Consider the following 68,204-nt stretch of genomic DNA (forward strand, 5'->3'; position numbering starts at 1 on the left):
GCACATCTTCATCTTAACATGGAGTGACTTTATTTAATAACAAATGGTAGCATCTCTGCGTGTTTTAGCTGTAAAAGGTGTTTTCTATTTAAAAACAAACATATGAACATATCTACAGTGACAAGAACGTTGCAAAGGACAAATCTGAAATTTTAAAAAAACGTGATTTTTGGTGGGTAATTACAATATGAGTTTTCATAAAAGATGACAGAAGTGTTCCAAATTTCCAAATCAAACATTTAATAGCCTGTGCTTTCATGCATTATTGGATGTAGTGCAATACAATAATCAGCAAAAATCATCTCATCAGAATTTTAAAAATCCAAATCAACATCATTACAGTGCTGTAATCCACACCTGATTAAACCCTCAGAAATGTGTTCTTTGTAAATTCTGTAATATAGACTTCATTCTCCAGTGATTGCCCAAAGAAAAATACAATTGATTAGTTGTGACATTTCCAGGGACGAGCATCTTTGCCAAAGATTACTCCTTCTGTGATTAGTCCCACCGGAGCGTTTGTGGCCTGCAGCAGAAGCACGTCAGAAACATCGCCCACTAAGGAACAGAGCTCACGAAAGGTCTGTATTATAGCAGAACAGTTCCCTTGATGGCAAGGAACAGTCACAGCCTCTGGCTTTAATAGTTCATTACTGGAGGTAGCTCAGGTGTACTCCATTTGAAAACTCTTGCACTTTCACATTGTTCAAATCAGGCTGACTACGAGCTGCTGCAAACACTCCCGAAGCCCAGAACAAAACCTGATATTTATCAATAAAAAAAGCTGCAGAAGAAACATCAAAAATCTTCTTGTAGGACCCAAAGACAGAGAAACTAAACTTATGGCTTATGAATGTTTTTATTCCATCAGTCCACCTTTGATAAAATTCCTTTTCCAAGTTATCATCCTTCTTTTTTGGAAATTAGCTTAAAGATGAGCTAAATGTCAGAAATGGACTTTTAAAAGCTCCAAGAAATGACCAAATTCCCACTGACATTACTTCCAATAATCTTGAACAGAATATGACCTTTTCCATTTTAATTTGGCAATCACTGCCCTTTTTATCCTTCTGTGAAAGGGTGGTGCTTTTAGAATGACTCTCTTAAGTGAGTTACATGTTCCTAGGGGGAGTCACGTTTCCCAGAGGAGAGTCCGCACAGACACAATAACAAGATAACAGCCTGAGGAGAGGCTCTGACGGTGTTTGCGACATGTTTTTACTGTCTCTGGAGCTACTTTATCTCTACTTGTAAGATGAATCTCAGCAGATCAGAAGCAGGGATAATAATTAACAGACAGGCTGTGGCTTCACAGATGTAAAAGAAACCAAAACAATTTAATAACTTCATGGCTTTAATGGTATCAGCTGCTGTTTTCTACGACTGGTCAGAAGTAGCTCAATAATCCTTCTTGCTCCTCTCCCATCAGACCGCTGATTTTTGTGGTAGCACAAACATGGACACAAATGATTCATCACTCAGCTCAACATCCATCCTGACCCAGCTGCTTCTCAATACCACAGCATTCATAAACAGCACGGCAACATCCTTCAGTGCTATTGATGGGTGCGACAACCTGATAGAGGCCGTTCTCTTTGACCTGGCCGTTCAGTGCATCAATGTAATTTTGGGTATCCCGGCCAACTTACTCGTCATTGCTATTCTCATCCACAATCGCAAAGAGCCCTCCACTTCAGACATATTCTTGGGCTGCTTGGCCTTCATGGATGCCTACTTTGGTGCAATGACCCCCCTGAGCTTTCTTAATCTCTACCTCTGGCAGCTCAAAGAGGTGTTGTCTGCCATTAAGTTCTCCTATGGCGTGAAAGACACCAGCGGTCCGTTGTTCCTCTCCTGCATCTGCTTGGATCGCTTTGTAGCTGTACTCTTTCCAATTGCTTTTGGGCAACTTAAACACTTCAAGTACAGGTTAGGCCTCTCAGTGCTGGTGCTCTGCCTCACTTTTGCCTACTCAGCAGCCAAGATGGTGGGAGGGCTCCCCAACTTTGAAAAGTTGTTCACCGGTGAGGTGCTGGCAACATTTACTTGGATGGTGGTGTGTAACGCAAGCATCCTGTGGGCACTGAAGAAGTCTACCAGTGCAGGGAAAGATGCAATGCACCCCATGAAAAAGAAGGCCTTCAAGATGGTGCTCTCTATCCTGTGTATCATCGTGTTCAACTACCTGCCACTTGTTGCTCTATTTCCATTTGAGGACTACTACTCCCCTCATGTGTTTCGCTGCTACGTGCAGCCCACAGGTTTTGCCTTTCTGAACATCAGCAGCACAATCCAGCCCCTTGTCTACTTGTCTCGTCTAGAGAAGGTGCCTTTCCTCTCTGACGCCTGCATTAAAAAGATTACTTCCTGTTTCAACCCAGAGAAGAACCAGAATCCACAGGAGCAAAACCCACCTGCTTAGATTCACCAAATATAAAAATATAACACACATATTAAAATCTATGAAAAATAATTATCTGCAAGTGTGAGAGTCAAATCCTGAGTGTAAAGTCCTGCTTTGTTTTTGTTTGTTTTTTCCCAGTTTACGTTTTACTTGAATGCATTTTTTTCATAATCAGTGAAAGAAATCTGTATCGAAGATTGAATCAATAATTAATCAACAAGTAGACAATGTTAAAATTATAAGCATTTTAATTTCATGTTTTCATAATGTGATGAATTGCTACAAGGAGCATGTGAACTATTTGCTTGTGTTTTGGCGCCACCGTGAGGACAAAATACATCAATAAACTTTATCCTTCCAGTGAATGTGTGGACCAGTGACTGTGGTGAGGTTGTGAGGACATTTAGGCTCAGAATCCCAATCAGCATCATACTGATAGCAAAAGGAGCATGTATCTGTTTCATGTGTGATGTCTTTCTCAAGGTGCATGGTGCAGGACGGGGTGTATACATTCCCCACATACCTCTCCAACATAATAATGAATGAATAGGTCAAACGAAAGAAACCTCAATAAATAAGTCAAACAGGGAATGCAAAATAATTTTTAAAAAGGGTTAGTGTTTGCCACACACCAAAAACTCAGCTGCACCACTACAGGGAAAAAACACTACATATGATTTTTTTCAATGTAGTTAAATGCGTTTTATACAGATCCATATTTTCTTTCCTACTGAGTGAACATTCATGCCATGTTCAAATGTATAAAGCAGACTGGTATGTTCAAGAATACCACACAGTTAGGTTAACATAGCATACAACCCAAGTGAAAAAGCCATCTTAGCAATAATATCTGTCTTCCAACACCTCTAAAAACTATAAATAGGATGTGTTATTTCTTCCTTTCTTAAAATCCCGGAAAAAAGCTTAAGTGTAAAATTTACAGTTCACCATTTTAAAAGTGTTTGTATAACAATCTTTGTGGGGACCAAAGATCTGAAGACATTTTTGACTCAAAATGTGGTTTGGTTAGGGCAACTAGGGAGAGTATCCGGTCGTTAAGTCTGACGTCACTAGCCATGTCTGGGCCTAAACTCCGCTGCAGGCCCATATATCAAACGATCACTATGGCATTACTGAGAGTTGAAAAACTGTCTAAAGTCTTTCATCTTTAATAAAATGATCAGCGTTCTGCTCTACCATGTGTAACAATTGAGTTTAACATCCAGGCATCCATGAAAACGGAATTTATGACATTTAAGTTAGAAGAGGAGAAGAGGAGTTAGAAGTTAGCAGGAAGGTAGCTCGCTAGCTTCTATCTAAATACAATACAGCATGTCCTGACTGCGGGGTTTTGGAAACAAATTAAAACGTACAGCTCTGTTATCACTTCCAACATAAATGAAGACAGAAAACTAAACAGCAGTGACATTTGTAGGGTTACTGAAGTTTGGCTAGCTGGTATATAATGATGTGCTACGTGATTGCTAGCGACACAGCTATGTTAGCATAATATAAACAAGCTAACTTTTTTTCCACTCGATAAAAGTTAACATGAGTGTTCTCGGTGGTCAGGAACAAATGTAATCGCATGGCAGGATGCTGTAAAAGGACCAAACTTCAGCCAGGAGAACAACTGAGATAATCCATCCACAATACGAGGTTAGTCATTCATATACTGCTGCATGGGCTGGGCTGTAGTTACATCCTAAGGTTTTAAAAACTGAGCTTAAATAAATGATTAGCGGTATTAAAAGCCGAGGGAGGTCAACAGTGATCACTGACTGTTTTAGGACCTTTTTGAGATTAAATAGAAGAAAATACAAAAAAATTAAACATGTTAACAACACAAAAGCCATATTAAACGCAGACTACTTTAGGCCCGGAAGCAGGATTCGTCACGTCATCACTTAACGACCGGATAGTCACTTAGATGTGTCATGGTCCGGCTGGCTCATGATAGTTGCAGGTTTTGTTGATATTTTGCTCTCTCTCACAGTACCTGCAGCCAATCCTCCCTCGGATGGAGCGGCAGCGCCCATGGTGGAGCCGGCTCCTCCCGCCTCGGAACCAGGCACCTCGAGTCTTTGCCTACCTGCCCCTGAGCCCTTCACTGGTGAGTGTCATGTATTTAATATATATTCTTAGTGCTTATTGTCTGATTATATTGTTTTATGTATTTTAAGCTCAGACGAGACAAGAACTAGGCTAAGGGTGACAAGTTGCCCTGGCAACAGACCTTAGACAGGGGAACTGGAGAAAAGAGGAAGTTTCACACACAAAGAAAGAGGAACTGAGTAAACTGAGTGTGTGTGTGACGTGCTGCATAATATAACCATCCTGGCTGCTACTGCAGTCAGACTTGAGCTGATGTCTCTGTGCTCAGTCTCCATTTTCTGGAAAATGTAAAATTAAAGATCATTTTTTGAGTTAGACCACTGTTTTTCTTCACTGCCAAAAGAATGCAAAGAACTAAATTTAATATGAGCTATCAAAATGTGCGGGGTTTTAATGCAAATTTCGTTGATTTTTTTTGTTTGAGGATGATGGCACAAAACTTGCAGTTTTTGTTCAATTGTTGTGCAACCACGCATTGCAGTGGGCTCTTTTCTGAGGTGACCCTGAAATAACCTATCCTGCTTTTCTGTTAAAGTTTAAGAGTGTGTTTGACAAGGGGTCGAGCGCCAAAGCGGCGGCTCATCGCCTGCTGAATTTGAAGCAGGGGCGGCAGACCATTGCCAACTACTCCATTGACTTCCAGATCCAGGCCAAAGAAACTCGCTGGGGAGAGAACATGCTGTGAGGTAACTTGTTAAATAATCTTTGTGATGAATTTAAGGACGAAAGCTGCACCAAATGCAGCTTAAAAAAATGCCTCCTTCATTTCCCTGGATTTGAAGGATGGGTCAAGTGCATCCTTCGTGGCCCTATCCCCTACGGCCCAGCCAATTCCAGTTCCCAACAATGGCGGCAGCTACTTAGTTTTAATACTCTTACTCTTTCACGCTCACAAAATAAACTTTTAAGATATTTTCAGGCGAGAACGTAGCTGTGTAAACTTCAAATATCTGCTTGATTTACCAAGAGATCACGCATTTGCAAAAGTGCGCCGACATTTTCGGAGACGTTTGTTACGCACCAGCTAGATAGCTGACTGGGAGGTCAAGGCTCACTACAGACGGCAAGAAAACCCGACTCCCGGCACATCGTTTTTAGACCTCCCACATTCTTTCGCTACTCAGGTTAAACATGATATATAAGTCACTTAGATAACTTAAAAATGTTATTGTTTGGCTTTTTTCAGTGTTTTCTGGCCTTCGCGGTCTTCAAAGGACCCAGCCCGCGTAGACCGCGACAGCTGGGTCCTCTGAAGGATGTGGCCCAGGAATTGGGACATACCTGTTGTGTATCAAAGATGATGATCATCTGTGCGCCCGTCGGAGCTCTCTGCAGGAGAAGCCCATGCAGTTGGGCCGCTTTCGCCTGAACCCTACAGAGCGACACCGTCGTCTGGTCTCCGTGTTTGGTTTGTGGCAAGAGAGGCACATTGTGTTGCAACGTGTCCGGCACAATCAAACAAAATTTCATTTACTTGGCTCTCGTCAAACATTTGAATTTAATTACCGAGCCATTGCCACTCTCACTCCAGATTTCCACTCTGTCAATAAAGCACCTGCCAGTCATCACCCATATCTGGAAACCATTCAGAAACCATCAGATTTTTTTTTGTATTTCAAGCTCCTCAAACACCGTTTGTTTTAGGTCACCCTTGGTTGCAACAACATAACCCTCATATTAATTGGAAGAAGACGTGCGCATCTGGGTGGGGGGAGTGCCAAGTGGACTGTCTTAAATCTGCCACTCCCTCCCGCTTCAGCATTCAAATAGCCACCAGTCTCAGAACCCCCAGATCTTTCTCTGGTGCCATCAGTCTATCATGACATGGCAAAAGTGTTTCGTAAAGACTGAGTGCGGGCATTATGCCCCCACAGGATGTATGATTGGGCAATCAAACCGCTCCTGGGGCTTACGGGCCTTCGAGTCGTTAATTCATATCACTTGTTTAGAATCCGTGTGGTTGACAAATGGAAGACAGCCTTTAACACACATCTCGGTCACTTTGAGTACCTTGTGATGCCATTTGGGCTAACGTCTTCCAGACGTTGGTTAATGATGTACTGGAGGACTTTTTCAACCGTTTCATCTTCGTCTATTTAGACATTATTCTAATCTTCTCTAAGACTGAAACTGAACACGTAACCATGTAAGACATGTCCTCCAGCAGCTGCTTTAGAACAGACTTTTTGTTAAAGGAGAAAAATGTGAATTTCATGTGCAAAATGTTATTTTTGGGCTACATAATTGACCAAAATGAACTCAAGCCAGACCCAGCTAAGGTTAGAGTGGTTGTGGAATGGCCAGAACCCACAGATTGCCTTATGCTCCTACAGTTCCTCGTCTTCACTAACTTTTATTGCAGATTCATCAGGAACTTCAGTAAAATCGCCTTACCTTTGACCCATTTGACCTCCCCCAAGATCCCTTTTCAGTAGGACACAGCAGCTCAAAAGGCCTTCACTAAGTTAAAGGAGCATTTCACACGTCTTGTAATCGGAAGGCTGCCGGTTTGAGCCCTGACTCCGACAGTCTCGGTCGTTGTGTCCTTGGGCAAGACACTTCACCCGTTGCCTACTGGTGGTGGTCAGAGGGCCCAGTGGAGCCAGTGTCCAGCAGCTTTACCTCTGTCAGTTTCTACAATATAGCTTGCCATCAACAGTGTGTGAATGGGTGGATGACTGTATGTAGTACAAATCGCTTTGCCGTCCATAGGGACTAAGAAAAGCACTATAAAAATACAGGCCATTTACCATAAGCGTCAGGTTTTACTTGTGGGAACCTGCTGTGCTTGTCAAACAGGTACAATGATCCTCTGCTGCCCCCCTAGTCAAAAAAAGAAGTAATCCAAATAAATCCCACCTTTTTTTCTCTCTCTGTCTCCCTCACTTCTGGATCATTGTGGGTTTTCCCTCTTGTCTTCACATGGAAACAGAACATTGGGTTCTACTTAGCAGAGACTCAAATTTAACCGCTCTGTGAAACAATCGATCCCAGTACGTCCTGACTCATAACTCTCACACACACAGGCTTTATTTTTTTCTTGCATGAGTGAGACACTGATGCATTAAAACCCAGCAAACACAATTTAGATCTGCTCTCGACTGCTGATTTTCTATTGCACTTGTGTTCAGTGATTGAGGACAGCATTCATCACTCCCAGTGAACAGAGAGCATCATCACACCGGTCCCGTGATGCTCATTGTCAAGCAAATTGACACTGGCAAGCTTATCTATAACCTCTGGCACAGTTCAGAGATTTCTTGCTTATGTAAAAATATCAGCACAATACAGAAACTCTTCATCACAACAGTCTCTCTACTGAAGAGTCAGCCCCTCATGATGTCAGACAGAACCTCCCCTGGTTGGCGTCAAATACACGACACTTCAGAGAACTTATAAATGAACACCTGTAACACACTCAGCATCACACTTACTGCTCAGCTTAGAGAAATCATTCAAACAGGTGAGTAGAACATTGAGATGCTTTAAAATGATTTTGTACATGGGTTTTATTTCAAGAAGTTTGTTTCTAATCAAACTGTTTCACTCAGTATGTGTCCTTGATAGGAGCACAGATGCTCTATAAACCATATATTAAAGTAACAGATAAATAATTCAGATTTGAGGGATTAGAGTTTAACTCTGTTCCAAGAAATTATCAAAGTGACAAATGGACAGAGGTCTGTTTATTTTTTCCTCGCTTGACATTGTGCACATCTTCATCTTCATCTTCATTATGCATGGAGTGACTTTATTCAATAACAAATGGTAGCATCTCTGCGTGTTTTAGCTGTAAAAGGTGTTTTCTATTTAAAAACAAATATATAAACATATCTACAGTGACAAGAATTCTGCAAAGGACAAATCTGAAATTTTAAAAAAAAACGTGATTTTTGGTGGGTAATTACAATATGAGTTTTCATAAAAGATGACAGAAGTGTTCCAAATTTCCAAATCAAACCTTTAATAGCCTGTGCTTTCATGCATTATTTGATGCAGTGCAATACAATAATCAGCAAAACTCATCTCATCAGAATTTTAAAAATCCAAATCAACATCAGTACAGTGCTGTAATCCACACCTGATTAAACCCTCAGAAATGTGTTCTTTGTAAATTCTGTAATATAGACTTCATTCTCCAGTGATTGCCCAAAGAAAAATACAATTGATTAGTTGTGACATTTCCAGGGACGAGCATCTTTGCCAAAGATTACTCCTCCCGTGATTAGTCCCACCGGAGCGTTTGTGGCCTGCAGCAGAAGCACGTCAGAAACATTGCCCACTAAGGAACAGAGCTCAAGAAAGGTCTGTATTATAGCAGAACAGTTCCCTTGATGGCAAGGAACAGTCACAGCCTCTGGCTTCAATAGTTCATTACTGGAGGTAGCTCAGGTGTGCTCCATTTAAAAACTCTTGCACTTTCACATTGTTCAAATAAAGCTGACTACGAGCTGCTGCAAACATTCCCAAAGCCCAGAACAAAACCTGATATTTATCACAAAAAGCTGCAGAAGAAACATCAAAAATCTTCTTGTAGGACCAAAAGACAGAGAAACTAAACTTGTGGCTTGTAAATGTTTTTATTCCATCAGTCCACCTTTGATAAAATTCATTTTCCAAGTTATCATCCTTCTAGCTTAAAGATGAGCTGAATGTCAGAAATGGGCTTTTAAAAGCTCCAAGAAATGACCAAATTCCCACTGACATTACTTCCAATAATCTTGAACAGAATATGACCTTTTCCATTTTAATTTGGCAATCACTGCCCTTTTTATCCTTCTGTGAAAGGGTGGTGCTTTTAGAATGACTCTCTTAAGTGAGTTACATGTTCCTAGGGGGAGTCACGTTTCCCAGAGGAGAGTCCACACAGACACAATAACAAGATAACAGCCTAAGGAGAGGCTCTGACGGTGTTTGTGACATGTTTTTACTGTCTGGGAATGGTCTCTGGAGCTACTTTATCTCTACTTGTAAGATGAATCTCAGCAGAGCAGAAGCAGGGATTCTAATTAACAGACAGGCTGTGGCTTCACTAATTTAAAAGAAACCAAAACACTTTAATAACTTCATGGCTTTAATGGTATCAGCTGCTGTTTTCTACGACTGGTCAGAAGTAGCTCAATAATCCTTCTTGCTCCTCTCCCATCAGACCGCTGATTTTTGTGGTAGCACAAACATGGAAACAAATGATTCATCACTCAACTCAACATCCACCCTGACCCAGCTGCCTCTCAATACCACAGCATTCATAAACAGCACGGTAAAATCCTTCAGTGTGTTTGATGGGTGCGAAAACCTGATAGAGGCCATTTTCTTTGACCTGGCCATGCAGTGCATCAATGTAATTGTGGGTATCCCGGCCAACTTACTCGTCATTGCTATTCTCATCCACAATCGCAAAGAGCCCTCCACTTCAGACATATTCTTGGGCTGCTTGGCCTTCATGGATGCCTACTTTGGTGCAATGACCCCCCTGAGCTTTCTTAATCTCTACTTCTGGCAGCTCAAAGAGGTGTGGTCTGCCCTTAAGTTCTCCTTTGGCGTGAAAGACACCAGCGGTCCGTTGTTCCTCTCCTGCATCTGCTTGGATCGCTTTGTAGCTGTACTCTTTCCAATCGCTTTTGGGCAACTTAAACACTTCAAGTACAGGTTAGGCCTCTCAGTGCTGGTGCTCTGCCTCACCTTTGCCTACTCAGCAGCCAAGATGGTGGGAGGGCTCCCCAACTTTGAGAAGTTGTTCACCGGTGAGGTAGTGGCAACATTTACTTGGATGGTGGTGTGTAACGCAAGCATCCTGTGGGCACTGAAGAAGTCCACTGGTGCAGGGAAAGATGCAATGCACCCCATGAAAAAGAAGGCCTTCAAGATGGTGCTCTCTATCCTGTGTATCATCGTGTTCAACTACCTGCCACTTGTTGCTCTGTTTCCATTTGAGGACTACTACTCACCTGATGTGTTTCGCTGCTACGTGCAGCCCGCGGGTTTTGCCTTTCTGAACATCAGCAGCACAATCCAGCCCCTTGTCTACTTGTCTCGTCTAGAGAAGGTGCCTTTCCTCTCTGACGCCTGCATTAAAAAGATTACTTCCTGTTTCAACCCAGAGAAGAACCAGAATCCACAGGAGCAAAACCCACCTGCTTAGATTCACAAAATATAAAAATATAACACACATATTAAAATCTATAAAAAATAATTGTCCGCAACTGTGAGAGTCAAATCCTGAGTGTAAAGTCCTGCTTTGTTTTTGTTTGTTTTTTCCCAGTTTACGTTTTACTTGAATGCATTTTTTTCATAATCAGTGAAAGAAATCTGTATCGAAGATTGAATCAATAATTAATCAACAAGTAGACAATGTTAAAATTATAAGCATTTTAATTCATGTTTTCATAATGTGATGAATTGCTACAAGGAGCATGTGAACTATTTGCTTGTGTTTTGGCGCCACCGTGAGGACAAAATACATCAATAAACTTTATCCTTCCAGTGAATGTGTGGACCAGTGACTGTGGTGAGGTTGTGAGGACATTTAGGCTCAAAACTTTGAAGGGCAGTTTTGAGCTTAAGAGTTTTAGTGTCATGGTTCAATAGGTCAGGGTTAGGGTGCATCATAGTAAAGGTTAGTTTAACAGGCTAGAAAGAAAATCATCCCAATCAGCATCATACTGATAGCAAAAGGAGCATGCATCTGTGGCAAGTGTGATGTCTTTCTGAAAGTGCATGGTGCAGGACAGGGTGTATATATTCCCCACATACCTCTCCAACATAATAATGCTGTTATGACTGAAAGAAACCTCAATAAATAAGTCAAACAGGGAATGCAAAAGAATTTTTAAAAAGGGTTAGTGTTTGCCACACACCAAAAACTCAGCCGTACCACTACAGGGAAAAACACTGCATATGATATTATTCAATGTAGTTAAATGCATTTTATACAGATCTATATTTGCTTTCCTACTGAGTAAACATTCATGCCATGCTCAAATGTATAAAGCAGACATAGCATACAAACCAATTGAAAAAGCCATCTTAACAACTAAATCTGTCTTCCAACACCTCTAAAACTTATTATTAAGACCTGTTATATCATCCTCTTTAAATCCCAACATAAAGCCATTGTAAAGTTTACAGTTCATCATTTTAAAAGGGTTTTTATAACAAGGAGCTAATGGGGTCTCTGGAAAGTTATTATTCCACACTACTTACCCCTGTAAAGTTATTAGTTACTCTCATACTTGTGGTTTTAAACTATATCAATTAACCAAAATGTATTATGTTTGTACATTAGATAAAGATAGGGTAGAAATTTCCAGCTTTGTCCTAAGCTAACCAGCTTCTAGCTTTTGTTGCACATACAGTCAATGGACATTTTGTTAGGTACACCTGTTCAGCTGCTTGCTAAAGTAAATATATAATCAGCCAATCAAATGGCACCAGTTCAATACATTTGGGTATATAGGCATGGTTAAGACGTCCTACTGAAGTTCAACTTGAGCATCAGAATTAGAAAGGAAGGTGATTTAAGTGACTTTGAACATGGGATTGCTGTTGGTGCCAGATGGGATATTGTGAGTATTTTAGAAACTGCTGATCTAATGTGATTTTTCCACACAGACATCTCTAGAGTTTAAAGAGAATGGTCCAAAAGAAAATGGATTATATTGCATCAGTAAGCCTTTCCTCTCAGTTCAAAGCAGCAACTCAAAGAATCACACATTAGATGGGCTACAGCAGCAGAAGACTGCATTAGGTCCTGTCAGCTAAAAACAGGAAACTGAGGCTGAAATTCATACAGGCTGAACAAAACTGGACAATAGAAAATTGGAAAAATGATGCCTGGTCTGATGAGTTTTGACTTTTAATGCAACATCCACATGGTTGGATCTGAATTTAATATAAGATGAAAGCATGGGTCCATCCTGCATTGTCTCAACGGTTCAGTGGGGAATATTCTTGGCACACTTTATACTGTTAAAATGCCACAGCCCACTTGAGTATTATTGCTGACCATGTCCATCCCTTTATGATAAATGGACTGGTTCTCATATAATGCACTTCTACTCTACTGGAGCGCTCAAAGTGCTTTATGACCAAAGTGTACACATCTGCTGATGGCCAACTCCAACAGGATATTACAGCATATTACAAAGTTCAAATACTCTTAAATTGGGTTTTATGACAGTGAGGTCACTGTATTCAGATTAGCTCCACAGTCACCAGATCTCAGTCCAACAGAGCACCTTTTGGATGAGGTTGGAACAGGAGATTTGAATCACAGATGACAAACCTGCAACAACTGTGACACTATTGTGTCACCATAGACCGAAATCTCTGAGAAATGTTTACAGCACTTTGTTGAATCTATGTCACAAAGAATGGAGGGCAGTTCAGAAGGGCAGTTCTGAAGTCCAAAGGAGGTCTGACATTGTACTAGCAAGGTGTACCTGATATAGTGTCCAGTGAGTATACATCAAGCCTGAAGAAGGAGCAATATTCTCATTACAGTAAAATGACTGCTTCAGTGGTAACATTACAGCAGGTCACTCCTCCCCACTTTGATAGTTTGACATTCATTTCATCCCGGGATTACATTTTCTCGCTTGATAAAGAATAAATGAGTCGTCCACTTATTGCCGCAACATTGTGACAAGCACCCTCTCTGGCAGTATTCGCAATGGATGACTGCTCTGTGTATAGAAATATGGAAATAAAGGTTCAGTGAAGGAGTGTGTAAATGCATATAAGAGTGTATTGTCAGTGGCGTCAAAAAACGACACCGTTCCCTTGTTGTAATCGAGCTGAACTTTGACCTGCTTAGGTGTTCTAGAAACTGTCAGCGGGCTGGGTGGGGAGGTCATTGCTCTCAGGTCTCCATCCCGGAAACATAAAGTCCAGAAGCCATTCTTGGGCCGGGCGGAGATCTCTGTGTTTCTCGGTACAGACATGGAGGCAACACCCAGGAGCCAATCATGATTACTTCCTGTTTCCACAACCCAGTGGTGACTTCCTGAGCCTAGTGTGGTCATGCCTACCACTTCAGCGCTCATATGGAAGCGCTCTGGGTTGTCAGGGCATACACTGGGCTGCTTTGAGTAGTGCAGGGAAGTGAGATCGTCAGACAGGATGAGGCAAGGGTGTGCTGTGTTTGGATCTAAGGTTATGGGAGCTAAAAGACAGGAAATGTGCCAAAAACAATGATCTATTAATATTTTGTTGTGCAATTCTTAGGTAAAAGTGAATAATAATATTTAGGTATACTTACTATAATCAACATGGTCCAGGATTTTTTCCCAGACTCTGTACTTGAGGTTGTAGAGGTGTTTAGTCACGTCAATCAGCAGCCCAGACATGTTCTCTGAACCAAGCACTATGCTTTTACATCTGTGATAACAACAGATGTCTTACACTGATTATATGTGACACTGAAATTATTCTTCATCTCAGTAAACATGAAACAATAACTTGGGGTAAAATGCAACTGAAATATATCAAATCAAAGGTTTATTTATTCAAGTATTAATGATTAAGATAAATGTGCTTAGCAAAAACTGAATGTATACCAATCAAGTCTGACCAGATCCCATTAAACTTAACATTTTACACTCTACTCATGTAAAAAAAAAAAATTACATGGGCTATTAATAGGTAATTACATGTTTTGCACACATTTTTTGTTTGCTTTTTAATAAACCTACCGGTCTTGTATGTCTTTAAAATTCTGGGTGAGAGAAAAAAAAAACAACATGTTAAGGCAGAGGCTTTTTGCAAACAATAAGGAGATAAGCTTCAAATTGGACAACGCAAACCTTCAACAAAACCATATCGTCTTCTTTCAGCTGTTCCTGTATGATGGCGATGGTCTCCGTAAGACACGTCACCTCAGCTGAAAGCTCTTTAATTTTCTCCTTCATCCCTGCTATCTTTTCTTCTTCCTCTTTTTTCACAGCAGCTAATCTAGCCGACTCTTCGTGGTAGAGGACTTGATGCAGCTGCTCAAAATGGTTCTTGATCATTTTCTGTGTTTCCAGCGCCTGACTCTGGGGGGGGGGGGGAGATTATGACAAGCTCTTTTATTAGCTCGGGCATATTTTCCTGACAAATATGAAACATCTGTCAGCTCATCACAGGTTACCTTGATGCACATTAGTGTGTTACTGGACGTCATGTTAATTCTTTTTAGGTTGTCCAGCTTTTCTTGCAGACTCTTGAGGGATAAAGCAAGTTCATCCTGGAAGTAAAGCAGGCCTCAGTCAACAGACACCAAATTTAATGTGTAAAGTACTTTAGGTACTGCAGATCTGAGTCAATCCCTGGAAGGGTGCATTACATTCAGGCCTGACTTGTGGAGCAGCATTCTACCATAAGGTGTTACCTTAAAAGCAAACTGCAGAATTTGTTAAGATAACCAATAGCTATGTATGTCTCCCTCACCTTGCAGTCCAGCAGTGCCTCATCTATAGGCGAGCAGTCGTGGGTCTTGTGCAGTTTGGACAACTGACACACCACGCAGATGGGCTGTTTGTCATTGAGGCAGAAGAGTTTCAGCTTCTCTCCATGAAGAATGCAGTTCACCTTGTCTTCCCCTTCCACTGAGCTCAGCCTCCTGACCTGAAGAACAGCCTCGCAAACATTCTTCAGCGCCAAGTTGCATGGAGGGTTGCACTTTGAAGCTTTTTTCCTACAAACTGGACACTCTCGTATCCCTGTGTCCCAGCAATGTTTAAGACAGCCCCTGCAAAAGCTGTGACTGCATGACAACAGAACAGGGTCTGTGAAAATGTCACAGCACACTGGGCACGTAAGATCCTCCTCTGGGAGTGACATGGCCAAGAGCTCGTCACGTATATAGAATAAATCCACAACTCCAACCAACAAGTCCTCGAGTTTAAGTCCTTAATGACTCCACGGTAAACAGCAACAACATAGTAACATTATCACAGCTAATTAAACGTGTCCCCAGAAAGCCTTAAAGCGTATGGACACCCTATTGTTCTTGACATGAAGTTCCAAATGCTGTTTTTCCTGTGCATGTCTACTGTGGGAGTAACGTGAATCATGCAGCAACTGAAAAAAAAAAGAAAGAGCCTGCATGCAGCATAGCTGGAAAGCAGGAAATAAAGCCCCATTGGCTAGTTGTTGAAGAATGGTGGAGACTAGTTGGTAACTCAGAGCAGGTCTGGAATGTAATCATTCAGGATGTGACTGTTTTAGCGTTGACAGCCCATCCCACCAGCAAACCTTTGTTTTTACCTGGCCTTAATCTGCATACTTAAAAACTCACCATTCAATTAGAGACTGGGAAGTTTTAAAAAAAAAAATCAAACTGTAAAAAAAGGGGAAAAAACAACATCCAAACTCATACATCGGTGAACTGAGTGGCTCCTCATTCCCCATGTTTCCATTCATAGTAAGGCTTAGCTCTTGTAGCTGTTAAGTTTCGACACAAACAGGCTAAACCAGCCGTCAGCAACGACAGCAGGCCACATTTTAAGACTTGTGAAAATGAACGTGCTGGGTACAAAATGATAAAAGAGACACCTTTTGCGATCTTCAAAAAGAGAAAGGTGGGCAGCTGAAGATGGGCAGAATATAAAATAGGTGGCAGCCAAAAATAGATTAAATGCAGACAGCATTTCATCTGAAATCGTACTTTTAGTACGATTTAAGTCTGAGGAGAAGGCAGCAATTATTTTGTTAGAAGCTTTAGATGTATCCAATGTATAACAAAAATGAAAGGATCTTTATATATAAACAGGTAGCCATGAAATCCTGTGCAAATGTAACTGCAACTTTAAAAAACTGGCTTTCTTTTTTTCAATAATGCCTGCACTGTGTTGGTGCATTTTCATAAGGCCACAAGCTTACATATTTACTAATATTAAAATGTCAGACATGTAAGGCCTCAGACTGACGTGAATGTTTCTGCTTTTCCTCTTGTACTTCTTGTGTGCAAACCATGAATTGTGTTCCAGAAACATATTCAGCCACACGAGATGAAGATAAAAATAAGCACGGCAAAAGCCATCCTGGGTCAGACAGAAATAGGTCAAGCACTGATATTATGGAGTCTTATGATGTGGCTAGACATCCTGGGCTTTTTTTCTCGCAGTTGTTCGTTAAGTTGCATCATCGCACTGAGAAATCCCTGATTTTTTTTTCCTTTTTGGGGGGATAACATCAAGTTAATGCATTCAAAAGTACCAAATAGTCTCTACATCTCACTTTAAGGCAGCTGGATGACTGGTGTTGTTTCATGTGAATATTTTTTTTTTTTGAGGGGGGGGGTCACTGAGTACGTGAGAATAACGAGACGACCTATTGACAACTGATGCAGCTTCCTCGCATCCTATCCGCCATTTCCACAGCTTTTGGTTCCTCCCTCTCTCCTCCAGTCTTTGGTTGCCATGGCGATGACGTCAAGTTGCACCACCGTTTCAGCCCAGTAGACGGTCCTAGAGGCGGCGCAACAAAATCCCGGACGATCGACTGCAGGAGCCACCATCCTGTGAATCTCCTCTGCTCAGATTCCCGTTTCCTACTCGACCGTCCTCTTACCCACCTGTCCAAAATGCGCGAAATTGTGCACTTGCAGGCCGGCCAGTGCGGAAACCAGATTGGAGCCAAGGTATTTCTTTCTGATTTCTTTTGCTCTATTTCGTTTGTTTTTTTTCCCCAATCCGGTGAGCCGTGTGCCGGCTGTCATGCAGGCACGCTTCGGTGGCACTCAGAGGAGCTCCCCTAATCCATCTTCCAGAAATTCTCTAGAACAAACTCTGTGCGGCGTATTTTCTTCTTAAAGCTCATTACATTCCAGAGAGAGGGAGAATCAATCCACAGACGATTTGCTCATTGGCATTCCGTGCAGGGTTTCACACCGAGGACAAGACTGATTCATGCACTGGTTTATGCAGGAGAAATTAAGATTTATGCGACTTTATGCTTTAATAATTCCATGCATAACTCGCATTTAATATCTCCACATTTTTGTCGAATTTTCCATGCGAGTATATCAGCGATTGACTGGAATAGTAATGAAACCTTATTGTAGATGTTAGAGCAGCCGCCCCTCCCCCTCCATATTAATGACCTATTTTTGCCTGAATCTTTTCCAGCCACTTGCTTCTGAAAAAAAAATGTCTAAATTTAAACTGAATCAAACTGCAGTATTATCATTTTAACACTGGCATGGATTATATCTTTAGTATAATTAATCTTGTTGGCTATATGGCACCAAAGACGCTTTTACTTTTCAGATTATTGCCATCTGCCAGATCAGACTAATAGACTGCTCTTTTGACTCTACATGCACCAGAAATACACACTAAGCTTTCTAGAAATGTAATTAAAAGTATATCAGCAAATACATAACTGGAATGAACTTGCATCCCACCTTCCTCTCCTACCACCCCTGTTTTGTTTCAGTTCTGGGAGGTGATTAGCGATGAGCACGGCATTGATCCCACCGGTACCTACCATGGAGACAGCGACCTGCAACTAGACAGGATCAGCGTCTACTACAATGAGGCCACAGGTTGGTTGCAGATTCACCTCTGCTGCCGTACAGACTGATTCGCATACATATCTCTGTTTTACATCACATCCAGCGTGCCTCTTAAAATTACAAGGAATTATATTGTTCATTCACTTTTGACTGGTTTAGGTGGAAAATACGTTCCACGAGCCATCCTGGTGGATCTGGAGCCTGGAACGATGGATTCGGTGAGGTCTGGTCCCTTCGGACAGATCTTCAGACCAGACAACTTTGTCTTTGGTAAGCTGGGTGAATTTTGTTAATCGAGCATACTATGCTATGTCTTTCCTGTGCATCTTACATTATAAATTGGAATATTTTTGACTACAGGCCAGAGTGGAGCTGGAAATAACTGGGCCAAGGGCCACTACACTGAGGGAGCAGAGCTGGTGGACTCTGTTCTGGATGTAGTGAGGAAAGAGGCTGAGAGCTGCGATTGCCTCCAGGGCTTCCAGCTCACTCACTCTCTGGGCGGAGGCACTGGCTCCGGCATGGGCACTCTGCTGATCAGCAAGATTCGCGAGGAGTACCCCGATCGCATCATGAACACCTTTAGCGTGGTGCCTTCCCCCAAAGTGTCTGACACCGTGGTGGAGCCTTACAACGCCACCCTCTCTGTCCACCAGCTGGTAGAGAACACAGATGAAACCTACTGTATTGACAATGAAGCCCTCTATGACATCTGCTTCCGCACACTCAAACTCACCACTCCAACCTACGGAGATCTCAACCATTTGGTGTCCGCCACCATGAGCGGGGTAACCACCTGTCTGCGTTTCCCTGGCCAGCTCAACGCCGATCTCCGCAAACTAGCTGTCAACATGGTGCCCTTCCCCCGTCTGCACTTCTTCATGCCAGGGTTCGCCCCGCTCACCAGCAGGGGCAGCCAGCAGTATCGCTCACTGTCTGTGCCTGAGCTCACTCAGCAGATGTTCGATGCCAAGAACATGATGGCTGCCTGCGACCCGCGCCACGGCCGCTACCTGACCGTGGCCGCAGTCTTTAGAGGTCGCATGTCCATGAAGGAGGTGGATGAGCAGATGCTGAATGTGCAGAACAAGAACAGCAGCTACTTTGTCGAATGGATCCCCAACAATGTGAAGACCGCCGTCTGTGACATCCCACCCCGTGGCCTGAAAATGGCCGCCACTTTCATTGGCAACAGCACCGCCATCCAGGAGCTGTTCAAGCGCATTTCCGAGCAGTTCACCGCCATGTTCCGTCGTAAGGCCTTCCTCCACTGGTACACGGGTGAAGGTATGGATGAGATGGAGTTCACCGAAGCCGAGAGCAACATGAACGACTTGGTGTCCGAGTACCAGCAGTACCAGGATGCCACCGCTGAGGAAGGCGAGTTCGAGGAAGAGGGAGAGGAGGAAGTTGCATAAAACCTCAGCGCAACTGGCTCCCTGAGCTCCTTTCACCTCGCCCATTACCCCCCCAACTCCACCATTTTCACTCCCCCGCCATCATGAATTGAATGGTTCGCCACACTTGAACAGATCACTGTTGCTCTAGTGTTAGACATTGGTGTTAACTGGTGCTAGTGAAGCTTTTGGTTCAAATGTTTTTGTATGTTGTGAATGCACTGAACTACTGACATCCTCACATCTGTCCTGTCATTGCCTTGCCGAAGTCAAAAGCAAGTGATTTTAACTGTGAAGCCTTGAAACTGGCGAAAGAATAAAATCTAATTTAAATGCCAAATTAATGCCTCTTTGGGGGGTTTTTTGTTTGTTTTCTTTTACTGATTAATTTGACGTGTGATCCAAGATTTCTCTTCACCTTACAGCATTAAAACTCCTAGTTAGCAAGTCTATTCTACAACATACACCTACAAGGACTTGTGCTACACAATGTTTACTAATACACTGCTGCATGTATACTTCTTTAAGAGAATTATCCTAAATATACATAATGGTTTGGTGAATCTCTTAAGCTTCTCCAGATTTAATGTTCTTCACTTCATAGATTTTCAATGAGATTCAAGTGTAGGACAGTCAGTAACGTTCACTTTGGTGATCAGGAGTGTTGGAAGATATATCTTACATCCAGACTCCGTTTAATTTCGGACTGCTTGAGGTTTTCTTTCATAATCTTCCCATATCATTTTTTCTTCATGAGTCCTTCCACCTTGACAAGATTCCCAGTCCTAGACACATCGAAGCATCCCCACAGCATAATACTCCCACCACCGTGTTTCATTGTTGGGATGCTGTTTCTTTGGTCTCTAAATTCTACCTTTCTTTCTCCAAATGTAAGCAGTGGCTCTGTGGCCAAAAGGGTTTAGTCTCATCTGACCAAAGGACGTGCTTCCAGTATGCATAATCTTTCTCCAGGTTGTCCTTACTGTAGCATACTTCAGTCTGGCTTGAAGGTGTCTCTTTTACACAAATGGAGTTTTTCTTGGTCTACAACATCCGAGTTCATTCCTGTGCAAGGTTCTAATGATCATCTTCTTTCAGACTGCAATTTCTGACTCAACTAAGTCATTCAGTTGTTCTTTCGACACGTGTCTCACTAGCTTTTTTTCCAGTCTTTGAAATCTAACCAACTTGATCTGCCTGTATGCGAGGAACCTTCTTTCCTCGCAGTGATAATGCTGACGTCACATGACTGCGTGTTTCCATGAGTCATTTACATGCAGAAGCCACTGAAAACCAGGACACGCATTTGTGTGGGGAATAAAGACCTGCTAATTAAAAAAAATTATGAAAAAAGTGACCCTGTGAATTTTCCTTTCATCATACAGTTGACAACTTTTTTACTACAGGCTAACAACGAGTCGAGCGTTTCAGTGCTTTTCTCATGTACACCGAGGGCCTGAACTTTACACTCTGTGGTTACTGAAAATGCTTATCTGCATAGCTATTTTATCACCAGCCTCTGTACACTAATACATACAATAGCTGTGGACTTGTTTGCATTTTTTCCAGAGCTGCTCAACCTTTTCAGGCATGTAATTTGGCACCTCATATCCATATGCTATTTCCTTATTGTTATTTTTAGCCTTTTGCGTAACAGGACAGTGGACAGAAGAAGGAAAGACCTACAATATATAGATCGCCTGCTCTACCCACCCAGCTAAACCAGCACCCTATATCCTATTTTTTATTTTTTATTTTATACATAAACACCGCCCCTGATCCAACTGGGGAGGACTCATGAGACTTTAAATGCTTTGTAAAGTTTAATTACACAAATATTAAACAAATATTCAGTTATTTGACAAATGCATAAATAAACACGTGGTGACATTGTAAAACATCTCTACTTGATTACAGTCAATTATGTGCTATAGATATGATCTGGTGAATTGTTGATGGCCTGTCTTTAAATTAGTGTTGTTATTCAAAGAGATGTCGAGTGTAAACAGTTGCTTCTGATTTCTAGTTATAACCTGACTTCTTTTTTTTTTTAGCGCAGAGCAGCTTTGTAAAAAACTAGTTTTCACGAGGATAAGATCTTTTGATTAAACTTATAAATAGAAACTCTTTCCTTTTCAAATGCGATCGACTAAAAAAAGCAAAAAGTTTGAGGTTAAAGGTCAGCAGATTTTGCATTGAAATTTTAGACAGAATCAAATCCAGCAAGTAATTAGGACTTAAGGCAGCTGGCAAAAAGAAGTGTCGCTAAACTAAAATCATTAGTGGCGATAAAATACTGTAGCTTTTTGTTTTTTTTAACTTGTGCAGAATAAACATTTAGACCTCTTTGAAATGTTCAGTTGTTCTTAAAAGTCAGAGAAAAATCCCTTTGGGCGCTTCTCTTCGGCTTACCAAGCAAGAACAATTCAGTGCTTGTTGAAATGGAGCGGCAAGAAAATGCATCATGTTGTACGGTTTCAAAGATCTCTCTTTGTCCTCTCTTAAACCTGGAGACAGTTTTCTCTCAGTGGTCAAGCCCCAAATCTGAGAGCCTCGTCACACAGGAAGGCTGCAGTGCAAGTGTTTGCAGCCTGTGTCCTTACAAGGTGTTCCACAAAACCTCAAATGAGTCTTTCCTCCTTTGGTAATTTTAGTGCATCCGGTGCGGCAATGCTGCACGCACCAGACTGCTCCTCAGCGCTGGGTCTGTACGTCCCTTCGGTCTGCCTCTTCTTTTTGACCACGCAGAACAACCAGACGAGAAAAGCCGAGACTATAGCCAGCACTCCCAAGGTGACTGTAGGGGCCACAATGGCTGCGATGTTGGGTCCCTGCAAACAGGATAATATAACACTTAAAGTCTAATTACATACCAAAGTTATTTACTGTTCTTGAAAAATATTTGTCACTTACTGTAGTGTTATTAGATTGGGTGTCACTTGCACTTAAGGTCATATTCCCTGTGAAAGGAGCAGAAACATAATGAATGTTATATCAGTGGAACAGTATTTGTTCCCTTTCCAAAAAATGTTTTAACATATTTATTATGCTTCAAATCCTCAAACAATATTAGACAAAAATAACCCAAGTAAATACAAAATGCAGTTTTTAAATTGTGATTTTATTGATTATAAAAGTTATCCAAACCTATCTAGCCCTGTGTACAGTAATGGCCCCCAAAATCTAATAACTGTCTGTTCCAGCCTTGGCAGCAATAACTGCAATCAAGTGTTGGCAGTAACTGGCAATGAGTCTTTCACATTGCCATGGAGGAATTTTGGCTCACTCTTTGCATTTTTTTTTTTTTTTTTTTTTTTGGATTCAGCCACATTGTAGGGTTTCTCAGCAGGAACATCACTGTTTAAGGTCACGCCGAAGCATCTTAATCAGATTTAAGGCTGGACTTTGACTAGGCTGCTCCAACACCTTTATTTTGTTTTTGTTTTCTGGTTTTATTGAGTCATACAGATGTGAACCTGCTGCTGTGTTTTGGATCATTGTCCTGCTACATAACCCAAGTTGAGCTTCAGGACACAAACTGACGGTCGGATAGACTCCTTTGAGGCTTTTCCAGTAAAGAGTAAAATCAATGGATCCATCAATTAGATGCTGTTGAGGTCCTGAAGCAGCAAAGCAGGCCCAGACCATCAGACTACCCTCACCATGTTTGACCGTTGGTGATTTTTCCCCTCAGCCCACAGAATATTTTTTCCAAAAGTCTTGGGGATCAACAAAATGTTTTATTGACAAATGTGAGACTTTGTGTTCTTTTCGGTCAGCAGTGGATTATCATCTTGGAACTCTCCCATGGATCCCATTTTTGTCTCTTTCTTATTGTTGAATCATGAACTCTGACCTTAACTGAGGCAAGAGAGGCCTGCAGTTCTTTAGATGTTGTTCTGGGTTAATCTGCGAGCTCGCGGGTCAATTGTCAATGTGGTCTTAGAGTAATTTTTGTAGGCCAACCACTCTGCTTCCAAGTTTTCACCATTTTTGAATAATGGCTCTAAACTCAGTCCCCCCCAAGAAAAAAAGTGGTTAATCACAGTTAATTCATGAGTTAAAAGGCAGGGAAAATATTTCTTAACATAGAGCCATGTAGGTTTGTACAGCCTTTTTCTCTTAATAAATGAAATCATCATTTAAAAACTGCATTTTGTATATAAACTGATGTATGTAATAAAAATGTGTTTAAATATTATGGGGCTCTCTGTATTTAGATAAGATCTTTTATTTTAATTGGCAAATGCATTTAAACTTTCAGAGTAACCACTTACAAGCACGTGTGAAAGTACACTCATAACATTTAAAGTAATGAGTCTGTTTCCTGGCAACTGGGGGAGACTTTTGAAAGTTCCAGTCTTTGCAAAGAAGTATAATACATATTTTTTTTAAAAAGCTACTCATGTAACTCTCAGTGAGAATGAAGAATAGTTTTCACATGTAAGCAAAGTGTTTGACACATTCATATGCAGATGAATGCAGGAATGTGAAAGGATCTTGAAAAGCTGGCTTCTTAGTAAAGTGCAAAAATGCTTTTGAACCACGACAGAGACATGAGTGTCAAAAATAATGTCTAAAAGAGGAAAAGTGTATCGCTTCTACATGTTATCATGATTGTATCTGCCCTTATACATACATGCGTAATGAAAAGCACATAAGAGGAAGTACCACAGTAAACCAGAAGTTCATTTCAACCTCGTCCACTTTCTAAGCACCTGACACTTGTAAGCATTCCAGTATCGCTCCCAACCATTTCATCCGTGAGCAGCCATGTGACTACTCAGTTACATCATGAAGCCCCACTGGAGCTTCTTGACCAGAGCGAATAGGGAGGAGGAGAAGCTCAGGAATGCACGGTATACCGCAGCCACAATTAGCTGAGTCAAACAGCACACTAGTTTGAAATGTGAGAAAAAAACCCAAGTCAAATCTATTTGTTTCTTTGTGTTTCTTTGTGTGTGTGTTCATCATTCAAAGGATCGTGTTAATGAGAAAGTTTTGTTTTGGAAACTTAAACCCTCCCCATAGTTTCTGAGTCAATCATTTGCTTGGGTAAATAGTAAACTTGCCAAGGACAAAGGTACGACTTGATAACAAACGTTAGACGGGAGCAGCCATGCTCACAACTTAAAGTAAGATTCAAACTGACAAATGCAGCAGTTTCGCACAGCAGTGGGACAGGGGTCTTTGTCTTACTGTGTAGCATCACCTTCATTTACCAGTTAAAATGTCTGGGAACTGAGGAGAACAATTGCTGCAGTTTTGAAATCACATTTCTTCTCATTCTTGTTTGATAGGAGATTTCAGTTGCTCAACAGTCCCCCACCCCAATGTAACTATACCCATCAGATATACTGTGTTTTGTACTGCACTTACAGTACAAAACACCTCTCCTTTTTAGCTGTAATGACTCTGCGAGATATTCAGTATCGACTGAAAATCTAGTTCAAATGATTTTTAAACCATGACATTAGTTTACGCGGCACCGCAACATCTTTAAAATTGCTTTTTTGTATATTACTCCCACTCAATGGGGAGCTTGTTCCTATAAATTCTTATCTTAGTCTTATGTTATTAGGCAGTGCTGACATTTTTCACAGTTTCTTAGCAAAGCTTCCTGAGTTTTTTATGTGTCATCACAGGATGCAATAGGTTTTTTATGTGTGCGTGTGCACAGGTGTGGTCAAAAGGCTGGCTTATTTGTATGGGAGTGCTGAGGAAGGCTTCCAACTCACCCCACACAGGATTACTGCTCAGCACCAGCAGTAAAACACTCCCAACCACAGCTCCAGGTATGGTCAGCACATCCAGGCACGCTGCCATCTCTACCCGTGACCAGCAGGGCCAAATGGGGGCAGACTGGTACAGTGGGGGCATCAGCTTGGGTCCATTTCATTCACAGACAGCCGCCGTGAGGATTTACTGCCTCCATTTGAACAGCTAAAGACACACAACTATCAGCAGTGCAAACGCAAATATCCTCTCCAGTTCACTCAGACACTGATAGACTGTTTTAATCTCAAGCTGAGTCAGGCAGAGAAAACCACAACTACTGAGTCACATTCAGCCTGATGTTGAATCACCTCTAAACCTGCGCAATAATATTTTTACTGGCCTAACAGAAGAACACAGCTCTAACACCTCCTAAAAACATCATTAGACTATCAAATGACAATATGCTGTAACGTGATTCTTTTCAAATACTTACACACACCCTTCATCCGACTGCTTCCAGATGGTCGAGGCAAAACGAGGAACATCGAACAGGTTGATTCTTTACGCGTCAACTGCTTCCGCCTCACCTTGTCAAAAATGAAACCGCAACACATATGAGTCGGGTGAAAAGTACAGGTAACATCCTCAGCCGACTTCTATCTGAACAAGCCTACCTGAAGTACCCGAGACTACATCCTCGGCTGTCCTATGAGTTGGTCTTTCATCTAAAGCTCTTTTTTTCCCCTCGTCTACTCCTCACTTCGCCATTGGTCACGTGGTTGAGTTTCGTGTTACAATACCTGAGCACAGTTATCTACCTGCAGCGGGGCGAACAGAACCTCCTTTGTGCGTACAAAGTAGAATAAAATGCGCACTTTGCTCAAGCAGAGCAGCGCCGATCTGTCCTGTTTCCATCAGGAAAAAAAAAATCAGACCTTAAAGCTTTTAATCACCTTTATGCTATAATATTTATATTCTGAAATTCCTTCCAAAGTTCATTCAGTTTCTAAAAAAAATAATGATAATGATAATAATAATAACAAGATGCCAGGTTTGCCTTATTTGCTCCAATCTGCACAACTTTAACTGTAGTTTTTGCTCCCTGTGAAGCTCTTACCTACAGCAGCAACCTGCTGATGGCGTTGCATGAAACAGCGCCTCCGTCAGGTTTCACGGTTCCCGTCAGGAGAAAGGATATCGACATTCCTGAGATATTTTAAGGATGAATTTGGAGGCCAGCTGGTCCAGTGGGCTCTAATCCTCTCCTAATCTCTCCTTTCAGACTAAGAGGGGCACAGAAAATGTAGTCTGCTTCGGGCCTAATCTGTGCCAGTCAGAGTTTCGTGTGGACACTCTGTAAGAGCACTGAAGCGTTTTCTGAAAAGCACAGACCTGCTGTGGAAAATTACTCTTATAGTACAGCAGTGAGTCACATTGAGGAGGTGCCCCTTGCTATTTTGTATGTAGCCTAATATCTGCAACAGTGTTTCAGTAATATAACGTTCAGTAACCACAGTTAGACATGTGATTCAGAGTGTTTTATCTATTAAAGAAAGGACAGATAAGGCATGAGAAAGTTAACTACTGGCATAACCCTGTCTATTCATGCACATACACTCACTGGGCACTTTATTAGGTACACTTTGCTAGTACAGGATTGGGCCCTCTTAATTCTTTGTGGCACAGAGTCACAAACCCACCTCATCCCCATGGTCTATTGAGATCTGTTGAATCTGTAGACGGTATTCCTGTACAGTGAACTCATTATCACGTTCCAGCAACCAGTTTGAGATGATCTGCACTTGGGAACATGGCATGTTTTCCTGCTGGCATGTTACGTCCCCACGAAGGAAGTCTACGGGTGTGAGTGTGGGGGCCGGTAACAAATGGGTCCAGAACAGAATGAAAAGGAAAGCAGACAGAGGTGTTTAGCATTTAATATGATTTTATTGCAAATAATCTTAACACAAAGAGTCAACAACGCCGCTGTATCAATAAGGCCAAAAAGAAAAGAAGAGGTCAAAAACAACAAAGGAAACAACTACCAAACAAAAAAAAAAACTCCACAACACAAAGAGGCACTTCCCACTTCTCACTCAACTGAACTCCTCACCACAGTGAGACATTTCCAAGGCCTATAGGCCCATCTACTCACTCAACTTAAAACCACGGGCAGGACAAACACGCATTGGGACCTTTCCAACACCTAAAAAGACAGTGTAGAGCCATAGAGAAAAACCACCTGCATCACACAGTTCTTCCCCAGCCTATATAATCTCAAAGAGGTGATTGCTGACTGGGTCCAGGTGCCAAACGGGGTAATGAACAGCAGGTGCGTCCTGGCAAGAGGGCAGAGTGAAAGAGAGACAGAGGGCTGGGAGGAGCAAGAGAGGAGGAGGCGGAGAGAGAAGACCACACCCACACAAGGGAAATTTCAAGAGGAGGCCCTGCTAGGGCCGTAACAACGGTCATAAAGTGATGGACATGGTCAGTAGTAAAACTGAGGTAGGCTGTGGTAGCTAAACGACGCTGCAGTTGGCACAAAGGGGCCTAAACTGTGCCAAGAAAATATCCCCCACAACCATGAGATCCTGAACTGCTAATATGGTTCTTTCATGTTTTTCACATTTCTTGTGACCCATCTGAATGTCTCACCAGAAATCAAGACTCATCGAATCCAATTTAGGTGAGCCTGAGTGAATCACAGTCTCAGCAAGTAACAGGTGGCTATTTGAGTGACTGTTCCCATCAGCTAGAAACAGACTGGCTGTTCTCCTCTGACCTCTGGTAACAACTAGGCATTTTATCCCTGAGACTCAGCTTGAGATTAAAGCAGTCTCTCGTCGTTCAATAGTTTCTGTTTTGGAGACCATTCTCTGTAAACTCTAGAGGTGGTTGGGCAGAAAAATCCCAGCATATCAAACAGTTTTTGAAACTCTCAGAAGCTGGCAGCAAGGCTTGCCATGTTCAAAGTCAAATGCACTGAGCTAACTGACTGATTAGAGTATTTGCGTTAACAATTTGGTTGGACATTAGGCTGATTGCAGACCAGATATGGCGGTAGAAGAAACATTAAGAACGAATAGCTCTTCTGGTGTCTTGTTTTCTACTTATTTAGTAGTGACCACTAAAGGGTGCAACAAGCAATCGTAAATTTGGAGACCTTTTTGTGTGTGTGTTTGCTTACTGTCCAATAAATGAGCATTACGTGTAAAACAGTATCTTTTTATTGGAGTCACTGTTATATATTTCACTGTTAGTTTTATCAGGAAGTTTATTTTACTAAAGAAAGCTTCTGTAAGCAAGTTCATTAGGCTAATAGCCTACAGTTTATGTAAGCTGCTATAAATACCTACAGTGACAGCCCAGTAATAATTAACATATATAATAAAACTGCAAGAGAGAAGCAATTCAATGATGATTTTAAAAGGCACACTGTTTTCAGAGCAACGTATTTGATTTAACATCTGTCTAAACGTTGCACTTGGCCATGTTTTCTGGGCTGGGATCAGTGTTGGTGAAACTGCTGCGAAGACATGAAACTGCCATGTACTGGAAGTTACGCTATAGCAGAATGTAAAAATGTCAAGGAGATTTATATATTTATCTGACTTGTTATCAGCGCTCAGTTCAAAAACCTGCATGTCTGATAGTGGGGAGGTTCGTTCATGCCACCGGAACTGGAAGCTTACACATGCAGAAAGGTATACAGAGGTTTTAGAGCAACATATACTCCCATGCAGGCAATGTCTTTATTATTTCAATCTATATTAATGTGCACCCTTATGTCTATATATATCTCTACCATATTTCAAGAAGATAAATCTTGAAATATTAAAATAAAACCCTAGTTTTGAAAAAGTCAGGACGTTGTGTAAAATGTAAAGAAAAAAAAGCATGCAATGATGTATGTACATATCACGTGCTTGAACTGACAAAATGTACCATTTTAAGAAAAATGTTAACTTATTTTGACTTTAATGGCAACAACACCTCTCACACAAGTTGGGAAGGGAACAACAAAAAAGCTAATTAAGTTAACTGTCAACAGGTCAGGAACATGTCTGGGTATAAAAAGTTTCACAGAAGTAAAGATGGGCAAATGTTTAACCATCTGCAGAAAATCAAAAAACAATAATTGAACAATGTCAGAATAATGTTCCTCAATGTCAAATTCTAAAGGCTTGGAATATCTCACCACCTACGGTACATAAGATCATCAGAAGAGTCTGAGAATCTGGAGAAATCTCTGAAAAAAAACAGAAAAACTCTAATGTTTGTGCCCTCGGGTGTCACTATATTAAAATGTTTCAACATGGTATGTCCATGACCACAGTTTACCATCCAGAAATGTAGGTTAAAGCTCTATCATGGAAAAAAGACACCACATGTGAACAAGATCCAGAAATATTTCTCTGGGTCAAAGGTCATGGAAATGGGCCGAGGCAAAACAAAACAAAAACAATCCAAACACAAAAACCCAAATTGAACTACAGAGAGTACAAAGAAGACTCAGGACTGCTGAACATTCATCTCCCCAAATTCCAGCAGCTGGTCTTCTCAGTTTCCAGATGTTTATGGGCTGTTGTTAAAATAAGGGGTTTGCTGCGTATGGGTAAACATGGCCCTGTACCACTTCTTTTGAGAAATATTGCTGCTATCAAACTCAAAATGAGCTAGTATCTTTCTTAAAATGCTACATTTTCTCAATTTAAGTATTTGCAATTGCATTCTGTTTTTATCCTTTTCAGGATTGGGGTTGCAAGCTGGAAAAAAAGTTGCATGCCAGCAAAAATGTCAGTGAATTTTGTTTTATTAAAAAAATTAAATATTTTGTATGGGCCAAGTGGGAGTATAAGAGCATTGCTTTGTGGCATACTAAAATTCTGCATGCAACAGCTTATTTAAAATGTGTGAATATATAGTATATAGTTCTGACTTCTGACTACACCTCACATATTTTTAAGTTTTACGAGTTCAGATTCAAATCTTAAAAATTAGAGCTAGATTTCATGTTTTTCACCAGTGAACTGAAGACCCTGTTTCTATGTAGCTATAAACCCGTCCTTAAAAGAATCTACCTGAGGATAGAGATTGCAATGAATGCCATGTCTTTTTGTAAACAAATTTGGATTTTCTCTGCATTCAAAGGGGTTTCAAACATAACACTTTAATCACTATGCTGGTATCTGGTATAGGTGCAGATGAAACCCTGCAAAATGTACTTAATCTGTTAGTTTGATGGCACAAACTCACTACTACTCAATCCTGGGTGTGACTCCATAAAGTTTAGATACTTTAGATAATTTCTATACCTCCCTGCCCAAGCATTTATGATGAACTGCAGTCATTAACAGCACCAATAAAATGCCTCTGGCACTGAGTTGGTACATCAGAGCTTGAGGCCACGTTACAGAAATACTTCCAGCCTGATTTACTTTGTTTGTGGTTGAAATAATTACAACAATAATCAATCTGTAGCTTGTTTATTGTGGGTTCGGGCTTTTGTAGTTGTGCAACTAGGGGTCAGTAGAGGCACTTTTCCTTCCTTTTGATTGAGGCCACCCTTTTCCTCTGTTTCCATCATACGCGTGTACAGCTTGCCGTAGACGCGCTGAAACCTGGGTAATACAGTCAAAGCGGCGGGAGAGCGGCAATTTATTCCCAGATTGATGAGCAATTGTATGATAGAAATATTGTTTTGGTGAGTAGTGTGAGCCTAGTCCTATAAGTAAGGCCTGCGTTTCGTGAAAGCACAGGTGTGTGATCCATAATAATTGTGGTAACCGCTTGTGTTGCGAGAGTGTTGCTTTTTAAGATTTCCCCGGGAAACTGCCCCTTCTTACCGCTCCAGAAAATATGGCGAAGGTACAGGTGTTGAATGTGGCTGTCCTAGACAACCCGAGTCCTTTCGGAAACCCCTTTCAGTTTGAAATAACCTTTGAGTGTATGGAGGACCTTGCTGAAGGTTGGTACCATTGCATAACAGCTGTCATTATCGCTTGTGTGAAGCTACAACATAAGTCTGCTAACAGCTACACAGTATTAGCTGTAGTAGCTAACTACTTTTTGTTGAAGTGTAAAGGGTAACGTTGCTTACAGGTAACATTAAAGTTGCATAACAGAATGGCTTAAAGCCTTAACAAGGAGAGTGGACGCTTCTCGCACGTCCTGTGGTACTTATGAATATGGTAAAGCAATCTATTATTATTTCCATTAAGGAAAAAAAAACAAGTTCAGTGCTAATTAGCCAACGTTTTAATGTTTGTGCGTAAAAATGTAAACAAAATATAGCTCTATTCAAGGATGGAAATCTAAAATGTTGTTTTGTTTTTTTGCATTTGTTTGTGTAACTTTATGTGGACAGGTTCTTTGTACGAGCACACTACCAAACTGAATTTATAAAGCTTTTGAAATATTAAAAACCATTGTGCACATTAACCTACATGTTTACATCTGTTCATCAGCTGATCATTTCTTTGCTTAACAGGCTCATTTTTTGACACAAAAATAACATTTTTGTCACATCATATTTTTCTAATGAAGCACTCTATTGTAATATTTCCTGTTTATAGACCTGGAGTGGAAGATCATCTATGTCGGCTCAGCAGAGAGTGAAGAGTACGACCAAATCCTCGACTCGGTGCTGGTTGGCCCAGTACCTGCTGGGAGACACATGTTTGTGTTTCAGGTATAATTAGTTGACACTCAGAAAAAGTAGGCACTATTTGTGACTAATCTGGCCACATCACAACAGCAGTGGAGTTCCACATATATTAATAGCTTTTTGTTGTTGTTTGTTTGCTTGCTTGTTTATCAGGCGGATGCCCCAAACACTGGATTGATTCCTGAAAGCGATGCAGTTGGTGTTACAGTAGTGCTCATTACCTGCACGTACCGCAGCCAAGAGTTCATTCGCATTGGTTACTATGTGAACAACGAATACACAGACCCAGAGCTGCGTGAAAATCCTCCAATCAAGCCAGACTACACACAGGTTAGGATCATGACTGATTTCTGAGATGCAATGCTACCACGACTGCCTATTTTGAATGTTATTGGTGTAAATAACACTGTAAAGGCCTATTTCCACTGAACATTTATAATTGCAACAAATTAAAAACCACCACAAGTTATTTGGCTATTTGAAGTAGACCTAAGTACCCTGAGAATCTAAAATTAGTCCTTTTTGGAAATAAATCTGAATTTCACTGGCATGTTAGGTTGACAGTTGAAAATTTTGATGAGAAATGCATCACTTGTTGTGACGCATGCACTGGAGGCAGACCATAGCTCCGTTATATTGAAGTCTTTTGGTACCACTGGGAAATTACAACATTTTTTGTTGTAATTAAAAGAAGAAATAAACAAAAATGACTAGTTCTTCAGATGTTATTAAATGAAAATTTACTATTAATTATAGAATTTCCAAAAATGGAAGCTATTTGATAATTATTGCAGAGGTAATGTGCCAATGTTTACAAGAAGCATACTACAGCAGTACTGATTTCATTTTGGCATTTTCACCTGCTCTTGTGTCAATCACAGATGTTTATTTAGTACACAGAAAATGTTTAACGTCTACATACATATTTTGGATAATGCTCAAGTCAGTGGAGAGTGACTTTTTACACAAACTGGACGTTGATTACTTCAAATAGGTAGGCTTTGGTATACTTTGTAAAGGCTGGCCTCATTTAACCTTTATTTTCTAAACCTGAATCACATTTTGAATAAGATTTTGCTAATTTTTTGTTACGATTATTTCCTCCATTTCCTGAAATATTTACTGTGCTGCAAAAACAATCCTAAAGGAGTTTTTTTTTTTCCGCACCCATTTTTAATAGTGTTTTGTTCATTACAAAATACTGCTACAGACATATCTTTGCTACCATAAAGCTCAATATGAATATGTCCACAGCAGTTGTTTCCAAAACAAGTGTGGCGTTTCTTTGCATAAGTCAAATACTGACTTGTATGACAAGTTTGCAGGTAAGGTTTCTTTTGATGAGTCTTCCATGTAGGACCAGTCTGGACTACATTTCCAGCTCATTTGCACTCATTTAAGAGTTATCTTTTCCCTTCCTGCCCAAGAAATGTCTAGTTTTTGGAGATCCTTACAGGACTAACTACACTTCCTGTGAAGCAAGTGACAGTGTTTTAACATTTTAAAAGAACACTATCTACTTTGAGTGACTCGAAATTGAACCATCTCATTTGCCAAAGAAGACTTGTTGTTGTTCTACATTAGCTTAGTGCAAGAGTTACATTGTATTTGCAGATAACTTCAGTGGGATTCTATTGTAAAAATCAACCCTACTTTTTTTATGCAGAAATTAATCAAATATCTAATTGAAAATGAAATATGTGATACGCTTTGCAACTATTACCATACATATGGAGCAGCATGGTGAACTACTGGAGCCCCGAAGTTGAAGCCTTTAATTCAGCAAAGCTTGCACTTTGGAACAAAAAGCGTTGTGAAAGTTCTATTATGACATTCCTTCAGTGGCTTATACCTTCAGTAATAAGCCACTGTGAGATTTGTGGTAATTGCAAAGGGTTTTGATTGAAGGTGTCAAATTTTTAAGGTGGCTGACATCTGTGATTAAAACCTTTCACTTACAAATGCAAAAAAAAATATCTAAACAGATTACTCCGATTAGAGTTGCAAAGTTCTTGTTTCCTGTGGGAGTTTATGTGATTAGCTATTGTGAAGAAAAAAAAATACCACACTGTGCCTTTGTACTACTGGGTTCACTCTTTCCTGCCCTGAGTCTAGAGAGCACATGGAGTCAGATGCATTTACACCAGTAGTGTGCCTGTTTTGATGTTGGAGCTAACAGAAAATCAATTAGTAGTCAGGGTAAATGGTAAAGACTTTCAAATGCTGCCAGACACAGTTGTTTGTTTGTTTTTTTAAATGTTCATGTACACTTCTAATATCACACTTGGTCTTAAATGTTACACTAGTGTACACTAGTATAGTAAACATTAATTAATGTCATATTAATGTTATTTACACTGACATGCAGAAATAACACAAATACACGATGAAGATGAAATAAACCTGCCTTAAATTGTGGTCCAAAATGGTTCTATTAAAGATGCTGTGTTAGGTATTCCTAAAGAACTTGTGCAAAGAATTTATTTTTATGTTTTTCCTTTTTCAGCTCCAGAGAAATATTCTAGCTTCAAACCCACGTGTTACCAGATTCCATATAAACTGGGAAGGCTGTGCAGAGCGAATGGAAGACTCTGAAAATGTGGATCCTTCTTCAAACTCCATGCTCCCGCCATCCTGTCTCCCTGGCAAGGCCCCACCTTTGGGTGTACTCCCAGATAACTCTATGGACTGCTTATAAAGATGGCCCCTGCCCTAAAAAGGTGACGATTCACAGCCCGAAACCTTACTTCTGAACAATGCCTATGGACATTCAAGTGGGAATAAAGGATGTGTACACATCCCTGCCTTATAGCTGCCCTTTATTTTCCCGAGACTTCTCAAACATGAGTTCTCTGTACCCTGGGTTTCAAACAAGCATTTGTTCCAAGGAAGATTATGAGTGTCTGACTGGAATGAGTGTTATTTATAGTTGGATAGTTCTTTCCAGTGTTGAAAGCAATATTGCAGGAAACCTCAAATATGAAGCGATAAAACGGAACTGAAACGTAACAGAAAGCTGTTGAATGACCCACCTTACTTCCTTTCTTGGTGCAGAATGGACTTGTATCTGTTTATGAAGATTTCAGCACTGAAGCAATAGGCAATTAAATTGCAGTTTGATAATCTGCCATTATATTTGTGTTCACGGTGCACTTACACTTACTTTTCCCATTTGACTGTGGAGTTTTGTATGTCTTATATCGCTTCATGGTTTTTTTCTCCTTTTATTTTGTAATTTTGTGTTCCAAATAAAAGAAAGGTGATTTTGTTATATCTGTATGAGTGGGTTTCTAATAATTTCTAATAATCACTTGTTAGATATAGGTAACAAGTGTTAGGTTTATAAGTATATTCCACACCTGTACTTTTATCATATGCAAGCTCAGTATCACAAATATAAGTGTGAGTATCCCCTCATATTTTCACATTTTACTAAAAATAGTATGTATTAACGTCACACCCAATCACAGATTGCTATGGTAAAGGGGGCGGCTAGGCCACAGAAACGAAAAACATTGCACTGCAAATATGAGGATTATTGCAAAAGCATCGATTCTGATTTGCTTTCGCTACAATAATCTTTAAGATAAATAAAGAAAAGCTGTTAATTTGCAGTCAAAAACGAAAGACGCGGTAACTGTTATTGGCATTTTGGCTACTGGGAGTCCGGGAGGCGGGACGAAGTCGCTTGACAGTCGAATCGCATGAATGCAATGATTCAATGTGTAGATGCTGATCCAATGAGCGCTCGAATAGCTACGCCTCGCACGTAATTGTCTGTGCGCGGGGCCACTCAGAGGCAGGCGAAGGCGGGCCTGGGTGGATGGATGACTGGAGTTTCCCTTGCGGTCTGAAGATTAATGGAAGGGGTCTGTTGATCTGAGGAATCGACTATCAGGTGGTCGGTCCCAGGAAACCATTGCACTTGACGGCTTCTTTGGAAACGAATGAGGAGAAATCAAGTGGGATAAGCGGCATTGTTAAAAAAAACCCGACTATACTGGACATTTTTTTTAAAAAAAGGTCTCAAGTGAGAAGGCCTGCATACACTGAGAGAGTACCTGGTTAGTTAAGGCCAGACTGCGAGGAACGCTCAGAAGCTAACTTTAGCTTGCTAGTTAGACAGACGGAAGTGGCTTTCGACGATCTGTGCCCGGACTTGAGTTTTTTTTTTTTTTTTTTTGGTACAAAACCAAGCCGTCTGTGGAAATAAATAACAACTAATTGACAAGTTGATTTGTCCGTGCTTGCTGGAGAAATCGACGAGCTAACGCTACCAAGCTGACATCCGCTGGCTATCTCTGCGAGCTAGCGCGCTAAGCTGAGCTAACTTAAAGCGGCTAACGCTTGGGGCAGTCTTCTGAGTTTCCCTGAAGTCACAACGGAAGAGTGCTGCTTTGATCTACATTTACATTTAGTCAATAATGATAGCTGTCAGCTAGTAGCTAGCTGTCAGTTTCATTGAGTCCAGTGACTTGCGTTAACGGTGTAACAATACTCAGTGACTCGCAAAGGAAAACTGATTCCGAGCCAAGGGACTCCACCATCAGCCTGCCATCATGGGCAACACGCCCACAGCAAAGAAGGGCAATGAGATGGAGAGCGGTGAGTTGTACCCTTTACCTCTAAGTTGAAGCAGCTAGCCCGATCATGCCGTCTGCCCCTTAGATCGTTTTGCTATAGTCATTTCCTGTTTCCCATAATGACAGGGACATATGGAGTATACAACCTAGCATCTGTACAGTGCATACCACATTAAAATGCTGCAACGGATTTTCTCTAATATGAAGAAGTGTTTGTCAACCTAGACCCACGAAGGACACCCACCCGTGGTCATTCACCTCATACACTGTCATACACTTTCAGCCAAAGTTGTTTTACTGTGAGGCCACGGTCATCTCATCGGAACAGCAGGGGATGTTATTCATTTTCTCTGCTCATCCTGTGGGAAAGCTCGTGACTGCGAGCCCGAGGTTATATTCAGAGTTACCAGTGAGGATGACAACAATTGGCCTCATACAACAGTCATAGGTTTCCTTGCGGTTTGTGTTTTTTAGGTCTTCACTTCAGGTCATGAAAGCCGACAATAACACCGCAAACACAAAGCCCACTGTGCAGCTGCTTTCTTGTGAACTTCTTAGAATCGCTTCAGAAAAATAAAACCTTCTTCTCTGTTTTTGAAGCCAGAGGAGAGATGCACATACTACTTTGGATGTTTACATTAACCTCCTAGGACTTGTCGTCCACATATGTGGACATCACATTTTGGGTTATTTAGACCAAAATACTCAATTTTGCTCTACATGGGCCTGATATCCACTTACGATACATTATACATTATACAGCTACTGTTCTATCAAAATTTTAAATGAATATCCCCATATGTCTCTTATTTTTCTTAAAAACCAAAATAAGGTTAAAAAACTCGTAATTCTTTGTTTTTACATTCATCGGGCCCCAATATACCCAAATATCAAAGAGAAATTAAAAATGCATGCCGTGGAAGAGTTCGGGTCTTAAGAGGTTATGTTTACATTAGGATGTTTACATTAAGTGATGAGTGAGATCTTAATGCAGTGACTCTCATAGAGCAAAAATAACTGTTATCAGTGGAAGGAGGAAAATAATGCCACCAGGACAGGGTCATATGATGCATGAGGGCAATTTGTCTGAAGGCACAAAGTTGGGAGTTGAGGAGTCTCTTGAACAACATGTGATGAGCGGCATTTAGAACAAGAGCACTTGTATGCGTCACAGAGTCTGTGTAATGTGGAGAAAGAGGTGATCTTGGACCATCTTACTTGTTTGTTTTTGTCTAGTATATGTTTGTTGTTGCTGTTGTTGTTGTTTTTATAAAAAAGTTCTTCAACAAAAGTAGAATAAAAACCCCAAAGAAATGTTAATCATATACAATAATAAGTATTTTTAAAAACGACTTATTTTCTTATGAAAATAACTTTGAAGTTCCTTTTTAACAGTCTGGATCACAGGGTTGCAGAAAAGTTTTGAGAGGACACTGTTTTATGTTTCCATAACACCATAAATGACGCTCAAGTGTGCAAAGTCTGAACGGGTACCTGTTAAATGAATGTCAGCTCCTTGCTGCTGGTAGAGAGTAAGTGTGAAGAATGGCCTCTAGGCTCTCTACTGTACTGTTACCCATGTAAGAAGGCCAAGGTTTTCAAGAGCCCTGGCTCAAAGATTTTTAATTTTTTTTCCTCAGGGTTGTAGACGTAAAGGAAACTGATGGATTAGTAGGTTAAAAACATTGACAGAGGAGGCACTGCTGCCGGAAGGTCTTTTCATACTTCGTCATACTTCACATCTTTATCAGTCTGATCTACAGAGACAGGTGCAGGCAAGGGGTTGAAAGGCCACACCCAGAAGCATCATTTTCCACAGAGCAGCTAGAGATTAAGGGCAACATGTCAGCCGCCTTTGTTTCCTACGTAAAATGGAAGGACAGTGTTGAGTGCTGGTCCAGGTGTTTAACACGTGTCGCGTCCGAACTTTCCAGGCTGGGCAGGCAAGTGAGACACTGAAGTGCTGTGCAGAGCTGACCCACAGGAAGAAGCAGGGCGGACAGACAAGTGAACAGCAGTAGGAAGTGAAGGAGCAAGGAAGTTCCAGCCCAGGCTCTGCACAGTTGGTCATCGCCTCTTCTGCTCTATAGACTAAACAGCCATACAAGGAGAGCTTAAAGTTTGGGCCTTTAAGACGACGTTAGTTGAGCATTTTTGTGGAATTCCTCCTTGGTAAAATATCCGGACGTACAGCAGTTTTTAAAAGTCTACACAGGACATCAGCTGGCTTCCCTCCAGCATTGTATGATGTCTGTAATTCACAAGCTGGCAGGAAGGCTGTTTCATCGAGCTGGACCCTGTCTAGGGGACATAGGCAGTGGAGAAGGCAGACATGACCGACCACAGGAGGAGCTAGAGGCTTGCAACTGGAGTGAGTTTTTATTCTGGAGCTGGGCAGTAGTGTGGGTTAGGGGTGGAGCTGTAGCTCATGCCATGTCCCTTTAGCTTAGTCCTTCACAGGCAGAGGGAAAACGTCTGACAGATAACCAAGCTGTGTTTTCTTGATAATGTTGCACTAAATTAATCTCTTGAACTGGGGGATTGAGTGTCTAACGTTCATGTATAAAAATACATACGCAGAGCAGAGCACCCTGATGTTTGTGTCTGCTCAGTTACCACTTGTTTTTTTTATAGTTACAGTGAAAAGGGGGGCAGTTCTCTGTGCACTGTGCTGCACAGCAAAACACTCAGGCTAAAACTACACAACATGAACGGATTTTTTTCATTCTTTGCCTTTCTTATGTTTTTGTCACTGTCCTCCTGACTCTAGTTTAAGACATTTTTCTGTACCTTCACACTTAAAGTGCTCTCATTGGGCTTTGCAAAACGTTCGCTTTGCGTTAGTGTGTTTTAAAGGGTTTTTTTTTTTTGTGCATGAACAAAAAAACTCAGCCAAGTCTACTTATAAGGCAGTTATTCCCTCTCACTAGGAAAAACATGCTGCTTCTGAACTGGCAAAAAGCCTTATTGGCCAGTTCAGCCTTTTTTTTTCTTCTTTTTTGTAACTTAATAACATCACCCTGCAACATATTTACATAATGGGTTTGTGAAAGTTACTTTACTTGACATCCAGAGTGTCATAAGTGCATCAGCTTTGGAAGTTTTTTTTCTTTTAAAACTACGTTGCCTAGATAGGTTTTAAGTGATTTCATGCCCATTTTTAGAGCACAATCACTTTCAACATCCATCTAAAAAAAAAAAAAACAACCCAAAAAACCAAACCCCAAATATTCTTGATCTTAAATCTTATCCCAAGTGAATGTGTCCAAATTGTGTACACTTTGCTGTATAAAATCAAATGGATTTTGATTTGTACTATCGCTATTTTATTGAGTACTTTACTCAACACAGATCGCCAAGAGTAAAATCATAATTGTTGCATTGTCTAAGAAACTGATTTATGATTTAACTTTATGCTTTGTAATTCCTTTACGATGGCAGTGTCCCAATAACAATAGGGGGAAAAAAATCTCTTAACGTCAGCCATGCAAAATGCTATCTTTGATGTGTCCGCAAGCCAGGGCTGTGTCAAAATGATAATACTGAGAACAAATCAGAAATTATGAAAATCTTTAACACAGATTGGAGACTTATGAATAAAGACTGGGTTTAATTGTTGTTTTCTTTGTACCTTTTATGCTACAGAGCAACCTAAACTAAGCTGGCATCCCCAGATAATACACGTGCGGAGAACTTAAAAGTGTCTTAGGGCATGTCCTCGACACTCAAGGCCAATGCCAACGCCCTATTTCGCAGGTTTAAAAATGTTCATCCTGTCTCTTTTTCCTCTTGCCCATGTTCTACGTCTTTGCCAAGTGTCATGATTCGTGCTTGCAGGCAAACGTAGCTCGGTGTTATCTCGTTTTTGGCTGGACCTGCTCACTAGTGAGAGGAGACTGGATTTTTAGTGGAGGGGGGAGGGGAAGGCGTTAAAGGAACACGAGCAGAATTAGAGGCAGGGTGAAAAGTTGAGTAGCGAGTAGTTTACTAGTCTCGTGAACAGGAGAAAAAAACACTAGTCAACCATGGACGCATGAAAACACAAGATAAACCGAGCACAGTCAAACGGTTGAGGTTAAACATTGGTTAAACCTTTGCATATGTATTTCAAATCAACATTCGACAATCAAATCACGTTGTAAATGCTGCTGAAATGTGTGACACATTGTGTCATTGAGACGCACACACAGTCAGATTAGTTAGCAGTCCTTGCACTACCAGCCTTTTTTCCTTGCTGGCGTCAGCCGATACACGACCATTAAGATCCAACATCAAAGTGTGGCACAACTGCACTGGTTCAGCAGCTGTCATCTGCTTACTTAACATCGCGCTTGTTTAAAACTTCCCATCACAGAGAGGGAGAGAGAAAGGGGGCCACAGCCGTCTGTCTGAGCTGCAGACCATGTTAGGGGTGGGTGGCATGATGGGAGCATCTTTTAACCATTAATGCTTTTCATTAATCAGATGATGTTTGACTGAGTAGTATTTCTGGTGGCGACTTGCAAGGGCTGCAGCATTTAAACATGCAGATGACTGGTCACGCATAGTCCTTTTGAAGAGAGGTATTGCTGCAACTTATAGTATAAGGGTCAAAAACTGCATGTATTTTTAAAGTATGTGAGCATTTTGTTGTAAGAAAAAAAATTGCTAATGAGTGATCAGTGGGTCCTGTAAATATGAGCAAAACCTTGGTCAGTTAAGCAGTTATGACACAGGATGTTTGTGTGCTTGTGTGTTTTGAACATGACAATATAATGAGGTAGCACTCAATACAAGTACAACTCCGTCTATAAATATCTGTGGGGTTCATGACCTGCCCCTGCTCTGCATGCAGCTGATTTATGTGATGGTTAAAGTTTTTTGGGTTGTTTTTGTGTGTGTGTGTGTGTGTGTGTGTGTGTGTGTGTGTGTGTGTGTGTGTGTGTGTGTGTGTCGTAAGCCTGCACTGCTTATCAGTTGACCTCAGTGTTGAAAGCCAATCAGACATCTCAGGCAAGCTTAGAGCACTAAACTGACAACATGGCAAACTGACACTCGCTGCTAAATAACCCTGAGATCCAGCAGCATGCATCACAAAATCTCCTATACCTGTTCTCAAAATGTGGGGTATTTTCACTTGCTTAATTTAGTCTGCCATGGATGATTGAAATATGCAGCAGTTCTCAAGCTGAAATTACACAATGGAGCTGATGGTTGTAGACATTTTACCTGCATGTGACATTCATTGGAGTGGAAATGAATAGTACTTAAAAATACCTGGGTGGCATAACTATATAGACTCAATGGCCAATTTATTGGGCATACTTGTTAAAGTGCTTTTTGAGGCAAATATGTAATCAACCGATCAGATGGTAATTAATTAATACATTTATTAGGCGTTTAAACATGCCCATTACCACCTCCTGCAAATTCCTTAACAGAGCCTAAGACTGAGGTCAGGAGGATCTGCTAGAGCTGAAAGGTGATTTTAAGTGACTTTCACATTGGCGAGGTGGTTGATGTTGGTGTATTTCAGAAATTGCTGATATACTGGGATTTCCTTCACAGGCATCTTTGGAGTTTACAGACAGTGGTATGAAAAATTGAGAAAATATTGAGTGAGTGGCAGTTCTATGCGTGAAAATGCCTTACTGAGAGGCTAGAGGTCAGAGGAGACCAGCATTTTGAGCTGATGGGAAGATGACACTAACTCAAATAGCCAATTTGTTGCAACCAATGTAAGTATAAGAGCTTCTCTAAACACACTTAACCTTGAAGCAGAAGACCACAGTCAGGTGACAGTTCAGAAAGCAAAGGACTCCAGTCCTTTTAGTCCTTTACACTAACTACTTCCTATAAGGCCTGCAAAAATATATGAAACACATATATAAATAACATCACATGTTAAACAAAGAATTTACTCTTGTACTGACTTTATTAGAGTCTTAAATTCTTCCTTTTATGCTTTTTTTTTATGCTCTCTTGCTTTTTTGTTTTTAATAAAGTAAGCAGCTACATGAGCTAGCTTTAAAACCAACTGCTCTCTGACTGACTTTTCCAGATTTTGTGGCACACATTCTGTAGCCAGGAAAAAGAAAGTACTTATTAGCCTCGGGTAACGCATTGCTTTTGCCTCACCTAGTTTCCTGTCTATATGTGTGTAGGAGCTGCCTGAGCTCCACCCATGGTTAATCTCTGAGCACAGAAGCAACATGACAAAATGTGAAGTAGTCTTCTTTTGCAAAACCCCAAAACCTCTAAACGGCGGGCACATCTCCTCTCCTCTCTGGGAGTATCGCTGCTGTATTTTCCTCAACTTTCATTTGTCTTTACTGTCCTCACTGCTGATAACAGATTGCTATGCTTCCTGGCTAGGTTGGCTTCTATTAGTTTTGTGTCTCATGATTAGAACCGTCAGAGTTAAGGATGTACCTTTACTGCAGCTTCCCTCTCAGTACACTTCAGGGTGCTCCTTGTGTCCATTAATGTTTTTTGTTTTGTTTTGTCTCTCTGATATTGCAGTATTTGGCAAAAATGTATATCATGCATGAAAATAAGTTTGATCCCACACTACATGACTGGCTGTCAGCTCGCTTGCTCCTGAATTGGTCAGTAAATGAACACGTCTGCTCTGTTTAAGATGGTAAAACACTCCTCATTCATGACTTTGTCAGTATTTGTCCGCTCCCTGTTTTCATTTCATGGCTAAAAGCCGAGTTCTCACCTTTTACAAGCATTTGATCCCATTTCCATTTTACATACAGCTCTGTTTGCTCATTTACTGCTTTCTTATTCACCGCAAAGGCTTGTATGCTATCTGAACAAGGCCTGGTGTAGACTCACACCTGATTTTGGCGCGCTTTGCGGTTTAATGTCGGTCAACTCGCCCTAATATAACCCCTCTATTCCTGCGTCAGAGTGGGGCAGTGAGGCCCAGGGGAGAGATGTGGGATTGATTTTTGGAGGATCAATTCAACCCTGGCACTAAACAACAGACTCTGGTGCTTTTGGTGTGTGTGTGTGTGTGTGTGTGTGTGTGTGTGTGTGTGTGTGTGTCGGGGAGGGGGGGGGGTTTCACTGTGGTTTGTGCCTTCCTGTTTTGCTAGCGTCTCCTGAGAGTGGCACTTTTTATGTTTCTGAAAACACCCAGATCATCTCTGAAAGTTTTTCATCAGTGACATCTGATTGGTTGTGCTAATTGGGGAAAGTTTTAGCTGCTGCTAGATTTGTCTAGTTCATCTCAAGGGTACTTGCTTAGGCCTAGTTTTCCATAGGACTTCATCTCTGGGTTGGATAAATATACCAGCTAGTGTTTTATGCCCCCTCCCCCTGATGATTATGCCCCTGTTTAGATCAATATAGTGTGTGTGTGTGTGTGTGTGTGTGTGTGTGTGTGTGTGTGTGTGTGTGTGTGTGTGTTTGAGACATGAGAGGGAACAGCAGTGAGTACTTTGTGTACAGAATAAATATTGATACAAACCAAGCAAGGGACCAATTGATCTGCTCGAGTCTAACGGGAGCAGCACTGTTCTCCATACTATGAGTGCACACTGGAGGTGGATGCTACTTTTTGAACTTGGTCTCCAGCAGAGTGAAAGTCACAGGAAAGACTGAAGACTGCCGGCAGGGACTTTTGGCTGGGTTTTTGTGGATGTGTGGGCCTGCTGACTTGACCAGAGTGCTGTCAGAGGGGGAGGATAGGTCATGAGTCAGTGGCTGTGAGGAAGAGGCCAAGAAGTAGTATAGGGGAGACTTTGCAGGGCTAATGTGTGACAGGAAGAGCTCCAGAAGGCATGCAGGGAAGAGGGAGTCATCCTCACGCTCAAGTGAATCGGGGTCTCGCTCGGCAGATGCTGCAGCACCAGAGGTACCCATAGTCCTCCCAGATGGTAAGAAATTTGGAGCTACAGGAGAGTAAGAACATGGATTTAAAAAAATAAATATATATATATTTATTTTGATCAGCTGCATCTCCATTGGTACTCCTTGATACCAGTCCTGTTGCTGTGTCCATATAGCTGCCAGCAACTTCTTTCCATGTCTTTCCTTTGCGCAGTTCCAAGTTATTCCAGTAATAGCTTTTTCTGCTTGGAAGTGGAAGTTGTGCAACTTTCACAGGAAATGTTTTCTCCCTGGTGACCATTCTGCTTCCATTGCTCTCTGAGAGCCACAGTGCTCCTGACATGTTTATAGGAACTTTAGTCTTTGCCATTGTTGCTTGCTTTCTCCCATCCAATTGTTGGAGCTACTGGTCTTTTGAGAATTTGCAGGAAATTATGTTTGCTAGATGAGGATTAAGCTTTTCTCTTGGTGTGTGTTTGTGTGTGTGTGTGTGTGTGAGAGAGAGATGCACAAATGCTTGCACGAGACATTTATGAGTAGGTAGCTGTTTGTTTTTCATAATTAATTTTCAGTTTTCTGATTCAGACATCGCTCCAAAAGGACATTAGCCGTATCACAAAGCTGATGAATAAACGACCGAGCACTTTCATTATTGACAGTTGACTGGCTTAATTTAAACTGTGCCCCAGGCTGTTGTGTTCTATTGATCGCCAAAGCAAACAGAAATTCCACATGATCATTTAAGCCTTTACATTTTTTTTAAGAGATTTGTACATTTTTGTAGTTTTAGTATTGGTTTTAAGGTAACAGCTATCCATAAGCTTTCGCTTGAATTCAATTCTTTTAAAAAGATGTCAAAATTGTTAAGCTTATAAACTGATCGTTAAAAGTCGTTGAGTCGTTCTCCACACTTCATTTATGTTTTTGTAATAACAGCAACACAGAAAAGTGGAATTTTACTAAAGCAGTTGTCGGCCTACAACTGTCACCATTCTGTTTCCAGTACTAACAGTATAAATAGCACACTTCAGCTCAGCAGCTGTGCCCGGTGCACTGACACTAAGGAAGAATGAGGAAGGGTTGGTTATCTACATGTTCCCACAGAGCACTGAGATTAACCCCATAAAGATAAGGGGTAAAAAAAAAAAGAACTTCTTCATATGACTGTGTGTGTAAAGTTGTTACAGTCTGTCCACAGGATTACAATGCCACTCAAATGTGTACCACTTAGGAATGTCTTTTTCTTCTTCTTTTTTTTTTAATTAAAGAAAAAGTCATCTCCATCTGTGTACCATTCAAGCTGAGTGCAAGTGTTATGACTGTCATTAGTTGGTTGGAGTCCTAAAATAGCCAAAAAATAAACATGCTTCTACCAAAACTTGTTAGTGTTCTTGTTCTGATAAAGGCAGGCTGTTAAATGCAGGATAAAGAAACCTTGAAGATTTCATATGAATGTGTGTACTACTCCCTGAGAACAGGACAGAATTACTTTCTTAACGGATAAATGCCAGGACTCAGTGCGCAGCTGATTGTTTCTCTAGATGTACTTACCTTTCTCAGTTAAGTCCTAAACTAAAGCCCCTTTTCCATTAGTACCTACTCAGATTGACTCGCCACGATTCGACTCGGATCGACTGGTTTTCCATTACAATCCCACGACGTAACTAACATGCGACACGAACACTACAATAAAGGTGGGCGAATATAACAAGAATATACCTGCTGCTCAGTCTGTGGCTTGTCATCAGACTCGGGGATCACTGGGTTGTTGTTTTTTTTTTTTTTTTTGTAGCCATTTCCCTCGTTGGCGGGTTTCAAAAATGGCGTTTTTGACTTTTGTAAACAAGATGCTCTCATGGGTGACACTAACGAGCTGCCATGAAATCTGACGTCACAGTTTAGTACCTCCTCGGATTGCTTGGAACCCCACCTGAGAAGTCACTAAAAAAGTACCCGGTACTATGACCTAATGGAAAACCCTGAAAACTGTTGCAGACTTGCTGAGTTGATCTGAGTGGCTTATCTCCTTCATTAAATACTACTATAAGACTGCTCTGGGGTTTGGACGACATAGTACACGCTTTTGTATGAGGACCTAAGTGTCTTGGAAATTAAGTCCCATACGGAATAGCTTTAATTTATTATACGAAGAAATAGACTGTGAGGATTTCAATGTCATTTTGACAAACTCAAACTCGCAGAGGCTGATTTCGGCTTTGCTGACTAGATCCTGACTGATTTATCAGTGTTCAGTATTAGCAATTTATTAGTTTCTGCATTTCTAATGGCAGATAAATGAACATTTGAAAAATAATAAAAGCAATTGAGAAAGGCCTTTTAATCATTTTTACGTGAATTGATGTGGCATAGTTTATCTGTCAGAGAGCAGCTCTTTGGTTGCCAGCACATATTTGGAACACCACAAATAACAATGAGGCGATTGGAACAGAATGTAAACTGCTACATACATAACTACACATAACAAGTGTCAAAGAAAAAGTATTGGTCAATATAATCCATATACTGGATTTTTAAATCACTAAATATTGATAGCAATATCAGTCTTAAAAGTCCTGCATTGCTTGGGTTCAAGCACTGACGTGATCTGCGTAACCTTTAACACGATAAACTTGTTTTATATAACAAAGACTCTTTGAAACATGACTCCCAATGGTAGTGTGCCAGAAAATGAGTCTCTTTACGCCTGTGTTGCCATTAGTCTTCCGTGAATCATCATTTTCAAGATTTCTCATCAGCTTCAGGTTTTATGAGATTTTTTTCACCAAGGACATTCAAAGTGACCCCAGACTTTTGAGCAGTATTTTCAAATTGAATTTGTAAATATATGCAGATTTATATCATTTTACTTACTCAATTATTCTCCAGTATGCAGTCAAAGAAGTTTGAGGCTTCAAAAGATGAGTTTGTTTAGTCTAAGCTTGAAGTGATACCTCAAAGTTGTTCTTCGATGGCAGAAATGTTGATTTAATGAAACCAACCTGGAATTCTTTGAAATTGATCACTTAGTTGTAAGAACAAAAAAGAGCAGACTAGAATGAATAGAAGTTTGTTTAGACTCCAGTTTATTTAAAGCTTTACTATTTCAATTTTAAGTATTGCTGTGTTGTATTATTTTCTCTATTCTGTGAACAAGGTCATCTATAGCATTTTTTTTTTTTTTTTTAAATTTACAAATTTGACAACTTTAACTATGTGCTACGTATTAGCTTGTTCTCTTTCATTGTTGCTTGCTGGCAGCAGCTGATAAATGTTGGCCCAGGTAGTAAAGACCAGATAAATCCAGACATCCAGTCATCACAAGCATGTTATGTTGCTCTCCATATAAGCCTGCCAGTGCTTCAGTATCCTTATAAAAGTCTTAATAAATTCAGTTAGGTTTGGGTGAAAACTCTCTGAATGGGAATTTTGTTTCTCTTTGCAGTGAAGGAGTTTCTTGCCAAAGCCAAAGAAGATTTTCTGAAAAAATGGGAGAATCCAGCACAGGTGAGATGAGACATAATTTAGTTTCTCCTCATTACTGTGTCACTCTGTTATTTGTAGCATGCCTTAGTTTTAGTTGTGTTGAGGCACTGTATTGTTAGTGTATTTCCCAATGAATCGTGACTTGATTAATGTTTCTTACGCTCATTTACTCAGATAGCCAGTGTCATGGAAATAGGCCTGCCCCTAAACTAATGAAAGCCCATTCATTTCTTAAGGGCAGTTCGCCCTCTGCTGGGCATGTGTGTAATAATACAGTTGACAGCCACTTTCAGTCGCAGAATATATAACCCTGCTGGATTTATCAGGCTGTTAAGGAGACAGCATTCTGTCATCCAGACGTGGATTGCTTATGCAGATGTTCCTCGGGGCTACTTTCAGACACGAAAACGGTGTCTGAGAGTGCTACAGGCCATCTGCAGTTTTTCACCTTAAGACTAGTTGCCGAACTTGATGTGGAACCTACTCTTGTGAACTGCGACCACGCTTTTGAATATCCATTTTTGCCATTGTTAAGAAGAAGCATGATCTCTGTGTCGCGCAGGGTGCTACAGCGAACGACCCACCCCACCCCTGACTCGGAGAGAGAAAGAGAGAGGGACCAGCATAGATAAATCATAGACGATTTTCTCAAACTTAATATAATTAGAAGAGATTTGGTGAAATTAAGTTTTAAATGTGAACATGTAATTGCTTTTTAAGGCATTCTGTAGCGCACCGAGCTGCTTAGAAAGAGGCACGCGAGTGCAACTGCACACGTTTGCCCCTTAATGTAACTGCATGCATTCAGACTTGTGTTGAATGAGATGTGCTCAGATTACTGTAGCACCTTTTATGGAAAATTAACAAGGTCACTTAATCAGCACCGAAGCCACGACATGTTTAGATGCTGTCAGATAAGTTCACCATGAGTGTGCCTCAAACAAAGAAGATTCATAGTAAAATATCTTGTTACTGATATGGGATGGCCTTTTAGTTCAGGTTTAGCAAAAAACTATGTGGGGCTTGTACGGACAAACAGATTGTGATCGTTCTCTAACTGGCATGGTCTTCTGTCTCCCAGCAAACTGCGGCATTGGATCACTTCGAGCGTTTGAAGACTTTAGGCACGGGCTCGTTTGGTCGAGTCATGTTGGTGAAACACAAAGAGTCTGGTCAGCATTACGCCATGAAAATACTTGACAAACAGAAGGTACGGTATTTTTGAAGAACCTAATTCAAGAGTATATTGGAGAGTAAATAAATATGACTCAATTGGGTGCTCTGGCTTGTATCGTAGCATCCCTTGTACAAAAACATTTATACCAAGATTGTATGAACCATTTGTTCTCATATGTTCTTACAAATACTGGCTTTGGAATTTCCAGAAGGTCACGTTGAAGTTTAGACGTTTTAAAGTGTCAAAAGACACTTTCTAGCTTTACATGTCAAAGTTTCGGGAAATTCACGCCATAACTACATTATAACTGCAAAACTCCCTGAAACCCTGTGGGTTACCTGACAAGCACATCATAGAAATGGAACTACGCGATGGGTCGACACTGCTCACAGCTATTCTGATTGGCCTTTTCCGTACTGTGCATTTTTGGTTACTTTTTCACAGCGTTATTTGAATTTATCGAAATCTGTCCTGAGATGTAATCATTGTTTTGGGAGGTTTTTTTGTTTATTTGTTTTTCTTTTTGACAGCCTTCTTACCTTTCTATGTCCTGATCCCTCACAGGTAGTGAAGCTGAAGCAGATAGAGCACACACTGAATGAGAAGCGTATCCTCCAAGCCGTCAGCTTTCCATTTCTGGTGCGACTGGAGCACTCTTTTAAGGTACGCATTTGTGTCCTTCCTCTTTTGTTGTTTTTCTGTAGTAATTTGGCCGGCTTGTTTATGCGTGCATGCTTTACGTTTCAGTAAGTCTTTCCTCATCTCACGACAGGATAACAGCAATCTGTATATGATAATGGAGTACGTGCCTGGGGGTGAAATGTTCTCACACTTAAGGAGGATTGGTAGATTCAGGTGAGTTGTGTTAACTCTGATGAAAGGCCTCCATGTGCTGTTCCCAGACTTTAAGTATTGAGCCTCGTATGTTGTTTTTGCAGTGAACCACACGCCCGCTTCTATGCAGCGCAGATTGTACTGACCTTCGAATACCTTCACTCGCTGGATCTCATCTACCGAGATCTGAAGCCAGAGAACCTGCTCATTGACCAGCAAGGTTACATACAGGTATGGGTTACATGTTTGTATTCAATCATCATCAACAACATTTGCTGCTTAGTGTCTCTAAAAGTGCTCTCCCCGTATGCGACTAGCGGCTAAGGGCTGTTTATTCTGTTTCTTAGGTAACAGATTTTGGGTTTGCAAAAAGGGTGAAAGGCCGAACTTGGACGCTTTGCGGGACTCCCGAGTACCTGGCGCCAGAAATCATCCTCAGTAAAGTAAGTGTTAAGCAGATTAACAGGGGAAATTTAGGAAGCAATTGCTTCATCAGCTTTTTAGACTGTGAAACAGCTTTCTTTTTGCTGTTTCCTGTGAACATTGTAGTGTGAAGTGTTTGTTAGCGGACATGTTTGATGCCCTTTGTTTCTCGTGTGTTCTTCAGGGTTACAACAAAGCTGTGGACTGGTGGGCTTTAGGAGTACTGATATACGAGATGGCTGCTGGTTACCCACCCTTCTTTGCAGACCAGCCTATTCAGATTTACGAAAAGATTGTATCAGGAAAGGTGAGTTTGGCTTTTAGTCATTAGAATTGTGCACTTATCCCCAACTAAGGACTCATTATTACCACCTACTACTGCTTCAAATACACACTGTTACATTTGAACTTTTAGCCTTTATGATTTGAAAAGTGTATAAAATAACGCATTTAGCTTTTCAATTATTATTTCTGAGAAATACTGTCTATGAATCAAGAGAAAAAGTTAATGTCGACTCTATAAGCCGCTGCAAAACTCATAAAATCAAATGCAGACAGGACAGCGCAGAGCACGAGCTGCAGTAGAAAGAAGTCGTGCGTGACGTGATTCCTCTGTAAAAACTGTTTAATATAATGTGTAGTTTATAGCTCCCAAATGTCATCTCTGACTTTCACGTATGGTCTCAACAGTGGTGAGAAAAGCAAAAGAACAACTAGGTGGAAGCAACTCCTTAGACACAAATGTCTCATGCAGCAGAAGGTTCAAAGGAGAGTGGAAACAAATGGACATAACCACTCACAACCAGAGAACCATCAAATTTAATTAAGCCGTGTCTCTGTGCTCTTTATGTCTACACAGGAGTCTTTTAGGCACTGTATTGAGTCAAAGGTACATTAACACCGTAGGTGCATGTTTTAAGCACAGGAGAGTGGGGTGCTTTTCATTATGCTAGACACATCTTCTTATTTCCCTTACTGGTATTACTTTCTATCACCTTTGCTTCTCATAGCAAGAGAGAGAGAAAAATAAGGATACATCAGGTTTTCCTTGCATTTTTGCTCTTCCAGTAGGCTCCTCATTTCTTCAAGGTGCATTTATGATTGTTAGAAGATCTTCCATGATAGCGGGGGGGTGGCATTTCTGGGTCACTGGAGGAAAGAGGATGCAAGAATGCTTGTTAGCAAAATGAGAAGAATCACTATATACTTTGGGCCATACTAAAATGCAAGCTCTTATGCGTGTGTAGCAGGATTGATTAAAATATAAATGTATCTGCTTTGAGAAATGCACATGACATGGAAAATTGAAAACAGCCACTAGAGCGCCTTCTCTGTAGACATGTTGGTGGGCGTGATTTTCCACCTGAAGGTCTAGAGTCTTGCAGTGTATTTAAGTGATTATACGAGGAAGGAATGAATAGTTTATTCCAAACCAAATATAAAAACGATTTCAACCTTGCATGAGAATATAGAGCCATGAATGGTTATTACACTTCAGTTAAACTTTAACTGAATTAGCTGAATTTTCTAAAGTTGAACTCTTACGTCAGAAAAGTCACAATAAGACATTTTTTTCCCCCCAAAATGCTCAGCCTCAGGCCTGAGAACACACTCCGAACAACACTCTGATTGCTTTCTGTGCTTCGCAGGTTCGCTTTCCTTCCCACTTCAGCTCAGACCTGAAAGATCTGTTGAGAAATTTGCTGCAAGTGGACCTGACCAAGCGCTTTGGCAACCTCAGGAATGGAGTCAATGATATCAAGGGCCACAAGTGGTTTGCCACCACCGACTGGATTGCCATCTACCAGAGGAAGGTAAGAGGCCAGCTTTCATGCAATAGGAATGTGAACATAAATATAAACACAGTCTGGGGTCTGAAAAAACGAGTCGGGGTAAAAGTCCATCAGACCAGCTGTTTTTCTAATGACCAATAGGTGGTGATTGTATTTAAATCTGTGGGAAAATGACCCTGTAGCTCATTTTATTTTGACAGATGATTGAGAATTTATGGTCTCAATCACTAGTTTCATGTCTTATAGAACATGGCAATCACATGGTTGATCATTTTGTACATTATTAGGACTTTTACAGTAATATAAAAAAAAGCAGGGGCTGCTTTAGAGCGATGCTACCTCTTGACATGGCAACGTAAAAAAAATACTCCAAACAATGGTTGTCACTATGGTAGCTACACCCATCTTTTATATACAGTTAATGTTTATAAGTGTTTCTTCGTATTTACAATTGAAGGAATGGAGAAAATTCCTTATTATATTCTTTCCTTAAAAACGAAACTGCTTTTAATGAGATTTCGGTCAGCTTAGGTGTGTTTTGTGACTGCGGATGATTTCACTGTGTTCTGCCTGTGTACAGAGGGTATTTCAGTGGAGGTTAATGGGGAAAAATATGCAAAGGTTTTAGTACTTTCTCCTTTCCTTCATGCAAAAATTGGATTCTGCAGAAAACAAAAGCACTGCACCTAATTTGAACACCCATGTTCAGCCTTTGTCAGTATAATATGAATACAAATAGTTAGTTAAGTTTGAGCTCCTGAGTTGTAGCTTTTAATTCCTAATTAACAGTTATAGTTGTCAAAGGATTTTACAAAGTTTGAATAGCTCTGCATAAAACGTATGTTAAGGGCAGCTGCCTTTATAGGTAGACCTGACACCTGTCCCCCCCCCACCACCACCACCTCACCTCTCTATGTGTTTTTCAGTTTGATTACATTTAAAGCTAATGTGGATCCCCTGCAAAAAGACAAATAACTGATTAATGTTAATTGAATGAATAATTGTGCTGAATAACCAGAATTATGGCTTTTTTTTCTCTTTTTTTTGCCTTAATCAAGCAGCCTAAGTTCAAATATGGGCATCTGGGAAAGTACATGATTACACTGATGGTCCTGCAGGGTGTTCACAGATTGATTATCAGACAAACGTCACAAATATCAATGTAGGAGTGTTTCATTGAATACTGCATTTGAAGTTACACTTTAACCGCTTTGTCTGTGCGTCTGTCTCCCATCTGCGTTCCAGGTGGAAGCTCCCTTTATTCCTAAGTGCAAAGGCCCTGGTGATACAAGCAACTTTGATGACTACGACGAAGAAGAAATCAGAGTCTCCTTCACAGAGAAGTGTGCAAAGGAGTTTGCTGAGTTCTAGATACCAACCACGGTAGTGATATTATGAGAGAGAGGCAGGGATTTAGAAAGTGAAAGGGGGTCTGAGGACAGAAAGCACTAAAGTGGACTGATAACTTGCTTATATGTGATGAGGAAAACGATGTAAAATCCACCCCCCAAATGGAAAGACGGAGGCAAAGTGATAAAAGATCCAACAGAACCAGCAGTGTTGCCTTTTTGATTGTTTCTCAACTGTTACCTTTACACTTTATTTATCCCTCTTGTGTTTTGTGCCAGGGGCTTGACAAGAACAGGCATAGGTTGTGGCTGTTCAGCTAGATTTGTTTCTTTCTGATGGTGTAAATGACATGTTTTCAGTCTCTGCAGGTTGAGGCATTGATTTTTCTGTTAAGGTACTGAATCTGCTAAAGCTCCTTTTTTTTCTTTTCTTTTTTTCCTCCCCCTGAGCAGGCCCTCTCTTCAAGCTTCTCTAAGAGTGATCGTTGTATCTTGTCTCCTCCCCACCCCCAGTCTCCTCCATCTCCTCCACCTCTCCATCCCAAATCTGTCCAAGCAATACCAAGTCCAACAGCAGTGCCTATCATAATGCCAACTGGTTGGAAAACTGTGTCGAAAGCGTTGGTGCAGAGCTTTGGCTACGGTGGCGGTGGCCCTCGTGCCCGTTTTGGTTGAAAGCTTGAAAAACTCTCTGCACCTGCCTTTGTCTGCTCAATGTGGCATGATTATTGGGTAGATGATGCACTCTGCTGCTTGCCGCTGAAGCAGCGGCGACCTCTTTGATCAGAGTGAAAATGATTTATCACAGTAAACTTCACTGCGGTCCTGCTCGTTTAGGGACCCGCGGGAAGTAAACATGAGGTCTGCATTTAAGTCTGTCTTTCTCTTAGCTGAATTTATTAGAGCATTTTAAAAGGAAAAAAAAAATCCTATCAGTGATCATTTTGTCCTTTTTATGTCGATCTCTGTGCTTGTGTGTTATTTAGTGCTCACGGGTGGGTTTAAAAAGCTGTGATTTAGCAGCAGCTAACATTGTGGTCACACTCCTGACTATTGTTTATTTAATTCATAGTACATTTATACATGTATATTGATATATATAAATATAAGATAGAGAACATGAAATATCCATCTTTTTTCAACATATGTCTATGTCTCATAGCTGTGAAACTGACTTTAAGATTTTATAAATAAACAGATATTATATAAATTCTGCCAAATTTGCAAACTGAGAAAAATGCAGTTTCCTATATGTGACTCTGATGGTGGTGGATTTTAATACGCAAAACAGTAGCAAAAGGTTTCAACAACATGTGCATGTTATTTTTGTACAATATCACTTTTAAAGAATGACGGCAGAGCTTTGTGCTTTACTCGTGCCGAGGTACCTGAGATCACGAATAATGTCTAATATTAAAAAAGACAGTCGGCGCTCTATTGGAAGATAGATTGGGAACAAGACCCAGTTAAATGTGTCAAAGTTCTTCTGGGTTTGGGTCATTATTCAGTTGTAGGGCAGCAGATTGCAGATAATTGTCACCGGGGTTGTGCTTCTCCTCTTCCCTGACCTTTTTGCCCCACCCCCTCCCCTTTTTGTAATTCTCCCTACATGCAACACCTTCATAGATTTACAGTCCAACCAATTTTCTTTTTCTTTTTTGAACTGTTGGGTTTGAGAGTGTTTTGTTTCTTTTATTTTTCCAGCTTTCTCTGTAACAAATTAAAACCAAGGAAGCAAACCTAAAGCTTTTTTTTTTGCCAAGTTTCTTTACATGGATGCAAGACAATCGCAGACCAAATCTTATTGCTGGTTTGTTGAGTGAACACAATGTTTTGGTTCATTGAAGGACTTAACGCTGTCGCCCACCTGCCATCCATACATAGGCCTTAGGTGCTAGACCTTGTCCATCTCACTGAAAACTTTCTGTGAACTGTTTGATGTGCATCGAGCTCTTTGTCATACAGTCGTGTAACGTGACATGTTTAGAATGTTTTGGGGGGGGGGGTTTGGCTCCAGTTATTTTCAGTAGGCTTGAGTGATCATGTTTGGCAGTGTCTTAATACGATTGAGATCAATCGCAGGATGCTTTTTTTTTTTTTTCTTTTTTTTTCTTGAGAATGTCTTGAAATGGAGAAGTTTCAGTGCTGTTTGGAAAGCTGATGTGTGTGGGGTTTTTCTTTTTCTTTTTTTTAAATACATTTCGTTGGCAGGTTTGGTTTTTCTTGCACGTGGTAAAGCAGCCCAATGAGAAGACTTCCCTCTGGGCCTTAGACATGTTTGAAAAAAGCACCGTTTCCACAGCTAACGGTCTGGTTGCTGGTTAACCTTTTTTCGGGGAATTTGTTTGAGCATCACACTAAACAGTAAAGTTGCTCACTAACCAAGCTGTCCAGCCTTTTGAACACAGTGAAGCACAGGCCACACAGTTCATTTGTGCTAAATATTTGAGTCCTTTAATACACACTGTAATGTTTTGAAGAGGGCACATGTAATGCCTTTCTACCCAGCGATGACTAAACCGTCGACTGGTAGAAGGCAACGCCACTTGATCCACTTCAGACACCGAAGCATCACACTTTGTTTTTCCTTTACAATACAAGACGTATTGTCACTTTTCTATCAGCTATCAACTGCTCTGTGCTACTTAAGGTTTTTTTTTTTTTCTCCCGTCTGCCTTCTCTTTTCATCAAGTTTCCACACACACTTCTTTCAAACATAACACTTTTTACATCTGAGATGTTTTGCGTTCATATTTTCTAATTGTATTTTCAGAAAAAGAGAGGAAAAAAAGCAAAAACAACATTAATCTTTCTCCTCATGACCTGGGTACAGTGATTGTGTAGTCTATTGTACCTTTTGGGAAACAATACTGTATATCCTTGCCTTCGACAGTCTTAACTATCTTACCCTCTTCTGGAGAACTTGACAGATACCCTTAGAACACAATGAGTATGTTAAAAATATATATACATAAAGTAATATTTTGCAAAATGTATCATTCCAATAAAGTTTTACTTGTTAAGACTAATATGTCTGGGTTATATGTAAACTTTCTCTTCACTTCGCAGAAAGCAGTTGTAGGGCAACAGCTGGATAAGACAAATATACATGCCGGTAGGTGATGGCAGATGCTGTATTTCCACCGTCCTGTCTGTTATTGTGAATGCTTTAAGAGGATAGCAGGCGCAATTGAATAATGCAGTGTTGTGTTCATCCTGTCACAGTATGGTGTCAGTTACCAACCAGCTCCCAGCACCCCTTTCCCAAATGTAACCCCAACCTCAGTGCACTCTTTTATTTTTTCTTCCCCCTCTTTCTTTCTTTCCTCCTCCTCAATTGCATCTATCTGCATAAGTCATACAGTTGTATGCAAAAGGGTTTGGCACCCTGCGGCGAATTGCATATTTTTGTTGATTTTTGAACTGAAGACCAATAAATACGACTCCTGCAGCAAACGCGCATCAAAAATGAATTCTCCACATGTTAATGCACTCCTGCCACTTTGATTTATTTAATGAAATAAAAAGTACTTGTGGGCATGTGCTGTTAAAAGTTTCAGCTTGGGTTTCATGTGTGGATCGCTGTCGTCTTGCAGAAGTCAGCCACTTTTTCAGTTGCACTTCCTTGGCTCGATCGCATGACATTCGCATCCTGAATTTGCTGATAGGCAGTGAAATTTTTTCTTCCCTTTTTATCCATGCAATGTTTCCTGTGACACCACCCCAAAGCACAACATCCCCAGCCCCAAGGTGTTCTTTTCATCAGTGCAATTCCTTCCCTCTCTCTTTCTCTGAATATATATGTATAGATATCTATAGATCTATATATGTATCTCCAGTAAATATGACCAAAGAGCTGAGCTTTTTGTTCTCCATACAGGTCTGGTCCATCCAGATGTTGCTCTGCATGCTTCAGATGCTGAGTTTTTATAATAGGACCTCAGATAACGTTTCTGTTTTTAATGGCGTGCATATTGGCCACAATAATCCACCATGGAACTTTTTCAAGAAGCTCAAGCTGAAGCTTTTCCCACTGACTGAGGGAGGGGGGGGGGGGGGGGGGGGGGGGGGGAATTGTGAGTTGTTTTCTTAAAGATTAAAGCAATCTGCGAAGGAGTAAGGGATTCAGAATTTCCAAACCAAGAAAAGCCTCAAATCACAAATGAAAAACTATTGGAATGACTCACTCTGTGTAAAATAAAGTGGGCAATTTGGCCAGTGGTCCGCATATGTTTGCACGTATTAAAGGCCTAGAAACCTGAGCCATCATTATGAATGCACTATTGCCATTAAAAAAAAAAAAAAAAAAAATACAAAGCCATGCAGTAAATCTGTCATTACATTACACATTACATTAAGAAAAATGTTAGTGCATAGATTTAATTTGTAAACATGGAGAACATGCAGATGAGTGACTAATTAAATGAAAACCTTAAACTTTGACCTTTTCATTGAGGGTATCTGGTGACTTTGTTAAGCTGTGGGTGACATAGTTTGGGCCTATGATGTCTTCTTAGGGGCTAATGGTCACTTTAAATCAATATAGATTTGTCCTAAGTGATCCCATGATGAAACGGGGGTGGTTTCTTTCAGGATGACAAGGACCCCACCCTATCTAAAATGCAGAAAGGGTCACTGAATGGGCTGAGAGACTCCTGACTTAGTTGAACGCCTACAGGAGATTAATAAACTAACAATGCTCTCCGCCACCAAATCAGGATATCTTTTCACGAAATGGTGCAGAAACATTAACAAGGTGCTTTGACTTTATGAGGCAGCAGTTGGTGACCCCAAAATCTTACCAAGATGTAAGTTTACATATATACTGTAAGCTATCATGTAAAAACTATAAATCACTGAAACAGCGTTTGTGGTGGTGCAGTACTGTGTAAAAGCCCTGTGCTACCCCTCATTTCTTTATATCTTGCTTCCAAAGAGCCAAACTTTAACAAATTGCAATGAAGTGCTTTTGAGCAATAGTTCTCTTGGCTTTTTGGCTGCTTTTTCACTCATTTTTTAAAGCATCTTCAAACTGACCTATGAATCATTCAAGCATTAAAAAATGCACATAACTCGAGGGATGAACCTGTGTTGTGGCTACACAGACAACTTGGCAAAGAACCATTTTTTAAAATTGTGTCTTTAGGCACTTTGTTACTAACAGTTTGTTGCAATGTTGCAAAAGCATGTTGTTGTTTTTGTTGTTTTTTTGTTACATTTGTGAAAAATGCCAAAGATAACAGTTTGATGAGCATAAGGTAGTATTTGTGCACCAACAGGGTGATTCTTAAAGGGAGACTAGCTGAAAACTTGGCATATCTCAAAATTCTGAGCAGTGTGTCTTAAATTTGAGGATAATAGAAGAAGTGTCAGGCCTAAAAGACTATCTACAGCAGATGAACAGTATCTGAAAAGTCATATCGTTAAGTAATAAGAAAAAATCCATCAAAGACCTGACCTTAGAGACAGATCTGGCTCTTCAGTTGATCCATCTGCTGTTCACTGAAGCCTCGGGAGAAATGGTCTCAGTGGAAGGGTGGCTGTCAAGAAGTCATTCTTATGGAAGGGAAACGGGGAGAAAATCTTGAGGTATGCCAAATTACACAAAACGGGACTGAAAACCAGTGGCAAAAGCTCTTAAGGAGTGATGAATCCACTTAAGGTCAGGGGAGAAGTGCAACAGTGTGTGTCTGCAACCATCTGTAAAACATGATGGAGGCTCTGCCACGGTATGAGACTGCATTTCAGCCAGAGGTGTTGGGGGGCTCTTATGAATGCAGAAAGTGCCATCAGACTTTAATCCACCATGCAATACCACCTGGTCAGCATAGTGGCTTCATATTTCAACATGACAATGACCCAAATGCACTTGCTAATACAGTAAAAGCATACCTGGACAGAAAAATACACAATGGGGCACTGTCAGTCCTGGGCTGGCCTTCTCAGAGCCAGCAACGTGGGATCATTTGCACAGAGAACAGAACAAGAAGGCAGCCATTATTCAAAGAAGAGCTCTGAATGTCCTTCAGGGAGCCTGGAGAACTATTCCTGACTTACAAGAGAGTTTGGGCTTTGTTGACAAATAAAGGTGGTCATACCAAATAGTATGGACAAGTTTCAATAAATTGCTTAATCTCTTTACCACTTTCCCAGCAAAATATTAGGTAAAACGTGAAGGGAAGCTCAAGACTCCTCCACTGTACTGTAAATCTAAAGGGAAATGTACCATTGACAATCATTTGTATAGTCTTCAGATCACGTGTGTAGTGTTTGATGGCTGCACGGCTTGTTTGTAATTTTTGGGGGCTTTTTGTTGTTGTTGTTGTTGTTGTTTATAAAATATATGTATTGCCTGTTTGTGCAATGCTTATTTCTTACTTAAGATTTAGGCATCGAGGGGGCGTCTCAGTTTGGTCTGTGGCTTTGATTTGATTTTGCGAAGCTAGGCGAAGGACTGGATCACGTGTTAAGAATTATTTCCGTAACAGGATGTTTACTCTAATCAAAGGTTGAACGATAATACTAATAATAATAGTTGTTGCCAGTTTGTGTTAATCTTAAACAAACAAAAAGCTACCTTTCCCACCAACTGGACCACACTTAATACCGAGTGCGGGCGCTCGTTCCCGTTCAGGACTGCATATTCCACCTTAAAAACGCCTCTCGAGTAAAACTTTTCGCTCTAACTCCTTCGTTCCACCTTAAGCGCAAACGCAAACGCAGGAGGCGTACAGCGAGGTTTCCGCTTCTCAGTGGGGCTCGGACCGCGGCTCACGAAAATCACCGTGTGTAACGCACAAGGTTGACGCACTGAGGTACGAAAAACACGGGGAAAAAAGAGAGCAAAGCAAGCGAGCAGAAAAGATGTCTGAATCCAAGTACCGCGAGTGGATTCTGGACACTATCGACTCGCTGCGGTCTCGAAAAGCCCGGCCGGACTTGGAGAGGATTTGCCGAATGGTCCGGAGACGACACGGGTCCGAGCCCGACCGAACCTGCGCAGAACTGGAAAAACTGATCCAAGAACAGACCGTGCTGAAAGTTAACTACAAGGGCTCCATTTCGTACCGAAACGCCGCCAAGGTTCAGCGGAGAAGCAGAAAAAAAGAAGATGTGTCGTTAACAGCGGCTGCGAGAAGGAGCGCCGTGGAAGAAGCTAGTCACTCCGACTTGAGCAACGGGGACAGCGCTTTCGGTCCCGCTGACCAGGACGAGGAGGATTTGGAGGTATGTGGAGGCTGATGCTAGGAGGCACGTTTTCATTGTCGTGTCACCTCACAGAAAATTAACAGGTGGGGGGATTGAACGACCACTGTTTAGTGTGTAAAAATAAAACATGTTTTGCCGTGTGTGTGAGTGTGTTAAGGAGTGGAGGGGGACGGTGAAGGGGAGTGATTTGCAAGTGCACCCGAAACTGCCGCAGACGGGGAGCGGCGGTTGGACCTCGCTCGAGCGCTGCCGAGGTGGAGAAGGGGAGGGGGAGAGAGAAAAAACTGAAGGTGCGCGTGAAGGGAGCGTGTGGCACAATTTGTTTCTTTCTTTTTTCTTTTTCACACAGCGCGACAGTTTAAAAGCGCTTTAAATGGACGGCGTGAAAGCGCAAACACGGGACAGGGAAAAGTTGAACCGTCCTGTTCGTCCGCAACAACCCCAGCCTCCATTATCGGTAGCAGAAAGCGCTTTTCAAGCCCCAAACTCGGCGTTGAGGGAGGGGGAGGGGGGTGCTGTTAAGGTTCCGCAATGACAGTTGAGGTAGCCCGGAAGTTGAGAAAAGTGCACTTTCATAATAATGGCATGAAAACTGTGCCCCGCTGGTGGGAATTTTATTTCGAAACGTAAGTCTGGATGTGTGTCTCTTCATTCTCTGTCAACGTGGGAGTGGGTGAAGGAGGAGGAGGAGGGGGGTGGAAAAAAGTCTCAAACACTGCGAATGTAGGAACCTGACGGGGGGACTGTGGGTCATTGTTGCATTTTTGGTTGTTTTATGCCAGGGAAACAAACGGGGCCCGCTGTTGTAAACAGTGTCGCTACAGCCGTGTCCTCAATCGTTTTTTTTGACCGCCCATGGCTAGATTTCCACCGTTAGCCTCGGTCTATACTTCAAAATATGCCCATCGCAATGTGCAGTGAGCTGAAACAGACACAAAATCGACTGCAAGCGGTGACAAAGTAGTTACATTGTGGGTGCAATCACTTCATTTTACCAAACTGCGTTTCTTCTTCGAGCGATGGACGATTGCCGACGCAGTGCTTGAAGTCGAACCCCTAGATCCATTATCGGACACACTGCCAAGCCCGGTCACGTCCAACGTCGTGGTGTTGGCTGTTTTTTGTTGTTGTTGTTGTTGGTTTTTAATTTTATTGCTCATCACGTCCCGTACAGTGGCGACATCTCGTCTCTGTGTCTGCCAGCTGTGCGCCGACAGTATTTTAGGAGGAAAATCAGCACCACAAAGCTCTGAAATATGCAAGAGCCGGCAGAAAGCTGAAGTAACATAAAGCGACCGCAAACTGTTCGTCCGGCGCTAGATGGCGGATGCGCCCGTCCGATTTGGGTTAAGCCGAGATCAAATTGTTCTGTGAAAGGCGTGTGTGCTGCTACAAGACCGACTACGCGTGAATGCTTTGAACAGACCCCTCTGCGGGGTGTTAACCAGCTTTTGCCAGCATACGAGGGGGTCAAATGTAGACAGTGACGTGTCCGATAACGGACTCATTCGTGTGACTCTTTTCTGTCCAGTCGCTTTTGCTGTAAATCGTTGACCCGACGCAAAGTCAAAGTAGACTGGTAATCGCGTCGTCTGCTGCTCTTTCTGATCGGATGGCTGCCCGTCGAGTTAAAGCTCGGCTTTTATCTCCGACTGGTCCGCCGTGCAGCGAGCGGCTCGGCCCTGGAAAGCTCTCTGTTTTTATTTCATTTGACTATTTCCCTTATTTACAAAAAGAGCACAGACACAAAAACAAGGTCTGTACCGCGTCTCCCAACTCCATGCGCACTTTGGAGGAAATTTGAGGAAAAACAACAAGAGCATGAACAAAAAACGCCTCCCATCGGCCCCTTTTGTGCTCTCGCGTGTTAAAATTATCAATCAAGTAGGCCTCTTAAAAAAAAACAAAAAAAAAAAAAAACACGGGGACGCACAGAGTACGTCGGCGGCTCTGAGTGTTTGTGAGCCGAGATGTAAATCATGTTGGGCTGAGATCCCCAGGGGCGTTATGTTTTTGTGACCGTGCCTCGGTGAAAGTTGTGAGAAATGCAGTGCGACGGCTGAATGCCGTTCAAGCGGCTCTTTCCTCAGGAGCGGGGCGGGCTTTCGTGCGCTCCTGTGCTCGACTGCTGGGTCTCGGACACGCAGTCGCACACGGCGTGATTTTTTTTTACTCGGGGCGCCGTCGTCGAACCGCTCCGGCGAAAGGAATGTGTGCGTTCGTGAGAACTCTTAGCTGCTATGAAAAAAGAAAAGACAAGATTGTGTTTAAATGTTTTAATGCAGCGGGGTACATGTTTGTGACGGGAGGGCTCGCACTCTGCGGAGTGAACGCTGTACCGCGGAAAGGGACGGAGGCATTCAAAGGCAATAATTTACCACCGCCGCGGTCAAATTGCGACATCAGTACGAGCTTGCCTTCATGTGATACCCTCAGCCTACAATCAGTGCCTCTCAGTGTTCTCAACAATACCTTACAACCTTGTCGGGCTCAGCAGCTTTTTTAAGTTGCTGCTAATAACAACTTAATGTCTCTTCCTGCTTTTTGTCCCCTCTCATCCAAATGAAGATTTAGAAACATCTAGAAAGCTTCTGTGCAAATGTGAAATCACATTTCCCCCTCTGCTCCTGTGTTCCAGGCTGACACCTCTATAGCTATGGACACAGACAGCAATGCAGACGAGGAGGGGGGCGATGAGAGCCGGGATGGGCAGGAAAGACCCTCACCCAGCCACACACACGAAGATGCCACTGTGCACTGTGCCCCCATGCGAGCCGTCTCTGCTCCCTGCTCTCCCTCTGGCGCTAGGCCCGGCCCCGGGTGCAGCCCTGGCTCCGCTCTGGACTGTGCCTCTTTCCAGAAGGCTGGTGAGAGGCCCAACTCCTTGCCCCCCTCCAGCCCCAGGGCCCTTGCACACAATGACTGGGCTTATGATTCTGCCGTCTGCCCAGCAGAGCGCCAGCACCCAGGAATGCAGAGAGACAAAGGTATTCACGGTGCTACACACAGAGCAACGTGCGCACAAAGCACTCTAATATCAGTTTATGTGCAAGCTTACGCTCAGCTTTGCGCTGGATATGAAAGAAGTCGATGGGAGCTTTTAAACACCTGTGTGATTATTTGTGGGATGTTGACAGTAACAACTGTGTCTGTAAGCCAGACACAGAGATGCAGGGGAAAATAATATATTCTCATAGCTTAGTGAGGATCCAGTCTGAGGCGCATTCATCCATTTGGCTGTCATAAATTTCTCCTATTACACTAAGTAAATGGTAATGGCAAATGGCCTGCATTTGTATAGCGCTTTTCTAGTCCTTAAGGACCCCAAAGCGCTTCACACTACATTCAGTCATTCACCCATTCACACACACTGGCGATGGCAAGCTACATTCTAGCCACAGCTGCCCTGGGGCGCACTGACAGAAATAAATAATAATAAATTTCTCCTATTACACTAAGTAGAATTTGGCAGGTCAGATGTGGACGATAATCAGCGTATAATTGGTGTTAATTGGCCCACTCTGTGTTAGCAGTGGCCATGAAGCCAGCGGCCCAGTCTGTAGCTCCTGCCCCCTGCGCTGTAAACAACGCAAAGAAAGATGATGGAAGCAAGGTGGAGGACAGAAGCGTCTCGTCTGACCAGTTGGTGCCAGACTCAGCAGCACGGCCGGTAAGGGCCTGTTTTTTCCTTTTGTGACTAACATCTGTATCTGTCCTCTGCTTCTTTGATCCCTCTTCTTCCTACCTGACATTGTCATGTTGAATTCATCTTTGTTCTCTCGTGTTTGACCAGCAGGATGAGACCGGGAATGCTTCTAATGGGAGATCACAAACACTGCCTTTGCTATCTGACAACTGTGAGTTACATAGTTTTCTCTTGTTTGTTTATGTTTTTATAGCAGGCTTGCAGCTTCTGTCTCTTTTGCAAAGCTTGACCACCGAATCGTTCTCTCACTTTGGAACATGGTTTCTAATAGAAAGGGAACTTAAGGAGGTTAACTAAATGTCAACATAATGGGCATAAAAGCTCCATTCTGGTTGTTATTTGGCTTTTTGTACCAGTACTTGCCTTCAGCATTGCTTACGATCTTTTGACTGCTTCACAAGCGTGTGCTGCTACCTTCTGTTCAGCTAGTACCCACTCTAGTTAGAGGTCATTGCAACACTTTGTCAGGACTGACTTGTAGAGATGGGATTTTTAGACTTTCCACAGATGCATGATGTGAAGAAAAATGACTACATTACCACCACATAATCAATTAATGATTCAGGAATATCTTGTGGGCTCTTATTTTCATTCTTCCTTAAATTTGATTACATTTATTCCAACCCAATACATGTTCTTCACCACCACTGTTAAGTCATCTAGGCCCATGGCGATCATTAGGTGAACCTGATATGTTGGTACATTCCTAGTAAATCTGTGTTTGCGGGAAACGGTGAACTTTCAGATTTGCTAAGGATCTGAGTCAGTTTTTAGGGTTAAAGTTCCTGTCCAGAAGAGACAGAGGCTTCCATTCTTGGTAGATGCTAGTGCAGGTCTTTAGTGTGTAAAAATGAATGCAGTTTGTTGTGTTTACAGGGAGAAACCTAAAGGTAAAACACCTCAAATTGACCATGGTAGTTCTTACTGCTAAATACCCAATAAGCTGCATTGCAAGCCAGCTGTTAACCGATGCCTACAGTAATACAAAATCTGACACATAGATATAAACTGCAAATGTGTGGGGTGTCATCTAAATCTGAATTTAACTAATCCTGAAATGGGCTTAGCCAGGATCTAATGTCTCTGATCTTTGTCTAAAAGTGATCATTGCAGATCCCTACTTTATTTTCTTCTCTGTTTTATTACTTCAGGGATCTGTCAGTGACTTTACTCATGCCTGAATATCAAAGTGAAACATGCATTTTTCTTTCCTAAGTGAGACATTGCCACTGTGCATTGTAAGTGTGCAAAGCTGGCATGGAGTTTGCCTAGGAGGAGCGGTACCCATCTAAAACATGGCTGCGTCCCCGTCATGCATCATGTGTATGACAGCAGGCCTGCCAGCATCTTGTGAAAGTGGTCCGGTGTAATAAGGGGCTGTATCAACACTCATTCACCGAGCCCTCACCTTACTGAGGTGTGAAGCAGCTCTAATAGGAAAACATACCATAACTGCAGACAACCCAGTATGACTACAAGAAGCAGGGGAAAAGCATCTTTTTCTGCTGCTTTTAAGACTTTTCTTTTTTTCTGTTTGTTACTCATAAGAGCTCAGGTTCAGGTCACTTTTTATGAATGAGCTGCCCTGGGGTCGATGCAGATATCACCTGCATTTGAGGAATTTTTACATTTATTATAATGTGATTTCTGTTTGTCAACAGGCACATTTAAGAAGGCAGACACATCATCCTTAACAGCAACTGATGACAATCTTCTGAATGGTGGTAAAGTGGATGACGTGTGAGTATCCTGTTAAACCTATATATATAGATAGATAGATATCTATATAGATATATATATATATATATGCACAGAATAAAAAAGTACAAAATACAGCAACTGGCAGGATCTGAGCATTAACCATAATTACCTGTCAGCCATTTAATCTGCCAGCCTCAGCTCAGCATGCAGATAGTCCTTGACGGTGTTTGGCCCACACTTTTTGGCAAATCGTCCAGACTATCAGTTCACCTTTGCTGAGGGACAGCACTTAAAATAATTACAGTAAACTACCCCGTGCGTCATGTAAAAGCTTGAAAATGAAACAAAACAAGACATTACCTGCACACAGATGCCATATTGAGGTTTTGTGACTCTTCTTGATTTAATTTTAAATCCTGTAATCCACCAGGTCTGTGAAGAAGGAGAAGATGAGGCAGAACTTGTTGCAGTGGACTGTGGCAGATGTGGCCAGTTATTTCTCAGCTGCAGGATTTCCCGAGCAGGCTGTCGCTTTTCGAACACAGGTTAGTGCAGCGGTACAGACTGCCACAGAGAGCATTGCTCATACATCAGAGTCAAACCTAACATACTCCATCACTTCTAGGATTTTGTTTTAATGTATTATTTTTTTAGAGGCTTTGTATATACACTATGAGTCTGTTGCACTGTTCAAAACTGAAGAATGGTGCTGTCGGGTTAAATACTCAAAGCGTATCTTTAGAAACCCAAGCGTAATTCTAATTATATTCTTTTCCCTCTTTTGCAGGAAATTGATGGGAAGTCTCTTCTTTTGATGCAGCGTAGTGACGTATTGACCGGGCTGTCTATCCGACTCGGCCCTGCCCTCAAAATCTACGAGCGCCATGTAAAAGTGCTGCAGAGGACCCATTTCCTGGAATGCGAAGACCTTTGAAGTGGCGATTGACATGGCAGACTGCTGCATTGACTCAAACTTGCATTTAGTGCCCCCTCTCACTACTGCCCACTTTCATATACAGTATGTGTAGAGGGTGTGTGGTGGAGGGTTTCGGTGGAATTGACTTTCACTGTGAGAATGACCAGAAACTGAAACACAGTCGTCCTACCTCTCATTACGGTCTTTAGTTTTCAGATGGTTTTCATTTCACTCATCGCAACCCCGTTATGGAGGGAAGAGACCGCTGCAGTCCGAGTGTTTTAAAGCGGTGCAGCAGCAACCTTTCTGCAAGAGTAAAACACTGGGAAAGTGAAAAGTTTAAGCCTTCCAACCAAGTGGACCACCTACACAGACATGGCTGTGGACACAGTGCGGTCGCAGCTTTGGATGTCCCCTCTGTGTCTGTTACCACACATTCTGTTTACCCAGAAACTGTTAATCACAGAAAACAAAGCACAGCAATTGTGCAGTTTGCTTTTTTTTTCCCTTTAATTTTTTTTATTTAATGTGATGAGTGCTGGAAAAGTCAGACTATCCAAGTACCTGCATTGTTAGGGCTGCCCTTTATATCTTGTTTTTCTTTGAAGCCTTGGTAATCAGCAGTGAATAGTTGACAATTTTATAACTAAAGCATCATCTGACAGGTGCCGTGCAGAGAGAATGAACAGCAGGACAACAATGGGAGCTAGAGCTCCATTGCAAACCAGTACTTTCATAGGTTTTTTTTTTTTACTTGCTAAATAGGTATGAAAGTCACTAATTAGCAGCAGTGAGGTGAACTAAAGCATGACAATCACTGCTGAGAGTCAGATGCTGTGCACTCAAGCTCAGATTTTATGGGTTTGTGTTTTTTTTCCACATTGAGAAAGAAAAAAGTTCCACCTACACGATGAACAAATATCCGAGTATTTGGGTGCAGCCCTAATCTGCAGAGTCTGATTCCTAACCTATCATTGCCACCAGTAGCTGCTGTTTTGGATTATTTCTTCAGTACCTTTTATAACACTGAGGCCCTTTTCAGACATGGGATATGTGACATTGGTGTCAAAGCGACGGCACTGTCATTCAAACGTAAGCCACATTCCTGTTAATGTTCCTCTCGATTTCATTCAGCAGTGATGGAGGCCCGCGGCACACGTGCATCGCAGAGGAATGTTTTACTGCGAATCAGGTCCAGAACAAAGTGTCAATGTGTATTTGTTATTGCTCTTTAGGGCATTCTCTAGTGCATGTCTGAAAGGGGCTGGAGATATAACCAACACTTGAGCTGATATGCTACAACCTGAGGGTTTTTTTTTTTTTTTTTTGGGGGGGGGGGGGGGGGTTGTTTTTTCTCCTTGTATTGTCTTAATTAAAAATGACTGTGGTCCAACAATACAGTTGCACTTT

General features: G+C 41.4%; 8 protein-coding genes across 14 annotated transcripts in view; 6 read left to right on the forward strand and 2 right to left on the reverse strand.

The window, feature by feature from the left end:
• Nucleotides 1-1,456: 1,456 nt before the first annotated feature.
• On the forward strand, nucleotides 1,457-2,422 carry LOC148102972 (G protein-coupled receptor 183-like). Its single transcript, XM_087840338.1, has one exon. The coding sequence runs from the start codon at nucleotides 1,457-1,459 to the stop codon at nucleotides 2,420-2,422; it is 966 nt and encodes a 321-aa protein (XP_087696464.1).
• Nucleotides 2,423-9,676: 7,254 nt separating this feature from the next.
• On the forward strand, nucleotides 9,677-10,679 carry LOC118454209 (G protein-coupled receptor 183-like). Its single transcript, XM_035908038.2, has one exon. The coding sequence runs from the start codon at nucleotides 9,696-9,698 to the stop codon at nucleotides 10,659-10,661; it is 966 nt and encodes a 321-aa protein (XP_035763931.2). The 5' UTR covers nucleotides 9,677-9,695; the 3' UTR covers nucleotides 10,662-10,679.
• A 225-nt stretch (nucleotides 10,680-10,904) lies between these two features.
• LOC102798143 (zinc-binding protein A33) lies at nucleotides 10,905-15,551 on the reverse strand. Its single transcript, XM_087839854.1, has 5 exons — nucleotides 14,948-15,551; nucleotides 14,649-14,744; nucleotides 14,319-14,553; nucleotides 13,779-13,916; nucleotides 10,905-13,682 (listed from the first exon to the last, which is right to left on the reverse strand). Exons 1-5 carry the CDS (start codon nucleotides 15,338-15,340, stop codon nucleotides 13,144-13,146), a joined length of 1,401 nt encoding a protein of 466 aa, XP_087695980.1. The 5' UTR covers nucleotides 15,341-15,551; the 3' UTR covers nucleotides 10,905-13,143.
• A 1,293-nt stretch (nucleotides 15,552-16,844) lies between these two features.
• On the forward strand, nucleotides 16,845-20,730 carry tubb4bl (tubulin, beta 4B class IVb-like). Its single transcript, XM_006791332.3, has 4 exons — nucleotides 16,845-17,141; nucleotides 17,939-18,047; nucleotides 18,177-18,287; nucleotides 18,378-20,730. Exons 1-4 carry the CDS (start codon nucleotides 16,845-16,847, stop codon nucleotides 19,433-19,435), a joined length of 1,575 nt encoding a protein of 524 aa, XP_006791395.2. The 3' UTR covers nucleotides 19,436-20,730.
• Nucleotides 20,731-21,224: 494 nt separating this feature from the next.
• crb3a (crumbs homolog 3a) lies at nucleotides 21,225-26,306 on the reverse strand. 3 transcript variants are annotated; one of them, XM_006791330.2, is made up of 5 exons: nucleotides 26,250-26,306; nucleotides 25,626-25,719; nucleotides 25,153-25,357; nucleotides 22,328-22,374; nucleotides 21,225-22,245 (listed from the first exon to the last, which is right to left on the reverse strand). In XM_006791330.2, exons 3-5 carry the CDS (start codon nucleotides 25,292-25,294, stop codon nucleotides 22,036-22,038), a joined length of 399 nt encoding a protein of 132 aa, XP_006791393.1. In that variant the 5' UTR covers nucleotides 25,295-25,357; nucleotides 25,626-25,719; nucleotides 26,250-26,306; the 3' UTR covers nucleotides 21,225-22,035. The 3 variants fall into 3 exon arrangements, with proteins under 3 accessions (XP_006791393.1, XP_035763873.1, XP_006791394.1); XM_035907980.2 differs by lacking the exon at nucleotides 26,250-26,306 and adding an exon at nucleotides 25,807-25,945 and having other exon boundaries at nucleotides 25,632-25,719; XM_006791331.3 differs by lacking the exon at nucleotides 26,250-26,306 and adding an exon at nucleotides 25,807-25,945.
• Nucleotides 26,307-30,736: 4,430 nt separating this feature from the next.
• On the forward strand, nucleotides 30,737-35,072 carry asf1ba (anti-silencing function 1B histone chaperone a). Its single transcript, XM_006791329.2, has 4 exons — nucleotides 30,737-31,100; nucleotides 31,708-31,823; nucleotides 31,953-32,129; nucleotides 34,306-35,072. The coding sequence occupies exons 1-4, from the start codon at nucleotides 30,992-30,994 to the stop codon at nucleotides 34,495-34,497; spliced, it is 594 nt and encodes a 197-aa protein (XP_006791392.1). The 5' UTR covers nucleotides 30,737-30,991; the 3' UTR covers nucleotides 34,498-35,072.
• Nucleotides 35,073-35,609: 537 nt separating this feature from the next.
• prkacaa (protein kinase, cAMP-dependent, catalytic, alpha, genome duplicate a) lies at nucleotides 35,610-56,291 on the forward strand. 2 transcript variants are annotated; one of them, XM_006791328.3, is made up of 10 exons: nucleotides 35,610-36,404; nucleotides 47,646-47,707; nucleotides 48,768-48,896; nucleotides 49,428-49,526; nucleotides 49,636-49,718; nucleotides 49,802-49,928; nucleotides 50,045-50,140; nucleotides 50,305-50,427; nucleotides 51,770-51,934; nucleotides 53,159-56,291. In XM_006791328.3, exons 1-10 carry the CDS (start codon nucleotides 36,359-36,361, stop codon nucleotides 53,282-53,284), a joined length of 1,056 nt encoding a protein of 351 aa, XP_006791391.1. In that variant the 5' UTR covers nucleotides 35,610-36,358; the 3' UTR covers nucleotides 53,285-56,291. The 2 variants fall into 2 exon arrangements, with proteins under 2 accessions (XP_006791391.1, XP_035763850.1); XM_035907957.2 differs by lacking the exon at nucleotides 35,610-36,404 and adding an exon at nucleotides 43,784-44,250.
• A 3,702-nt stretch (nucleotides 56,292-59,993) lies between these two features.
• The window catches only part of samd1a (sterile alpha motif domain containing 1a), an 8,570-nt gene continuing 359 nt past the window's right edge, over nucleotides 59,994-68,204 (forward strand). The window contains exons 1-7 of one of the 4 annotated variants that reach the window (XM_006791326.3): nucleotides 59,994-60,489; nucleotides 63,110-63,458; nucleotides 64,002-64,141; nucleotides 64,265-64,328; nucleotides 65,839-65,917; nucleotides 66,309-66,423; nucleotides 66,666-68,204. The exon at nucleotides 66,666-68,204 is cut by the window's right edge and continues 359 nt beyond it. In XM_006791326.3, the coding sequence (XP_006791389.2) occupies nucleotides 60,127-60,489; nucleotides 63,110-63,458; nucleotides 64,002-64,141; nucleotides 64,265-64,328; nucleotides 65,839-65,917; nucleotides 66,309-66,423; nucleotides 66,666-66,812 (1,257 nt within the window). In that variant the 5' untranslated portion in view covers nucleotides 59,994-60,126 and the 3' untranslated portion in view covers nucleotides 66,813-68,204. The remainder of the gene's footprint in view (nucleotides 60,490-63,109; nucleotides 63,459-64,001; nucleotides 64,142-64,264; nucleotides 64,329-65,838; nucleotides 65,918-66,308; nucleotides 66,424-66,665) is intronic. The other 3 variants (XM_006791327.3, XM_035908004.2, XM_035908005.2) reach the window with 3 other exon arrangements.

Source organism: Neolamprologus brichardi, chromosome 4 (genome assembly GCF_056152115.1).
Source record: "Neolamprologus brichardi isolate AB-2024 chromosome 4, ASM5615211v1, whole genome shotgun sequence".
In the NCBI taxonomy this organism is placed as follows: Eukaryota; Metazoa; Chordata; class Actinopteri; order Cichliformes; family Cichlidae; genus Neolamprologus; species Neolamprologus brichardi.

Excerpts from the sequence above, each read along its gene's own strand:
- LOC102798143 (XM_087839854.1), bottom strand. The coding sequence starts at position 15,340 with ATGTCACTCCCAGAGGAGGATCTTACGTGCCCAGTGTGCTGTGACATT. Across the intron at positions 14,554-14,648 it reads ACACACTAATGTGCATCAAG|AGTCAGGCGCTGGAAACACA; the intron begins GTAACCTGTGAT and ends CCCCCCCCCCAG. Across the intron at positions 13,683-13,778 it reads CCTGGACCATGTTGATTATA|CTCCCATAACCTTAGATCCA; the intron begins GTAAGTATACCT and ends CCTGTCTTTTAG.
- LOC118454209 (XM_035908038.2), top strand. The coding sequence starts at position 9,696 with ATGGAAACAAATGATTCATCACTCAACTCAACATCCACCCTGACCCAG.
- LOC148102972 (XM_087840338.1), top strand. The coding sequence starts at position 1,457 with ATGGACACAAATGATTCATCACTCAGCTCAACATCCATCCTGACCCAG.
- asf1ba (XM_006791329.2), top strand. The coding sequence starts at position 30,992 with ATGGCGAAGGTACAGGTGTTGAATGTGGCTGTCCTAGACAACCCGAGT. Across the intron at positions 31,101-31,707 it reads TATGGAGGACCTTGCTGAAG|ACCTGGAGTGGAAGATCATC; the intron begins GTTGGTACCATT and ends TCCTGTTTATAG. Across the intron at positions 31,824-31,952 it reads GACACATGTTTGTGTTTCAG|GCGGATGCCCCAAACACTGG; the intron begins GTATAATTAGTT and ends CTTGTTTATCAG.
- crb3a (XM_006791330.2), bottom strand. The coding sequence starts at position 25,294 with ATGCCCCCACTGTACCAGTCTGCCCCCATTTGGCCCTGCTGGTCACGG. Across the intron at positions 22,375-25,152 it reads GAGCAGTAATCCTGTGTGGG|GGAATATGACCTTAAGTGCA; the intron begins GTGAGTTGGAAG and ends CTCCTTTCACAG. Across the intron at positions 22,246-22,327 it reads CCCAATCTAATAACACTACA|GGACCCAACATCGCAGCCAT; the intron begins GTAAGTGACAAA and ends TCCTGTTTGCAG.
- prkacaa (XM_035907957.2), top strand. The coding sequence starts at position 44,127 with ATGTGTGACAGGAAGAGCTCCAGAAGGCATGCAGGGAAGAGGGAGTCA. Across the intron at positions 49,527-49,635 it reads GACTGGAGCACTCTTTTAAG|GATAACAGCAATCTGTATAT; the intron begins GTACGCATTTGT and ends ATCTCACGACAG. Across the intron at positions 49,929-50,044 it reads ACCAGCAAGGTTACATACAG|GTAACAGATTTTGGGTTTGC; the intron begins GTATGGGTTACA and ends TCTGTTTCTTAG.
- tubb4bl (XM_006791332.3), top strand. The coding sequence starts at position 16,845 with ATGCAGCTTCCTCGCATCCTATCCGCCATTTCCACAGCTTTTGGTTCC. Across the intron at positions 18,048-18,176 it reads CTACTACAATGAGGCCACAG|GTGGAAAATACGTTCCACGA; the intron begins GTTGGTTGCAGA and ends TGACTGGTTTAG. Across the intron at positions 18,288-18,377 it reads ACCAGACAACTTTGTCTTTG|GCCAGAGTGGAGCTGGAAAT; the intron begins GTAAGCTGGGTG and ends TTTTGACTACAG.